General features: G+C 39.3%; 8 protein-coding genes across 8 annotated transcripts; 3 read left to right on the forward strand and 5 right to left on the reverse strand.

Annotated features, from left to right (window-relative positions):
• Positions 1-205: 205 nt before the first annotated feature.
• Positions 206-928, forward strand: LOC126563827 (mitochondrial coenzyme A diphosphatase NUDT8). Its single transcript, XM_050220597.1, has 2 exons — positions 206-440; positions 501-928. The coding sequence occupies exons 1-2, from the start codon at positions 206-208 to the stop codon at positions 926-928; spliced, it is 663 nt and encodes a 220-aa protein (XP_050076554.1).
• Positions 929-3,850: 2,922 nt separating this feature from the next.
• On the reverse strand, positions 3,851-17,682 carry LOC126559880 (chloride intracellular channel exc-4). The gene is made up of 6 exons (XM_050216058.1): positions 17,611-17,682; positions 12,776-12,877; positions 7,970-8,134; positions 7,657-7,899; positions 5,663-5,773; positions 3,851-3,950 (listed from the first exon to the last, which is right to left on the reverse strand). The coding sequence occupies exons 1-6, from the start codon at positions 17,680-17,682 to the stop codon at positions 3,870-3,872; spliced, it is 774 nt and encodes a 257-aa protein (XP_050072015.1). The 3' UTR covers positions 3,851-3,869.
• A 5,055-nt stretch (positions 17,683-22,737) lies between these two features.
• Positions 22,738-31,012, reverse strand: LOC126561905 (diacylglycerol lipase-alpha). The gene is made up of 9 exons (XM_050218276.1): positions 30,887-31,012; positions 30,700-30,806; positions 30,018-30,622; positions 29,824-29,922; positions 29,562-29,762; positions 29,055-29,473; positions 27,790-28,164; positions 27,505-27,637; positions 22,738-24,633 (listed from the first exon to the last, which is right to left on the reverse strand). Exons 1-9 carry the CDS (start codon positions 30,979-30,981, stop codon positions 22,744-22,746), a joined length of 3,924 nt encoding a protein of 1,307 aa, XP_050074233.1. The 5' UTR covers positions 30,982-31,012; the 3' UTR covers positions 22,738-22,743.
• Positions 31,013-33,865: 2,853 nt separating this feature from the next.
• LOC126559602 (fatty acid hydroxylase domain-containing protein 2-like) lies at positions 33,866-35,191 on the reverse strand. Its single transcript, XM_050215776.1, has 3 exons — positions 34,803-35,191; positions 34,103-34,733; positions 33,866-34,013 (listed from the first exon to the last, which is right to left on the reverse strand). Exons 1-3 carry the CDS (start codon positions 34,879-34,881, stop codon positions 33,872-33,874), a joined length of 852 nt encoding a protein of 283 aa, XP_050071733.1. The 5' UTR covers positions 34,882-35,191; the 3' UTR covers positions 33,866-33,871.
• A 670-nt stretch (positions 35,192-35,861) lies between these two features.
• Positions 35,862-36,680, reverse strand: LOC126560120 (glutathione S-transferase 1-1). The gene is made up of 2 exons (XM_050216285.1): positions 36,489-36,680; positions 35,862-36,428 (listed from the first exon to the last, which is right to left on the reverse strand). Exons 1-2 carry the CDS (start codon positions 36,621-36,623, stop codon positions 35,862-35,864), a joined length of 702 nt encoding a protein of 233 aa, XP_050072242.1. The 5' UTR covers positions 36,624-36,680.
• Positions 36,681-39,041: 2,361 nt separating this feature from the next.
• LOC126563834 (protein YIPF5 homolog) lies at positions 39,042-39,872 on the forward strand. Its single transcript, XM_050220609.1, has one exon. It carries the CDS (start codon positions 39,042-39,044, stop codon positions 39,870-39,872), a length of 831 nt encoding a protein of 276 aa, XP_050076566.1.
• Positions 39,873-40,911: 1,039 nt separating this feature from the next.
• Positions 40,912-41,924, reverse strand: LOC126560238 (transmembrane emp24 domain-containing protein 3). Its single transcript, XM_050216301.1, has 4 exons — positions 41,730-41,924; positions 41,430-41,540; positions 41,138-41,357; positions 40,912-41,072 (listed from the first exon to the last, which is right to left on the reverse strand). The coding sequence occupies exons 1-4, from the start codon at positions 41,922-41,924 to the stop codon at positions 40,915-40,917; spliced, it is 684 nt and encodes a 227-aa protein (XP_050072258.1). The 3' UTR covers positions 40,912-40,914.
• A 1,785-nt stretch (positions 41,925-43,709) lies between these two features.
• Positions 43,710-46,888, forward strand: LOC126560286 (platelet-activating factor acetylhydrolase IB subunit beta homolog). Its single transcript, XM_050216304.1, has 3 exons — positions 43,710-43,795; positions 43,998-44,327; positions 46,607-46,888. Exons 1-3 carry the CDS (start codon positions 43,730-43,732, stop codon positions 46,886-46,888), a joined length of 678 nt encoding a protein of 225 aa, XP_050072261.1. The 5' UTR covers positions 43,710-43,729.
• Positions 46,889-68,039: the final 21,151 nt, after the last annotated feature.

Below are 68,039 nucleotides of genomic sequence, written 5' to 3' on the forward strand. Positions count from 1 at the left end.
TCTTTTTCTTTAGATTGTTTTATTTTTGTGTGGATTTTCAAACTTGCCCATCGTTTTTATTGAACCAAGAGTAAAATAAAGAAAATTTGAGCTGTATATTATATACATCCGTACATATACTCCAAAACAAAAAATTAACAAATAATTTTATTTTTTTCGAATAGATTATTCGATTCGCAGATTCGACTTTACTCCGCTACGTAGGATGTTAAAAAATGTAACCGAGTTGTTGCATCCTGGTTTGCTAACAAACGTTGCCCAACAACGAGAAATAATTGTTCAATTTCAATCACTTCCAAAACTACGTTTAAACAAAGAAACAGTGAAGAAAAAAGCAGCGATTTTAATTCCCCTCTGCCTTGTAGATGATAGAATTAATTTACTTTACACTCTCCGGTCTAGTAAATTGCGAAGCCACCGAGCACAAGTTTCCTTTCCTGGTATGAATCATAAAATGAATTTGTTCAGACACACATTTAACTTGCATATATCTGTTACAGGTGGCATTATCGATGTACAAGATTCTAGCAGCGAAGACTGCGCGTTACGAGAATTCGAGGAGGAAACAGGCTTATCGAAGAATTCCGTCAATGTTTGGGGCCGTGGAAATACCATCATTCCGTACTTTGGACCTTCTATTACGCCGATTGTAGGCAATATTATAAATTTCTCTATGGACAAACTAAATCCAAGTTGCGATGAAGTTGCCAAAGTGTTTACAGTGCCTGTCGAGCTGCTTGCGTGTGCTGAGCATAGAAAACATACACAATATCGTGGCAATTACTCCATGCCCGTATTCCAAAATGGAGATGATACGGTATGGGGAATTACGGCAATCATTACTCATTTGTTTCTTACAGCAATAATGCCGGGAGTTTATAGTGCACGATTACCATTTATAAAGAAATACGAAGCTAAAAAGAAATAGTGGAAAATAAAGATAACTTTGTAAATTTGGGAAATTCAGTAAAAAAATAAGAAAAATGTAAACTTTCATTATAACATAAACATGTTCACTGTATCAAAAAATTACCCTTACAGTGTAGGCGAATGAAAAGAATCCTTTCAACAAAAGATTTAAAAAACTTAACATTGTTTCTACATTTCATGCAATCAGAGCTAAAATTAGTCATTTTTTGTAAGTAAGCACTTTTAATGACATAAAGTTCATCGAATATTTAGCCAAAAACTGTTTTTACTACAACAACAAAAAACATGAAATCTGTGCCAAAACATAGTCCGTACAGTGATTAATTTTCCAAAAGTTTATTATGATAATAACATTTTTTTAATCGTCGTCATTTTTTCAAGGTCGGATCACACGTGGCAAAAGTGATACTAAAATGCTTTACTGAGTGTTTTCTTTGAAAAAAAGTAAACGATGCGATTTCTTGTCTTGCCAAGTATTTTTTTTATATTGTAAGTGTTTTCTCTAGAATAATGGCCGATTCACAATCAATATGCTGGTTAAAATTCGTGAACTGATTATTGATTTGAGGAATGAAGGCAAAAAGTTGAAAAAAATTACTTTGGTACAAAATTTTCGGTTCATACCTTCTACAAGACAAAATCCCTGTAGACTCCTCCCCATAAAAGGCAGCAAAATTAAGCTCACCATACTTCACAAACGCATCATTCAGCGGGAAATCAAACAAAATCCTAATTTTAGCACCTCCAAGCTTGTAGACAGCCTGATACTGTACACAAATATAAAAGACAGTTCGCAAATAATACAGAATGTTGTCCATTCAGAAGGACATTGAGACTACTTTGCATGAAAGAAGCCGGTAAGAGCGGTTAGAGTATACCCTAAACTACTTGGTCAAACTGGACGAGTTGAGGCAGATCGTCATAAACACGGACGAAAGCAAATTTAATATTTTCGGGTTTGGCCATACAGACCAGACAGACTGGTGAGAGTGTACCAAATACTCAATCGAATCCAAAAAATTGTCGGCCGACCGTAAAGCATGGTGGTGTTCGTGTTATGGTTTGGGGTGCCTTTAGTGCAAATGGTACCGAAAACTTGACGATCATTGATTCTGCAATGGAACGAATCAAGCATTAGGACATTCTGCAAAATAACTTGAAAGCAATCGCTGTAATACTGAGCCATATATAAAATTTGCTGCTTGTCTAAGATAATAATCCAAGGCATTCTTCTGAGTTTATCTAGGAATGGTTGCTGTACATCGTCGAAACAATGCTTACGCATCCGCCTCCAGTCTCTACACTTCAATCCTATTGAGAATATGTGGAATCATTTTGAGCGAAAAAATTGTAAACCCCCTGATCCAGAATAAAAACTATCTGAAAAGAGTTTCTCAAGCAATAATGGGAGAAAATTTCTTTTAAAGTACTTTAAATACGACACTGGACCGTCATAATTAATTATAAATAAATACTTTAAATATTGTTTTCCATGATGATAAGGTGTTTGCAGATTGTTATTGTAGCTAAATGGTGACATACGGAGTATTAACTTGAAAATTCGGGAGCGACATATTGTTTGTTCGTTGTACGGGCAATTTTTGGCAATTTTTTTATCAATAGATAAAAGGTTTTTTTGTTGCTAATTGATGTTGCTTGATGATGAGAACGCATTGTACTACTTTGTGGAATAAATAAAACATATGTTTTATCAATTATTTTGTATCCTTGCATTTGCTGTTCGGGCAATTTTATGAAACAGTGTATATTAGATCAACAAAAACTTTCTCATGTTATTAATACTAAACATACTGTTAACATCGTTGCATTTTAAGTCTACTGTAATCTGGTGAGAAAAAAAAACAAACATAAAAATTAAAAGTCTATACAACTTTTTCATGATTTATTTTTTTTTTTTTAGATATTATTCGATGCCAATAAACATAATGGAAAAGAATCGTTAAAATTACCATTAAAAACAGAAAATTGCAACAGGCACTTTTCGTCGACGCACCGATACCGCCGATGTATTACTAAAAATATTTGTCTCCTGTCCCCTCTTTTACACTGCAAAGAAAAAATCAAACAAACGGCTCTCTTCTAGACAGACTGAATTGTGTCCATACGGGATAATGATATGCATAAGATGCAGAATATACATAGATCACGAATCGTGCCTGTTCCAAAGTTTCCAATTAAAAAATAAAAGTAAATGGATTTGAAGACAATTACAATGTCTTCAGCGAAGTAGGTTTTTAATCAAACTCTCATCAATTCTAGTAAAAGTGTATAAAGCCTAGACCAATAAAAACATATATTTCCTGTTATATTGATGCAAGTGCTGGTACGGTTTGTCCTTTAGTTAAAGAAAACTGGATTTGTTGTGAAACTATGTTTTCCTATTACTTTATAATTTTATTGCAGCTAGTTCGTTTTTTTTTTCTTTCTAGGATTGCACAGATATTTATGTGATTCATCGTAACGGTGAAAGATACTTTGCAAAATTGTTGCTGACACCTTGTTCCATTTCTATTTACTACATTTTTTTTGCATAAGTGAAAATATGTAAGCGACTTAAATTTGAATTTGATTTTCAGTTTGATTCCATGAAATACTGAAAGTGATATTCAGACAAAGAATTATATAAAAGCATATATATATAAGCTGAATTCCAATCAATTTCCCGTTCTCGGAAACATGGTTTGTCCATGTATGCATTGATTGTGTAGAGAAAACAAGAATAAAGGTCGTGATGAATAGTACAGATAGTTCGCTTTTGAGACATTACAGTTCAAATTGTTTCCACAAAGCGCATTGTTATAGATATTAGACTTTGGAAACAATCGTCTAAAACTATTTATAATGCCTATGTCATCCTATCTATTTCCATTCTACAAACTTTTGTTTCATTTATTTTCTGCTGCTATCTATTTTCTCTCCTAGTGTTCATTCAAATCAACGGGGATCGATGTGGTGAATGTTGGAGTCTCCAGTTCTTCGTGCTTTTTCATTTTCAACATCTGGAACGAATATGTAAACAATTATTATTATTCAACCAATAGCGCAAACACATACATGCATGCACAGAACTAACATAAGAATGAGGAATTGCTAAGCAACATTTAATTAATCTAGCAATTCGTTGCGTCTGGTAGCGGTTTGGTTTGTGAAAACCCTTAATTTAATTTACAATTGTTGTCGAATTGGTAACGAGATGCTACAGGAAAAAGATAGGGTAACTGTACTAGTTTTCGGCTGGTTAGCAAAACATGCATATTTATAAAAAAACAGGTAAAAGAAATATTATTTTAACTACTTCTTAAGATACACAATAATGTTTATTCGTCTAATACGACACATTTGGGCACATTTAGATGGTTATTTACCGAAATATCGAAATATTCGTGCACCGTTCGCGAACTTTCGTGCAATTTTTTTCATCGATAAAATAAGTTTCTTCAAAGCTAATTTAGATTTGAAAAACCCCGATAAATATTTTATTGTTTGTTTTTAAAGCTGTTGAAAATAGGTGCAGGTCTTCTTCTTGTATCATTTCAGAGGAATTTTCAAGAGACGTTGTTTGATACATTGCACATTTTTGTATCATTGGCCGTTTGATACAAAAATGTGCAACAAAAAACCGCTTTGGGTCAACACATTGGGAGCTAAGCAAGACTTGAAAAGAGATTTAAACATGTTTTTCTTTAATGATTTGCACATTTTATGGTGTTTCGAAACCTAAAAATCACTCAAAATTGGAACACAGCCTGCCAAAAACAGGAGCAACGTTGGGGCAAAATCAATGTTTGCATGGTTTGCTACACCAAGTATGTTCAAACATTCTTCGATAGTTTAACAACCAATATGATACCACTTCCTACCAAAATAATTGTTATCAATAAGTGTTTTCGAACCGCCAAAAACTAAAACAGTGACTCTATATGAAACGAACCCCAAACATGTCTAGGTAGTACAACAGATAGGAACGCAAATAAATTACCGATATAATAAAACATAACTACATACATTGTTTATTAATCTACAAAAGCGAACGAATATTAGAAGTGTCAGTACCAGGCAGTTAGATATGGTGCAAAAAGCAATTCAACTGAAATTCGCATTAGCACAAGTGATGATTGGAACGTGAAAGAAATACAAATGGTATACAACAACCAGCCACAGGGATATAATAAATGACACGTTATAAATCTTACAAAACGTACCTTAATATCACCTTTTGCCTACATCAAACAGGCCGATTGGAGTACAAGCGAACGGATGTTAATCACATCCAAAATATGTTATGCATCGGTGTAACAATTATCGAATGACAAAGATATATCATATGGATGGATGGAAAGCGGGTGCGATGTCCAAAGGGTATAACAACAAATGAACAAAGTAACAAAAACAAGGCAAAGAAAACAGAGTTATTGATTTTTTCTTTAAAATTTACATCGACAATGACTATTGATATTTATAGAAATATTGGATTTCGAAATTATTTTGTGTTCACAGACAAATGCATTCTATGCGACTCATAGATGCGGCTTCTCAATGTTTGGCAGTAAAGTCTACACGAATGAGTTTTAAATGGTATTGATTTTTAAAACTTTTCAACAGTAGTTAGCGCTTTAGAAATATGTTAATTACGTGAGTTTGAAGAGTTATTATTGAGTATTAAAAACTGAATACTTTTCGAATGTGACATGCACATTACGAAGGCGCATACCTGCTGGAGTTTGTAGTGATTGATGATATCTTGATCGGCGGGACACGACTGCGTGAATGCATCAAGCTGATACATATGATACATGTATCGCCACAACGCAGTTAAATGTTTCTGCAAAAAAAAACATACATCATGAATTGTATATAAATATACCAAGTTACAGAAAATTACCATAAGCAATTATTACTGATATCATATTATTAATTGTTAGGTTGAGAAGGTAGTATTTAATTGAAGTGATATGAATTAAGGTAACAGTATTGAAAAGGAATAAACGTATTCAGATTTGAACAAACAGCGGCCGGCATATCATAATAAATACTTATCTAATGCACCTAGAGCAAACACTAGCTGGAATCGCGTACGACGTTTGTGAAAAAGTTAACGGTGGTTAAAAATTAACCATATTCGTTTTACAGACCGCTCGACGTTGCATTGCGAAAACGTTGTATTCACAATGGTTCAACGAAACACAGCCGTTTACACGTCGAGCAAAATTTCTACTGTCAAATACATGTATTTCAGTGTGTGCTCAGCTCACTGATAAATTGTTCCAAATATTCGAAAAATTTAAGAATCGAAGATATAAAATCGATGAGCTCGGGAGGTTTTTTTGTTCGCTCGCTCTCCAAGTAACCTTGAAACCTTGGTTCCACGGCATCTCATGAGATCGTGCGTTCATTCTAATCGGGCGAGGTTTAGGTTTAATAACTTCGCATTAGTCACGCTTCCAAGGTATGTAGCTATAGCCTCGTGTGGGGCGTATGAAGATTCAAACTCCACGTTATTGGAGGGCATTGTTAAATTGTCAAAATTCCCAGTACCCTACCACGACCTAGATGAGATCTGAGAGGCTAGGGAATATATTACTGCAACTATTGTAGAAAATCGCATCAACAATTACGTTTATGACTTAAATGATGAGATAGAAAATGTACTGAGGAGAACACTTTTCATCGAAGAACATACTGCAAGACAATAAGCGATTATTTCTCGTTGCCCGCTTTAGTTGTAACGTGTAATTAAATTCTCTATCACTTGGGATTGTTGTAGGAGTTAAGTAAAGTCAAGTAAAGAGAATCGATGGCGAGGATCTACAGATAACTTGGGTAGAGTTGTGTTAAACTTCGACCAACATTAGACAGCAAGACGATCCTCTAAGAACCATCCTAGAATTTAGAAGAGCTGGTCGATACCCCACACGAGATTCGACAGTCAGGGACATCATTAAAGCATAATTTTCATACCCACAAATTTGTTCGACATTGTGGGTAAAGCAAAAAAAAACATATTGATAACAAAACTGGAATGATTCGTGTGTGAAATTTAAGTGTGGAAATGATTTAAAATGTACATTTTTTATGCTAAAAAGTACAACAAAAACTTCGACTGGAATGTTTTTCATACCATTCAAATGAATAATTCGATTGAAGATTATTAAATCCTTTCATTCGTTAATTTTAACGGTAGGTTCTGAGAAGCGTATGCGATACAAATTAACCATCATTTATACGACTATTCGAATTTTTTTTCACGTGTTTGACATGTGTGTTAACGGCTAGTCGTATGCTGTTAAACCATTGTCCATTTTATCAGAAACGAATACTAGATTTTGTTTGTGATTTTGTTTTGAAATTGATTTAACGCAAATGGACATTTAACGACGACGGTTAAAATTTGTTAAATCTTTCGCGATTCCAGCTATTAAAACATCTGCAAAAAACATGGATTGCAACAACGTTGGGAGTTATGTATACCCAAGATACACCAATCGAATTTCGGCTCAACTAGATCGAAGCAAAGCATTATCCAGCTTCCTCCATGCCAAAATTAAATGTTTGTTCGAAGCGGCCATTCGCAATTACAGTGGAACCGTAATCTATAGCTAACGAAAAAAATGTATCCACTGTAAACGATTGCGAACATTCAGCACTGTTTATGTACGCCTTAATGAGAGAAGTTTGCTGAAAGACAAGTCTTCGGTATGTACTAACCGGAATATCGAAGTCGACAAAATATTTCCCTGCCACTCTGATATGCTGCAGCCGCGGCATCAGCTCACAGTCGAAGCAGCACATTGTATCTCCAGTGAGGAAGCGAGTACCTCTAGCCGCCAAATGGTCGTTGATTTTTTTCAAATGAACCAAAAGTGCGTTGTTCTTGTTCTCGTCCTTTTTCACCAGCATCAGCTTTAGCTTCGAATATAAATTTTCTATCAACGTAGCCACCTCTTTATCCTGTGAGAAGAGAGAGAAGAAAATTATTTAACTTCTACTTTTTTCAATTAAAATATTATGATTTTTTTACCTGCACGAAAAGATTGTATCCACCAGGTACTGATTTCATGATATGTCGCTCTATCTTCTCATTCTCGAGTATCGCGAGCCCATTGTCTATGAGAATCGGAGGATGTGTGGCCTCGAAGTTGGTGCGAAAATCTGGTGGAGGTTTCTGCATGCACACGGTCGTAACCTGTAAGTAAGGATATGTTTGAGGCTTAATCGGGTTAACTTAGCAATTCGGACAGACCAACTATGATGAATACCAAGATAAATTGTTCATTTAGCAATTGCATGTATTACCCCCTTCGACAAAGCGTTCATTAATGGATGAATTTTGGTCAAAAAGAACTCGAAAGCAACTTTTTTGTAGCGGTGTGCGTTGATTTTCGTATAGCCACAAGGCTAAAACAAACGAATGTTTGTTTTTCGTTCTTCGTCATGCCATCAAAGCAAGCACGGCTATGTTTACTGCATCATCACCTGGTGTCAGTGCTCAAGTGTTTGGTTCAGTGCATGCAAGTGTGTGAGAGCGAAATTTTCGACGACAAAATTTGGTTTAAGCCAGTTTAATAATTACAGGATAACGTGTCGCATAAATGTTACCGTAACAATTTTTCGCTGAAATTTACTCGAAGTTTTTGATTCATTCATGAAGAAGGGAAAGACCGTTTGTTGTGTGTTTTACGTTACGTTTTACGCAATTTCCAAAATATAGTAAAATCATTATTTGTTGTGTAAGTATTGCAATAAATGTGTGTAACGAAACGAAGTGATAATTTGTATTTTTTCCTGTGTGACATCATTGAAGATTTATTCGCTGCTGTGTGTACAGAAAGAAATCGTGGAAGGGGAAAAAATGATACCTCAATGAATAAAAGCTCAAATGAACTTCACGCACACACTCTAAAAACCGCGTACCTATTACTGCTGTTAACCTGTTGTTAAGCGATGAAGTTTTACTCGCAATTCACTCACAGATAAGCAGTTTGTCGGAGGGTTTTGTACGTCTAGTAAAGCCATTAGATGGCAAGCGTGAGCTAGTAGGTCGTTAAAACATGTCACAGCTCGAAAGTGAGTAACAATTTCGCTGCAAACTATCTTCAAAATCAAATAACTCGTACAAACATGTGTTGAAATAGTTTTAAGATCGATAGTGGAGTCATTTTAAATTAAATTAAACTATGCTTGCCTCTCTATAGCCAATATCCATAACTTAAAAGTTAACAGGCGAGGATACGATTACAAATTTTAGCATTATTTTTAGTTTTGCTAATTATCCTAGGTAGCCTAATAATCACACTTATTAAAAAATTATCTTATTGTGCGCGTCGACAGAGGCTTTACTAATGTGTTATATAAGTGAATAATAGTACAGTCACTTCCCGACATACGCGGATAATGGGGACTGGAGAAATCCGCGTATCTCTAATATTGCTCATCGTTTATTTATTTAGTATTAAGTACGACGGCACGACGTCATATTGTCCCACATTATCTTGGTTAATACGTTAATTTATGTGTATATCTGTCTGCGTAAATATAAAAAGAATTACATTTACATATACGATAATAAGAATATATAAGAATTACGAAATTACATTTTTTTAACGAACATCACATTTCATCGTAAGTTTGAAAAATTTGTAGAATTTGTTCATGTTTTATAATTATTTTGCTTAACAATACGGCCTGACCATCCTGTATATGAATAAAAAAAGTAATTATTTTAATTTTCTAGTGGAGTTAATTTTGATTTCATCTAACATTTTGGCATTTTTCAACTGAATAAACTTTTCAAATCTTTTCAACAGAATCAATTTTTCCACTCAATAATTAAATCTGCACAATGAACCCTCAGTAAAGTCAAATTTTCAAATCCGCGTAGCTCGAGTACCGCGTAAGTCGGTTACTAACTTTACACTACATACATCACTATTGTTTACCACAAAAAAAGAAAACATAAAGGCGGGTACGTAAAATAACTCTGTAAGACATTGGCAAGGAAAACGAAAACGGCCTAGGACTTCAGACACGCAGATGCGGTACCGTAAGCATGAAAATGAAATGTGTAGCATTCGATGTGCGTGCGAGTATTTTTGTTTTCCGTTTCGTTATAGACTTTTTTTTTTTTTTGGTTGACTGTTACTTTTTTAAGACAGTGTGCGCAGTGTGTATTCAACCATGGCTTTTGATCGTTCAAATGATCTCCAGCCTTTTACACACCATCACGATAGGGTGGCTACCGATTGGGGTGGTTTTATTTGTTTGTTTTCAACGGATTTGTTGATTCGACCAATAAGACGGACAGAACTATTATTTGCTGTTTGTACTGCCGAACGGTTATTTACATTTGCTAACGCTTTATATCTTGGCTTCCCTAAGCCCTCGGCGGTTCATTGTAGACGCAAAATAGTTAGGTATACAAAAACAAATCGAACACCTTTGGATCACCACCGAGTCTGCTCGAAGCTAACGGAGTTTTTGCGTAAGGAATGTATTGCTGTTCACGATTACATCATTCGCAATTTATAGAGTGTGGTGTAATGCGTCAATGCCAGTAGGTACACGAACAAATAAAAGGAATGTAGGATGTTATTGTTGTTTTAGATATTATTTATATTTAAACTAAATCCATTTCCGCATGTATGCGGATGGGTCTTCCATATAAATGATGAGCGTTTTACTCGCCTGTTTGGCTAAACTTGCTCTAAAAATCGACAACATAAGGTAGGCGCAATGCAGCATGTAGATGTTACAATCCATTTGTTCACAGCTTTAGTTGATTAATTTATTATTATTCATTTTAATATGACGGCTTTACGCCGTATCGTCATTATTTAATTTTTCTATAGTTTTTATTCATTCTAGATGATTCATATTTGTTGAAATATTTATATATCCATACCGTACGATAAGATAAGGCAAAATAAGGCAAAACAAACCCAAGGAGATATGCATCTACCAAAACAATGCTTCTATAAGATTTATAGACAAAACAACATAGAAACTTAGACATAACAACGAAATAAACACAAAGACATACGAAATACAGAAAAAATACAACATAAATGGACAACCCTCTTTCTTCATCACAGTACAATAAGCCACTAAGCATAGCTGAACAAATACCGTAAAGAAGCGAATGATGTCTTAACACTAGAACCGCCGATGGGACTGTTTTGCTCCATCGCACTCGAAAAAGGTGTGTTATTCCGCTTGCCATCGTGACAACCTATTGAAATTTTCTGACTTTTATTTATTTTTAACAATATTTCAAATGCGCCAATAAAAAAATGTGTATCCCTTTTTTTAATGGTACTTTTAAAAAATCATTTCCAATCTAGAACGCCCATACGGGACATTTATGTCCCATAGGCAAAATACGTTGAGATGGCTGGTATCCCTGCTGTGAACGAGTGACGGATGTGCATCTGCAAGTCTGGTAGCACTGGTGTGTACGCGTTTTCGTGACAATGCATGTCAATATGAATAGAACAATAAAAACTGCACTTTTTTTTCGCTATCATCAATCGGCTAGTTTATCGCCATTTTTGTACACTCTACCGCAATTTTATTGGTAACACTGGTTCGTCGGAGTGCCCCTATCGCACAATCTAAAGATTCAAATAAGTAGCCTACACGTTTCACGGTCGCTGTGTATGCTCTCCCAACACCCGTGCACCAACTAGTTTGCCTGATGCACTTAGGACATAGAAGATCAAAGCCTGAAACAGTGTCTTTATACTACTCTATCAACTACGGAGTGGATGTAGTTGACCAAATGTGTAGAAAGTACTCCGTGGAAAGTGCTAGTAGAAGGTGACCTATTTATTCAAATTTTAATAGTCTGGGTTTGGCGGCAATCAATGCTTGGGCCTTGTACAAAGAACTAACAAAAGAAAAGATATCTAGACGATTTTCGATTTCAAGTTAGGCAAAGAACTTGCCAAAGAGTACGCTGAAAATAAGAGCGCCAACGCTAACTTGTCTATGTTAGGTGCTGGAGGTTCTCGTCGGCGCTGCCAGGTTCAAATGTCTTGTCACGAGCGCAAATGTGCTAACGGCATTCGTTGCAATTCACATGCAATAGACCAGTATATAAAAAATGTACTAAAAGTGTTTCGTACGTATGCGTTTTATGTGAGCCAGGTTCTGATGAAACAATGTAATATTTTGAAACCTAAAGATGTGTTATAGATGTTATGAATAATTCATCTAGGCGCTCCTTTTGCTTTAGAAGCTTTATCCTCTTCGTTTGGCCATTTACAGCCATTTATTTACCATTTACTTTATCATAAAAACCCTACTTATCACATGATTGTTTGAACAATTTATAGTTCTAAGCCTAGATTTACTGTAGTACATCTCTGTAAGGAATAATTATAAGCGTTTATCACTAAAATCCCTATAATTTTATATTACTGTAAAAAAAACTGATCATGATATCCTTAATATGCGGTTGATGTGATCTCAATTCGATTTTTTGATCATTGATTGAATTTCTAACTAAGCTTTATTACACCTAATTACGATGTTTATGCATTATTTTACCACAAGAAACCCTAAGGTAATAATAGACATGTAAAAATATGTTTTCATAACGAATGGGACAATGGGATATGGCGGTTCTAGTCTAGAAGATTGAAAAGTCCGGCGGTTCTAGTGTTAAAAACTCAAAGCCTCTATAAACTAAACAAATCCAAAATGTAAAGTTCAACACTGAAACATAGGAGGAAGCAACCCTCTGTGCACGAAGGAGTAAAGAAGGCAGGCGTGTTTTTACCCGCACCGCGGTCAACGCACTTCATGCAGGTTCGCCCCAATACTGTACCTTAAGGCTGATTGTCTTAAGCTCCGCCAACAAATAAAGATCCATGAAATATTCCTGACAAAATAGACAGGCTCCCTTTCTTCTTCCATCGATTGTGGATGCCTGGAAAATAAAAAAATGGAAAAGAAAACATACATTACTAGCATTTGAATAATTATATTGCCGAGTAGTGAGTTTAATATTAAAGTTAGCAAAGAGTTATTGTAGAAAATAGGACAATTGACCTCTAGTTGCCGGTCCAAGCAACGCTAAGAGGATTGTTGATAGTACATAACATTAACGGAATCGTAATGGAGGTTCCCAAGAAGCTGAATTCCACTACCAAACTTTGATATATTCTCGCAAAGAGTTTAGAATTAAGAATTAGATAACTATGTTGCAGCTAGTACATTTAACAAGTATTTGAGGTCACTTAATTTTTGTCAAAGCTTCAAAAATGCCAGATGCAATGTTTGTTTGTCCTGGCTTTTAGAGTACTCGTTCTGCTGAGTTAGTCGAACTAGTAGAACCACCTAATAGTAGGTGACATCGTAGTAGTAATACACTTATTCGAGTGCCCAGATTGCGTCCCCCCAGAGAGTCTCCAGATTTGAAAGTTGCGCGACGTCAAACATTTGAATTTTGCGTGCGGCCTCTGCAATGTTTTCCAAAAGCGTATACCGGCCGTTATCGAAAGTGCTACGGTGAAAGATTTGAAATAAATTAATCGAAATGTAAGTATAGTACTAATAGACGTTATTTTAATCGATTCTAAAGAAAAATCAAAGTTCCAATTTTACTGCTACCTAAGATTAGTACATAAAAATATTTTTAAGAAGTGTTGATTCCTTAAAAAAACAATTGATGATAGTTTGTCCAAATATCTACCAGATCTCCAAATCTTCTTCACATATGTATATACGTGCCCCGTGTAATGCATTCTATAAAATAGCGCCATTCTAAGGGCAATCCGGAGCCATCACGTTATCAAGTAGCACAAGGGGCATCGTGTTGGAACTATTGGAAAATTGATTATATTCTCACCGTTCTGTTACGTGAGAACCGACCGAGCACCTGCTGTATCGATTGTGGACAAAAAAAAAACAAGCGCTACCACCAACGATAACACAGCTTCGTCCAACACGGAGCAAATAGAAATGTACACGTGTCAATTACCACTTTTAATGAAGGTCTCCCATGTAATGGCCAGTTCGCATGGTTTAAAAAAGTTACACCACAAAGGTGTAGAGCAAAATATATGGAAACAATGAAACATCGATAGGAAAAAGGTACAACCGTCAACGTTCATCTTTTTTTTTTCGACTTGACGTGAGCTGCCTCTTCAATGATTTCTACTGCCCCTGGAGCAAAGTTTGGAATGCGCGCATGAACGGGAGCAACAGATCGTGGCTTGTCACGTACCTTCTTTTCGAAAAGCTTTACCCAACACCTATAGAACGGTGAAATAGCTAACTATTGCTAAGCAAAGCGTGTGATGTGTAAAAAGAAAAAAAGAACGGAAAAAAATGTTCAACCATTGGAAAAACGTTCGACGAGACAGATGACATCATCAGCCAGTAAGGTCGCGCTGCTATTCTTACGTTTTTTTCTCCTTTTGTTGCCACTACGTTCAACCACCTCCTCTCGCACAATTGCCAGCCTTTTTCTCCCCACAAACGACGCCAACATCCGACATACTATTAATGACAGATGAGTAATTTTGTACGACGCACGGCAATAGATGCCGATAGTATCCCAAGAAAGCAAGATATTTAATCAATTCAACTTCACTTTCATACGAATCATTTTCTGGATGTTTCAACAGTTTAGTTAAGCTTCAGTGATCAGTTCTTCTTCACATCAGCTGAGAAAATCTTGGACAATCAGCACGTTTCAGTTGTTTCAGTACGAAACTTACAATAACGGCAATGCAGAAGAACGAAAAAAAAATACTTCGTCTCGGTTATAGGGCATGTAAGTCGTTTCTTTTCTTCTTCTTTTTAATTTTGTCGTAGTTAACGTCATCGAAGCATGTTTAAAGTACGCTGTCCACAAATTCATTTAGAATACAAGTGGAGGGTGGTAAGATAAGATAATGGCGAAACATCAACGATGCTAGGCCACGGGCCCATTGTACCGCTATTGTTTGGTTCTGAGAGAGAGAGAGAGAGAGAGAGAGAGAGAAAAGTTGACAAAAATGCATGCATTTGCTAAAAGTAAAGGCAAAATCACAATACGGCGCAAGCCGTCATACTTTAAATAAAATAAAATGCTAAAAGCTAATAATAGGCGAAAGCGATTCTCGAACAGATTTATTTGGAAAGTGATTTTATTTAAAGTAAACTGTTATGGAGACGAGTAGAGAACCACGAGTTTAAATAAATCAGACAACTTGTTCTTAACATTTAATATATCAAACATCTTCTTGTTTTTGGTCTAACGACCTGCTAAAAAATACCATTCAATAGATGATTACGAGAATGATAGATATACTACCGTAGTTGGATAATCGATTCTACCCCACGGGGGAGTGCTCCGGATGGAATTTGAACCCCAATCCTACCGTGTGCAGACAGACACTGCTGTTGCCTGGACTACGACACGATTCAACAATTCACAAAAGCTTAACGACCTACTAAGGTCACACCGGCCATCGGATTGGCTCACTAGACTTGTTCTGATACTACGTAGTTGGATAGTCCAATCCTCACTACCGGGGGAACGGTCCCGATGGGATTAGAACTCCGGAACCTGCCGTTAGACGATCCCAGTGGAAGTATTGAATATGAATGTATTATAAATCTATTTTGATTCGGGCATGCGAACACTGAGTACGATTTTACGAGCCGGCATTTGAAGAACATATGAATTAAGTGCCTATTACATCGAGGAAAATGGTCAAAGTGAGCATGTACATGCGCGTTTGACAGGCTGTTTCATGTGTAAGATTCCTTTCGCCTTTCCTAGCATATTCCAAGCAGCAATGGTAGGTACTTAAGGCATGCTCGCGATGGTACGAACAAATAAGGGCAATAGAGGGGGCCTACCCCATACACGAAGCATGAATCATAAAACGAACAAATATTCGAACACAATGTGTGTAAAAAGTGTGTGCCTAGTAGCGATAAGTACGACAACGAGGCACATTTACACATTTGAAACGCAACACCCCGTACCAGAATTATACACAACATCGGTTGAGTCAACATCGTTCAACAACGAAATAGACGATTCTGGAATAGTCTGGAAAAAAGAGTTAAAAGAGTTTTAATGGGGATAAATATGCCGCATTTATGATACACGGCCTTGATGTTCTATCGTTAATTAAAAAAAAAGCAACAAATTATGTCATATTTGGTCAGCAAACATAACCGTCGAGCCAAGGGTGGTTCAGCATTAAAAAATCCTATCTGTCGGTTGTATTTACACCCTTGGAACGTAACCATCTGCAAATAGTTCACGTCGACTATCGATTGATAACGATAAAATCAACTCTACACACACCTAAAAGGCTAATTGATGAACGCCCAACAAAAGTGTGATGCAATTTGTTGGTTTTTGTTGTTGTTGTTGTTGTAGATAAAAGCTGTTAACTGTCATCAAAGGATCCGGTGTAGCGTGATAAATGGTTTGAAGAAAGAAACAAAAAAACGAAAGAAAGATTACTTTAGATACGCCGAAATGTCGTCAGGAACGATACGATTTCGAGAGCAACCAATATGAGAGTGCAGTCTTAGCAACGCAGGTTCGCTTGGATGGTGCCGGGTTTTTGAAGATTCAACTACAAGTAATGAAATTCAATAAGTAAACATGACTGCAAAAGATTCATACAAAAGTTGTGCCGAAATTTAGTCGTTCTGACTGAAAGTATCAAACCTAACATAGAAAAGATAAGCAATTTTTATACGTGGCAGATATTTTGCCTATGGTGTTGTTGTGGTCTAGAACTAAACATATCAATCTACTTCTTAATTTCACAACGTTCTAGGTCATGCCGGCCATCTAAGGGCTCTTTACAAAACTTGCTGTTACGACGTAGTTAGACAAACAGTCCTCACTACGGGGGAACTATCCGGATGAGATTTGAACCCCGGTCCCGCCTTGTGAAGACCTTCGCCGTTGTCCATCAGACCATATCCAACACTGGTGCTATGAAAAAGTACACCATAAGATGACCGCGGCAAGACCTAACTGGTCGTTAACCCAATAAGATGCACATGAAGCTAGAAATATACAATAAGACGAACAAAAGAATACAAGACACTCCGAGGATCAGGTAAATTTGCGTTCCGTAATCCATAATCGTTCCATAATCGAGCTGCAAATCTCCCCCAGCTGAATATAAGATTCCCCTATATGATTGCAAAATTCCACAAGAATCTTGCAGTGAACATTCATTTTGATAAGTTAGACTGAGGTATTCTAAAGTTCCATTACATGTATACCCTGTAACGATACCACGTTGCATTAATATGTTTAGCAATATTGTCAGGCCTTTCCAAAAAAAAAAAACCTTGTAACGATATTTTTACATTTTTTATTGTCAATGAGAACGATTCATCGGATCCAAACGTTGACAGTTTTTGATAATGTTAATGTCTTCTTCTTCTTCATAATCTTCTTCTTCTTCTTCTTCTTCTTCTGACTTCTGTCTTAATGACCTACTAGGATACGACCGGCCATCGAATGGTTTACTTGACTTTCCGCGATATCACGTAGCTGGACAGTCAGTCTTCACACTACGGGGAAAACAGCCCGAATGGGATTTGAACCCTGGGTTCTGAAGTCCCAGTCCATTAATGTTAATGTACTCGTAGTAGTTAAACTTTGAAACATAAAGTAAACATATATTTTACCTTGATTATCAGCTCTATTTCTGGCACTGAACCATTCCGGGTGGCTCCATTATCTTGGCTTTCGTCCGACATAGTAGTAGTTGCTTTATTTTGCGTGGTTGTTGCTGCTTTGCTGATGTATGATTTCTGTGCGAATTATGTTTTTTCTGGTGGCAAAAACTTTCCCGGCTGTTTGCTGCTAGAGACACCGGATAGGTGTGTTGTGTTTTGGGGGTGAATGGAGAATGTTTGATTAACTTAGATGTTGATTGATTGAAGTTTGCTCCGAAAGGTGCTCGTCCTACGGTGCTGAACATGCAGTCGGTAGGAACAATGTTGTTGTTGTTGTTGTTTTTTTTCCACACACTTTCTCCTCAAAAGGCTGTTTTTCGCTTTCACCAGCGCGGTTGAGGATGGATTTTTAGGAATGAGCGGCGAAAGAGTGAATAGTCCGGTGTATAGGGGGGGGGGGGGGTATCAGAAAGAGTCGTCGAGGGATGGAACGAAGGGAGACGATGCAGATTCAATTTTTTTTTGCTCTGTACACCAGAATCACTTTGGCCGACACGATGACTGCAAGTAGCATTGGATTTTTTGACGGTAACCAAATTTCCTTGCGAGGCGTCCTGACGAGAGGCAGGGACACGGGAAACCAGTAGAAATGTCGAGAGCTGTCGAAAATTCCAGGCTATTTGTAGCCATTGCATCGGCCGCGCTTTAAGTGTTCCTGATCGTTTTCTCCCAAGAACTCAATTTAACATTTCAATAGACTAAAGGATTGGATTAAGCTAGGGGAAGCAGATGTATATTCGTGCTTTTGGGATTCTGTAACGAAAAAAGAACCAAAACTCTGTATACAAAATGTAATAGAGTGAATGGTTCCTTTTTCGCATAGCAAGGTTTGGCGTTGATTGTATGGTCCGAGCAGAAAAAAAGACATCTGTACACTGCACATCACACCCTACGGGGCGGGTAGTAGCCTACTGTTACATTCATACGGATTCTGTTGCAAAACAATTTGCTATTTTTTTCCCTGCTATTCCCGCACGCTATATATTGGATTGGAAGTTTTTTTTCCAGTTCAACAAGCTCAAAATGCACTTTAGCCAACAGCGCACACTTTCCGCTTGCGTGATCAATTTCTTCACTTCACTTCGAAAGTCACCGACTCACTCACGAACACACTCGCGTCATGTCTCAGGGACAGTGGGGCTACACCGTAGATCAACGCGGAAAGATGGCCAGAGATGCGACGGACCGTACTTGTCCCTCCACTTGTGATATGTGGTAATGCACTCGCTCGTCATCATCCGAATATTTGCACTCTGTTGCAACCTCGTCACGAGTTGGAATCGGGATATTAACTATAACTCGATTATCCGAGACAAGAGAAACTCAGAAACAAAATATAATAAAAACCGACGCCGTCCAGACAAACTGGTACCAGATGCAGTACACAAATACACATTCATGTTCAATAAAAAAAGCAACAAATGTAATTCACTGTCAATGAGAGAGTATTTGGGCGCGCCTTTGTTGTTTGCTTATGTTGCAATTTTAAAACAGACACAAAATCACTCACTCAAGAAAACCGAACCGCGCTGCAATTGTTTCAACCTTTTGTGCTGCAAGAGTCGCACGCAATTAATGGCATGCTGCAGGCGCAAACCAACACAGCTATTTAGGGAGATCAGATGACTGATTAGCTATTTTGACAGGCCATTTTGCTGGCCGTGCGTCATTTTTCGTGCCTTCATTCAAATCCATCGTTAACTACGAATCAGAATGTTCAAATAAATAGACTGAAGTACATGATTCTATTTTTCTATTGTTTCTGTTATGTGTATATAATAATATATATAAATATAGCTATCTTTCTTGTAATTTTATAACATGAACAATTGCACATGAAGTTGCATTTTTGCGTTGTACTTCCAATAGCCGAATAAAGAGTTTCGGCAATAAAAAACGCTTATCTTAAAGAAAAATATTATTTAATACAAAATTAGAGCGAATATGATGCATCACAAATCGGTTTTACTGATTGATAAATTATTTATTACCAACGGAAAAACATGCCAGGTGCATTTCTTCTTCACATAATTCTTCTCCTGTCAGAGTTACGTCAACGACGCAAAACGTTGGAATTGTCAATTACAAAATCAAAATAAACTGGAATTATTTTCGCACAGTCACTTGGATACGCCGGATTGCTCGTGTGGCTTTTTGCTAAAAAATCTAACTCCCGTTCTCATATAGTTGAGAGAATATATTGAATTTGACACCCTTATTGATTACTGCTTTGTTTCCACGGTATGTTTTGGAGCGTTTGTGGCCAACAAATGTGATATTTGTTTGAGGTTTCTCGTTGACTGTCGGTGTCTTTGTAGTAAAAAAAAGCGTTGTATAATATGTTTTCATCCATATTCTATTTAATATTTACCCTTTTTTAGAAAGTGTTAACTGTTATGCTGAACATTACCATAGAAAACGTAACTTCACACATTCTGGTAAGCAAAAGCTTCAAATCCGCAGTGCGGGGTTTGTCAATTTTGGTAAAATAATGGTCAAGTTCCACGAATTGCTGACACCTGCGCTTGGGTGCAGGTTCTGACAAATTACGCTTGGTGAAGGAGATTAATGTTGCTTCTTAATTTTTAGTTGTGGATCCAGTAATATTATCACAATATACACTTCAATGGAAAAGCCTTCTACATGAATTTACACACCAATACTTTGAAGGGACGGGGCCTATTTTCGCTACCCACAAGAACTCAACAAATCGCCGCATGAAGACACGTTTTTATTTGATTTTTAAAAGGTACGTAATATTCTTTTCTAACACAGTACATCTAACATGGAAACGGAATTTCTGTTGCTATGTACAGTTTGATAGTTGGATAGTCTTTTCTTTGTCAGATATAAAACAAATGTTTGGTAAAGTTGTGACACATGAGTTGGATATTATAAACTTTACAGAGTGGCATCGTAGGAGTGATACACTTTGTTGAAACCACGATTTCTCGACGGAATCGCTTTAAATAACATCTCTTAGTATTAAATTTGTATTTCATCTAACTTATTTCAAATCTTTAATCTTCGCACTTGATAACGGCACGTAGACGTTTTTGGAAATCTTTGCAGAGGCTTGATGATTATCCGATATTTCTTCGACTATTTTTATTGTCTGTATAAATAGACTACTTGATTTTTGTGAAAAGAAGTGTCTTTATTTTGATGGTTATTATTAACTTTTCACATTTACTCAATAAAAATGTAGGTTTGAAAACACGGGAAACGTATATATTCGTACAAAAAGTACGTTTGGCGCTTCGATAAATTATTATTAAACTAGATGTTCCCAGCTGTAATAACAAAGAATGAATAGAAGAAGATTTTCTCAAGTTCTCAACTAACTTTTACTGGTAAGAAAACAAATAGCTTCATCTTTCTGGAAAATTTAATGCGAAAACCACGAGCAGATCAAACGGTTTTAGCTTTCTTTTTTGGAAAAATCAAACTCCTATAGATGTATGTAAATGTATGACCAACGCCGCTAGGGGGACATTGAAACAAAGGTTAAACAACCGTCTCTTGAATCACCCAATTTTCCTAGCATGTATGCCCATATGCTGAAATTCAATGGGTTCAAATTTGCTTGTCGCTTTGTAACGACGGAATCAAGAGACGGTTATTTAAGATATGGGACGAAATAACGGATGAAGTTGTGTGTGTGTGTGTGTGTGTGTGTGTGTGTGTGTGTGTGTGTGTGTGTGTGTGGCCTCTGCAACGATTTCCAAAAGAATCTATGGGTCATTATCAAGTGAAAAGGTGACTGATTTGAAATAAATTGTATATTTAGTAAGAGATATTATTTAAATCGATTCCGAAGAGAAATCAAATCAATTGTTTAAATTTTATTACAGAAACAAATTATATTCCTTCTACGATGCCACTCTGTACTTCCTAACATTCTAACAGAAGAACAATGGAAATTGCAAAAAAAAAAAACACAGATCTCTTTTATTCAAAATATTGATACTTCTGTTATCCGTCTCTATAACAACACAATACCGTTGATGATGGGCTGCTGTAGCATAATTTTGCACTAAATTTAATGTATGGTAATTTGCTATTGTTTGTAAACTTGTCCAAAATATGCCTATTGTCCTATTTCTAGCTATTTAAGTGAAGGAACAGGTTAGCAGCAAGACTTTCAAAGCAGAAGACCAAACTTTTTTCTTTTCTCAGGAACCGAATTAGGAGTGACTGTATAAAAGGGATTAGCCGGATGTTTATCAATTGTTGTTTGACTAGGAACAGGAAGCAGCAAGACATTTAAAGCAGAAGAGATTTTTTTTGCTCAGGACCAAATTAAGTGACTGCATATAAAACAGGTCGCATTCCTCTTTAGCCGGATGTTTATCTGTTTAAGGTTTTGGGATTTTAACTACTTTTGTCTTGCTCTTTTTTCTTCATATTCCATTGTCAATAATTAAGATCGTATATTTAGAATGTGTTTACCCTCATTAGTTCATATAATATTCGAATTAATCATTCATCATCATCATTCATGCTACAGATTTTGTTTGTAAATCTTATTACATTAGCTTTCTTCTTCATTTCTCACACTTGTCATAGTTACGAAATGTATGCTTTTTCGCAAATACTCTGCAGTAAACAATCTATGAACTCAATTCTCAATAGACTATTAAAGATGCTATCCTAATTAATTGCTATTTTCCCTCAGTGGCTAGACCGTCTCCCCATCACGTATATTGCGTTGTGTATAGTAAAATTGACTTTAACTATTCGAAACTGTTTCAACGGATTTCATTAGTGGTATATGTTGTATCTCGAAATAAATATAACTTTCATGATAAATATCATAGAAATTCGGCTGAGAGTCCAATCGGATACGTCCTGCAGGACGATGGAATGCGTAACGAACATCACAGGCCCATCTTTTTTGGCACACTAATCGGTCCTACTTGGTCCGTTGAGCATTTGTCAGTTGACGCAACAACATAAAAAGTTCTTTCTGCATTAGAATAATGTAAATCAGCCTAAATGTATTACTTCAACCGGAGGTAATATAATATCACTACACACTATTTGAAAGTAAAGTGAAATGTAAATACTATAATTTACACTTTAAACGTTACTTTCGCTTTGGGTCGCTTGCTGGCTGTGCTTGCAAGTGGTTAGGGAGACGTAGGAACTAACGGACGAACAGCGAGGCTCGACGTTTTCTGCATCGGTAGGATTAAACCCATCCACAACGATAAGATTCTGCTCCGTTGGATGTACGGTGTTTTTCCTTCGCGAAAAACCTCCATTCGGCGATGTATGCTCGGCCAGGTTCACCAGCAATGGAAAGGTTTCGTTCCTTATCTCTATTGTAGTGGTTGCCAGTGTAGGCTCCTGAACATCGGTCAGCCTAATCGGTGTTAGTGATTTAACCGATTTGCCCGGTTGTAATATGCCTGGCTTTGCACAATGGTCTAAATGTTCCCAGTTCGGGTCGGTATTACCACTTTTACTATAAAATACGGGAAAGTGTGATTCCAGCAAACCGGCCTTCACCGGAGCGGATGGCAAAGCAGAAACTGCTGGGATCGGATAAATATTATTATTGTCCTCGTTTCCTGCTTGTGGCGATGGTGCAATCCATTCGCTTTGGGACCAGCAACTTGAATCGTTTTTTCTGTCCAACGGTCCAACGACTTTGCCGATCGCAGCACTGCCAGAGATAACTTCACTGGCTTTGTTAAACTTAAATATGTTAAATGACGTGTATTTGTAATTGTAACATTCTCGGTGGTTAAATTTCTGACAGCAATTGCCATTCGATTTACCTTGACATGGACATGCCGGACAGCTAGAACTACAAAGAACTGCGTCTTCGCAAGGTTCTTTTGTTACCGACTCGCTTACCTTACTATTTGCATTCAGATCTTTTCGATCCATTGTACCTTTACTATCATCGGTATCATAAGGTAGCGGATCCTTTTCATTAATTGTAGCTAAAATGCCGTTCTCTTCTGACGTATTTACAGGCTGTTCAATATCGTAACTATCGAGGGTGCTGTTCGATTCGTACGATGGTTGATTCAGAACGAATATTTTACCCATCCGCTTGTACTGGTAAACAGTGCGTGCATCTTCTGCACAGGTTGACAAATTGCCGCTCACCTTAGGTGTACGACGTAGAACTTTCGGCGTTAGCAGCTGCGATTCCACCGTTAGTAAGTCGCTACGCTCGCTTACTCGTATCTGTCGCGTGTCCTTACTATTTTCTAACCCTTTGTCTAGTCCGCTTACCATGCACGTGGACATGCTCGCCCGCGAACTAATACTAGAAAGCTCGGATAAACTCTCCGGACTAGCTAACGGTGCCATACCGAACCAATCATCATGTATAAGATCTATCTTTTGTATTTCGTAAGAATTCCGGCGCGTGATACCTAGCGACAGATTATCTGCCCGGTTCGTCGTCGTGCCAACGGACGTGGAAGGTTGAAACATGAGGTACATATCGTTTCGCGTACGATTAGCTGAGGCAATAAAATTCAACATCTTACCGGTGGTACCACCACTGGTCACCGTAGGAACACGAGATACGGTTGCCATTGTCGTTGCGGGCGCGCTTTGTACTTCGGCCAAAATCACAGTTGTCACTTCACTTGGTCCTGAGATACTCTTGGGAATTCCGCTATCGTCGACCAGGCTGGACTGTGCGCTACGCTGCCCGACCAGACTATCGGCGGTTGACGATGCATTACAAATATCGGCATTCTGGTGCCCGAGTGCTGCTGCCTGGTCCGTGAGCTCACCACCGTGTAGCTGTAGCAATTGCATATTAGTAAAAGAAGTTTCCAGACAAATCTTATGTTGAGCAGGTGAAGCAAGATTTGGTTGAAGTTTTAGGCTTACGGTTGACTGGTCTCCTTTGGTTTTCGATCTTTCCGCTACGTCCGTAGACATAACAGGGAGGCTAGTAAACTGCCTAGATGGTTTCTGTGGCCCAATAGAACATACGACCTGTAGACAAAGCATAAAGAATAATCAATAATGAGATCCACCAACATCTAGTGATGTAGGATTGATAATTATGCTACTGATAAGCTATAGTCTATATACATTGTGTGAAAAAGTTGTCTGTAAAGTGTGGGCACAATGTAAAGAATCATTTTAAAAAAAGTTGACAATTTTATTTTATTCCTGTAGAACGACCAGGCCGTATTGTTATTGAAAACTTTTTAACGTTGTGATCATACGGCATTGTACTGTCGTAATTAATTTTTATTTATTTATAATTAATTATGACGGTCCAGTGCCGTATTGTTATGTCGTAATTAATTGTAAATAAAAATAAACTTTTAACATTGTATCCATTTGACCGTCATAATCAATTGTAAATAAAATAAAAATAACATTGTATCCATTTCATTAAAATTAGAGCCTTTTTCAAATAAGTGCTTGTAATGACATAAAGTTAATCCAATATTTGGATCAAAACCGACAATGCGGCGCAAGCCGTTATACTGTTTGCGTAAAACTGTTTAACTACAAAAAAAAAATCAAATCCCCGTGCCAAAAAAAATTGTCCGTACAGAACACTTACAATTTTTATATTGTAATTGTTTCTTTAGAATAATGGCCGATTCTCATATCAAAATCCCGGTTCAAATTCGGAAACATATTATTGATTTGTGGAATGAAGGCAAAAGGTAGTAAAAAATTACTTTAGTTCAAAATCCTTCTACGAGACAAAATCCCTGGAGACTCCTCCCCCTAAAAGCCAGCAAAGTTAAGCTCACCATACTTCACAAACGCATCATTCAGCGGGAAATCAAACAAAATCCTAATTTTAGCACCTCCAAGCTTGTAGACAGCCTGATACTGTACACAAATATAAAAGACAGTTCGCAAATAATACAGAATGTTGTCCATTCAGAAGGACATTGAGACTACTTTGCATGAAAGAAGCCGGTAAGAGCGGTTAGAGTATACCCTAAACTACTTGGTCAAACCGGCCGAGTCGAGTCAGGTGGTCATAAACACGGACGAAAGCAAATTAAATATTTTCGGGTTTGGCCATACAGACCAGACCAGGTGAGAGTGTACCAAATACTCAATCGAATCCAAAAAATCTTCGGCCGACCGTAAAGCATGGTGGTGTTCGTGTTATGGTTTGGGGTGCCTTTAGTGCAAATGGTACCGAAAACTTGACGATCATTGATTCTGCAATGGAACGAATCAAGCATTAGGACATTCTGCAAAATAACTTGAAAGCAATCGCTGTAATACTGAGCCATGTATAAAATTTGCTGCTTGTCTAAGATAATAATCCAAGGCATTCTTCTGAGTTTGTCAAGGAATGGTTGCTGTACATCGTCGAAACAATGCTAGACATCAATCCTATTGAGAATATGTGGGATCATTTTGAGCGAAAAATTCAAATATTCATAATCCAGAATAAAATCAAGCTCAAAGGGTTTTTAATGCAAGAATGTGAGAAAATTTCTTCTGAAATAACTTTAATGTTGACTTTCTCGATGAAAAAGCATTTGCAGAGCGTAATTTCAGCTAAAGGGTGACATATGGAGTATTAAATTGATCAATTGGGTTCGATAAACTGTGGGTTTGTTCGTTGTATATCAGTATTATTTTATATGTTATGTTAGATTTACGCGCTTTCTATATGAAATATATATACATGATAAAATATGATGTATTGATTGTTTAATTATTTTTAATATTTTCAGATCTATCCAGAGGAAGAGGCAATGGATTCTGATGAAACACCGGCATATGCTATTCGAAATATAAACTCAAGCAGATTGCGAACTCGAAATTCAAATGAAATCCGTAATCTAAATGTGCAATTTTCAAAAAGCGACTGCAAAAATGCATCTCACCAGACACGAAGCGGCAGAAAACCCGCTAAAGGCTGGTGGTTCTTAAAACTGTTGCTCATTGCAGTTTGCCTAGCTGGTTTTATAGCTTATGAGAAGAACTACAATTTGAGCCAAGATCTGCAAAACCACTATTATACCGCTTATGAAAGATTATCTCAACTAACTAACGATCTCTGTACAAAACGTCAAGCTAACTTTACACCGATACTAGAAGCAATTGAGCGTAATGTTGTTGGTCAAAGACATATTCATGATGAAATCGACAGTTGGTTTCAAACAGGCAACGGACAATTCAGTTGCGCTTTATTTGTTGGTGGAAGGGGCGTAGGAAAAAGTTTTACTGCCAACCTCATTGTGAAACATTACCCATACCCAGAATATGTTTTAATCATTGCGATGAAGGAGTTAGCGAATGAGAACAAGCCCTACACAGCATTTAAAATGGCACTGTTTAAGATCCTGCGGAAAGCAATAACCCACGGTAAATGTAAACACTATCTGATCGTGTTGGATAATTTAAGTCCAAACGATATGCCGCTGCTGAAAAAAATAAGTGATCGGCTGCGAACAGTCGGCAACATGTATCAGTTGGTGTTGCACGCACTGTTTGTGTTTCAAGGTACTGGGCAACAGATGCAACATGAAACGATCAGAGACATGATACCTGAGGCACGAATTATAACGTTTATCAGTCTTGGCCCGAACGATTTAGAACACTGTATACGCCGTAAGGCTTCCGCAATGGGGATTGATTTGAGCGCAAGGGGTCATATCGTACAACTGGTAGCCAATCAAATCAACGTTACACGATACGGTTGCAAGCCGGTTCGTGCGAAAATTAGTATGTTTGTCGTATGATGTAATTACGTTAAAGTCTCACCACTCAACCACTAGCAGAGTAGTAGTTTTCCATTCCCAAAATTGAACAAAACGTTAATTTAAAGATATAAGAAATGTATAATCTACAGGGACCTAACTTTTTTGTACTAACCTTTTCGAGCGCTGCTAATACTGTGTCGGGCATGTGGTCCTGAATCATCACAGGTGAAATCAGTACCTCGTCGAAATCTTTATTGTCGGCCCATATAGCTTGATACACAGGATCCCGTTTTTTAAGAATTTGTCTAGAGCGGTTAGAATAAAAAAATGGATAATTTATTAGCAATTACTTTCTTATACTACATTCCCTAATTAGCTAATGCCCGCTGATGTCTTCATTGGATACTGTTCTGTTTGCTTAAAAGAATAAAATATGTTTATAACAAATGATACTCACTCTTCTTGAACTGGATGGTGTCGTACGATGTGTATGATGCGACCAGGTGGATAAAGTGGATGATGAAGTGTAAGCGCTATTGAATTGTCGTTAGGATGCACCGTACTTTGGCGCGCGCTGTTGCGCTCCTGTTTATATCGCTGAATATTTGAATCCTTCGTCGACATCATCATAACGGATGTCGGTTCCGGTCCACAGCAGCAACAGATAACTGAGCAAGCAATAGTTTTCCATTTTGGATCGATACTACGCTGAATTGCGTTGATCAAATCTGCTCGCAAGGCTTCCATTTGATAAAGTCCGATTCTTGGTACAACATCTTTCCCAACCACAACCGAAGTGATGAACGATTTGCTATACTCTACAGCAGGCATACTAGCAACAAAAAAAGGGAATGAATCGTAATATGTTGCATATCATGTTTTACTTTTTTTTTAAACCTTCGTTTTAATGATCAAAAAGCTTCTCTACTATAACACCACCTACCCGGGTGAATAATACATATGGAAGTTTGCATTTTATCGGGTAAGCAAGCTAATAACTTTTGATCTGCTCGTCGCATTTGCATGAAATTTCATGAAAGATGAGGCTATTTGTTGTCTAACATTAGATTAGAATTCAAAAAAAAAACTTCTTCTATTTATTTATTGTTTTCGTAGCAACTTCTATATTTACGGTATGATTCCTGGCGCCAAATATAGTTTTTTCATGAAAATATGCATTTTTCCTTTTTTTATTAAGCAAATGTGAAAAGTAAATTTTTAAATTATCGTTAGACATGACGGCACACACGGCAAGTAGCTCTATTGTTGTTACTTCTTTTTACAAAAATCAAGTAATCAATTTATACAGCACCTACAAAAATAGGCGAAGAAGTGTGGGATAATCATTCTCCAGCTTTTAATTCTGGGAAAGTCTCCTCTGTCTTGAAACCTTCACGCAAAAACGAATAGAAAATCCAAAGATACAAGCTTTATAAAACGACAAAATACAAACACCCATACAAAGCATATGACCTATCAGTGCAGGTAAATATGGAAAAAGGAATTGAAAATTAAGTTAAAAGTATATTACAAAAAATACATAAACCATTTTTTGCTATATGATACAAAAATGTTTAGGCATACGCAAAAATTTCAAGCTGTTTTTTTCATTATATTAAATGAAAATTGGAAATAGTTGAATTTGGAAAACGAAACATGCGAAACATACCCGGGTATGTGGTCATTAAAATAAAGGTTAATTAAATTACAGAATTTTTTTACCTTAATAATCCACCCGGCGGGGAGTAGCTGTAGCAATGCAACACATCGTACTCTTGTTTCATTAGGATTGCCAATATAGCGGCTGTACCGGCGCCGAGCGAGTGACCCACCAGTATTAACCCAAACCCTTGCGTTCCTCGGGCTGGATTGTGTTTGAGTGCACGTTGGATAAGATTTTCTTCCTCCAACTTTCGCTTGATGTAGAGCGCCGCTTGCACCATACCCTTGTGGCCGAGCCAATCCTCTCTTGGTGGATTGAGCGGCAACGGTTCGCCCTCGGCATTAAGATCCGTCAGAACGTCCTTCATACTAAGCGTACCACGGATGCTGATAACAATTTTGTTGTAGTTATAATCAATCGCGACGAAGAACGGTGTTTCGGCGATATCGACATGATATGTAGCATAAATCACTTCAACCTACAAACATACGTAATGCGAAACGGAGCAAGTATAATGCGTGAAGAATTATTCAGAAGCTGCCAAGTGGGAAACTGTCTTTTATTACCTCACCCATTTCCAGCATCTTTTTAAGTGCGGCGTAATTGCAAAAGCAACAATTATCATCGACCACATCCACCGTATTCCGTCTGCAAAAGCAGTATCGCAATTCGGAAGCCAATTGACACACACCAGTGCTGGAATGGCTCATTAGATACATGGGCCAACCGTATGCACCTTGCGCAAAATACATGTATCGAATAACGGTCTAGAAAGTTAGGAAATCGTAATTAGTACGGATTTTTTTTTTTAACAGATTGTAACTTCACCTGAAAGTGATCATAATCCCTTGGATCATTTAGTGCCAGGAACTGAGTGTTTGTAGTAATTGGAACGCCAGACAAGAACTTGTGCGTTCCGTTTTTTTGCTAAAAAATATCAAAAAAGCACCAAAAAACGATTGAAAATTAAAAAAAAAGTCGTTAACCGCATCAAATCCTAAGCATTTGTGGATTCTAATTACCTGTCGAACTATAACTTCACGTTCTAGTTTCTGGAACTTCCGTAGCAACACCAATCCCGCTACTACGTCTGATGGCACCACATCCAAATCGCGAAAAAAATCACTGAGAAGGCGGGCAATATCAGTGAAAGAGTTACGACTTCGATCGCTATTTCCCATGCAGCAGAACAGCAATCGACACCGATGATCCCAGCTATCTTGATATGCTCGGATCACTTTTCTCTGTCGCCAGTTCCGACTGCGACATCCGCTGCGCTTGTAATTGAATCGGGATTCAGACTCGCGCATTGATCGCTGATATTTCTTCATCTTCACCCATGACCGTCCGGCTGGATCAAACGTGCACCAGACGGTGGTGATCATGCTAAGGATGACGAACAGGTTGCACGCAATCGCAGCCAGCACCACTTCCTTCGGTTCCTCGGCTGGGCAGGTGGTGTAGTTATCTCGCAACCAAGAGATACCTACCGTTAGCAGGCCAAGATCGATCAGCATTAAAAGTACCCGACCGTACAGCAGATATTGCATCGATGCCCTAGGCTCTATATCCAGAATGCTGCCCCGCATCGATACCACACATATGGATAGTTCCAGGCACATACACACTGTATAAATGATGCAACAATGATAAAACGATATAGTATACAACAATCAACTATGCTCATTTATAGGATGAACATACCTGCAAGTAGTATCATATATCCAATTTGAAAATACCATAGCTGTAAAACGCAATGTTCTGTTTGATCGAAGTGGAACTTGAGCGTCATCACCATCAGCACGACTAGCCTAGGGAAAATAAGGATAATTCGTAAAGGTAAGAGCGTAAGCGAGAACGATATTGTACAAAATATGTACTGCTTTCTTACCATATGAAATGAATAACAAGCAGGAATAGGCCAGGAACAACGAGATCGTCCGAACCGACGGACCATCGTCGTTGAAATACTACTATGCCAGGCATCTAGAACGATAAATTATTTATCAACCAGATACAATACCATAGACATCTTACGGTAGACATTTGAACATTTGAAAATTATCAATCTCAATTTTCCAATTTAAAACAACACAAAATAGAACGTTAAATTTGTTGGCGTGCTTGGTGAATCAAAAATGCACTTGGGTTTTTATTGCAAATTAAATCCTTATATCCTTGAAAACGTTACAGATTGGGGATATGAGAGTGAAAGTCTTTTGCATAGGAACTGGCTTCTGTAGCTGGTTTGACATTGACTGATGTTGCTCTAATAATTCACACACAGAAAAAAGAGATAAAATTGGATTGGAGTCAAATAAACTACGAGGACGTACTGCTTGTCCCGTACCCTTTTGCTATACTGAAAAGTGAATTAGACTTCTGATCAATGTTGTTTCTATCCTGATTTCCCTTTGTGGTATATTGAGCTTTAACGTAAACCGATGGACGGTCCGAATTAAATCATTCCCATTATCGAAACCTAACACAATTTGCAAACAAATTTTGCATACTCACCACTTAAATCTGGACGGTTCAGGTTTGATAGATAATGATGATAGTGGCGAACAAAAAGGTGAATTGAAAGGACAGTTGATTGAATGGACTGGAGGAAGAAACAGTGGACAGCAATATTACGAGCAATTATCATTGATGTGCAGAGGCACCATTTCTTCCTCGACGCTACCCGCAAATTGGCAGGATGTGATGCCTTCGCGTGTCGTTCCTTGGAGGAGTTTGTCGGGGGAGTATGAAAACCAGTCACTATCGATGCTGCGCTCCGTGTCACTCTAGGCACCTGCACTAGCCATGTGCAGAGCGTAAAACACTGGTCAAGCTGGTAAATGGGCTCGATTGTCACCTATTAATACTCACGCTTAAATTGACTTCAGCTTACACGCGGATTAGTTATTGCAAACAGTTCAAGATGTTGCTCTTTTTTGTTGCATGCAGGGCGCGTTAGTTTTGAAGAACCCATACATATAGCGGCTCCAAATGTTGAAATGGTCGTTTTTTTTTTGTTTGTTAATGGAAAGGCGCGGACATTTTTCCGTAATCCGATTCGTTTCTGGGTAGGGATGCCACTGGGCGACTCACGGGAAAATCGTCTCCGTCGCGGCCATCGTTACAATGCACGTACACAGCAAATATGTTCACCACCACAAACATGTGCGCGCGCCTCAACGGCACAAAGTGCGCAACTGCACGGCTATCCCAACACGAAACTTGCGTCCCAACACCGAATTCTTGACGGGTGAGAAACGAACTTTCTCGCAAGAGTTTTCGAGGGTGCGATGTTTGTCAAGATATCAACGTGCTGTAATAATCTACGTTGGTAGTTGTGGGTATCCTTATCTTCTCTTCCGGACTATCGTTTGTCTAAATTTTTTTTTGTTAAACCTCTTATCAGATCAAACTGGGAATACGGACGCTCGGCTAGCACATCGTTCTAAGAGCACTATACACTAATAAATGTACCGGTCTCGTGTGAGAGAGTATGAACAGTTGAACGTGACGAGCACGAGGCCTTTGATTTTTCCTCTGTCACGCCAGGACTCGCACGGATGGTTCGAGCAACTTTGCCTTATCTCGTGACTTGCGCTCTTCGTTGCCCATTACATTGCCACACATTTTCAGGTTATACATACACCCACACATATAAGACGGTTGGATTAAAAAAAAAATCTTTGCGTTGGCATTTGCGATTATGAGAAAAGTGATTAAATTTTCAAATAATTTTTTAAATTTACAATCAGATAAGAACTTTAGGAAAAAGCAAAGAAAACAAAGCTAAAATGCAAGAATTTAAACTAAAGTAAGAGTTCTTGAGCCTTTTAGTATACATCCACTTTCCGATTTGATGGTTTCTTTCCCTTACTGAATAATTACATAATAACGTAACATGACAATCATGACAAATCAAATACCGTTAATAGGAAGGAATAATGAACTGCTTGTAAGGATGAGCTGTGAGGTGATAACGGCGGCGGTCTTCATACGGCAGCACCCAGAGTTCCAACCCCACCCGAACGAATCGAATCGAATCGTTAAGCCAAACAGACAATACTCAATGTGGTTTGTAAGGTTTACAAGATGTAGTTTGATGTACGTTTGTGGTGTTTAATCCTGCCGGGGTGCTGTGGTATACAGCGGTGTCAGTCGTCACACGGTACGACCGGAGTTTAAATTCCATTCGAACCATTCCCGTAGTAAGGACTGACTATCAAAGTACGTATCAGCAAGTCTAGTAAGTAAAATAGATGACTGGCGTGATCTTAGAAGGCCATTATGCCAACAAGAAGATATCCAATATCTTCTATTCTACAGCCTCGAGAGGTCTGTGCCTGTCATTTTTAGTTTACTTTGACCATAGCCCTGCGTACAGGAAGACGGTTCCGGGCGGGATTCGATATCCGGTTCTGCCGTGTTAAGTCCGACCCTTTACAATAACGAATATTGTCTTAATAAATAAAACAAACAATCTTCATTAATAGATCCTACCGTACAAGCACGAGAGAGAATGGAGTTAGGGGTTTAGGCATAAATGAAAGAATCTGCGAATATTTAAATTACCAACTACATTATATATTCAATTAGTGGTCTAATTTGATTGTACACACATGTCTCAATGCGACTACGCTTAAGATTAGTCAATGTTGTATTGTTTTTAAGTTGTGTATTTTTTTTTTTCTATACAAATGCATTATATACAACGAATGCGTGTAAACCGTCCAATAGGTTTGTTTTATTGAAGACGTGTTTTTTGTCATTAGATGAATGAATCAGACGGATAGCGAACCACGGAGGACATAGTTTAGCACGTAAGTATTTGCGAATTCTGCTTACCCAGTGTTCGATGGTATGCCAAAACTGTGACTCAACTGTCCGGATACAGTTCTCTTGCCGATTTGATGCCCCATAGTGTGCGATGACGCTGGTATTGCTTGGACTTGCGAAATTTCGTGTCCGTGCCGTGCAGCCAATCAAGGTAGCCAAAAGTTCCGAAGCACTCGGTGAACCTGCAAAAGCACATAAACATAATGTACAATAGAATGGATCTCGATTAAAAGCTGATACATGAGATATCATAGATATACGTGATTATTACTTGGCGTGATGATAGTCATGGTATTCGGAACTGGGAAAGAATGGCAAATGGTAACCACAATGATCTCGGATCGTGTTGAAGATTACCAGCGGAAACCATATGGCCGTGGTGAAGATATGCGCCTTCATCAGTTGAATGCCGATCATCGGTGGGATCATATTGCTGATGATGTGCTCGATCGGATGGCAGTACATCGCAGTCCAAGCGAACGGAGCCGTCCACTCGTGGTGCTTTTTGTGGATCAGTTTGTAGAGTGGCTTGATGTGCAGAAACCGGTGAACGTAGTAAAACCCAATTTCGGCAAAGATAACACACACTAGTAGATCGCGCAGGATCTCAGCGATGCTGGGCAGTGTACGTACGTTCGGAACGGATCCTTTGACTGTTGCATGATATCCAGCAAACGTTAGCGGGATACCGATGATAGTTTGATTGAAAATTATTGTCTTGATGACCCGCAGCAAATCATTCCAGGGTATGGGTTCGTTCTTTCCCGGTTGTGTTTTATATCTACGCAAAAACACTGGTCTGTTGTAGATATCCATTAGCACAAACATTCCACCAACGATCCAGAAAAAGGAATGTACGTATATGGTTAGCCCCCATGTATAGAGAAAGTCGGGATCGTCACCTGTGCAATAAAGATTAAGTTAGAGCCCAATGAGCTTTAAAAAATGAACAATTTTTTTTTTTTGCGTACCTATTACGTCTAAAAGTGAGTTCCACTTTTTCTCCACCAGTGACCCAATTAAATCACGAGTTCTGAAAACCGTATCCATTATCCAGGGAGTAACGCACGCATTCGTTTGCCGACTATACTACACTGAGCTGGAATTGTGTGTCAACGGTTATTTTGTAACTTTTCGGCGTTTGGGGATCGGATAAAAGAACGTTGGAGACTAGATTCCAAAATGAACACAGCACGCCCATCGGGTTTACGATAAGATAACATAAAGTTAGATTTATCTTTATTTCTATCCCGGGCATGATTTAGATGTTTGCGGCTTATGGTATGAAGCCGACTGTTGATATTACCAATATCCCATGCTCGCGATATGGCTTGCGTAATATTGTCGGAAATCATACTTTGAACATGGTAGTGCGGTATCTACACAGATACATATAACTATAAGAACAGTTTTGTAATATATAAAAATTAATTAACTAATAAAGAGAGAATAAAAGTAAGAGAGAGAGAGAGAGAGAGAGAGAGAAAGAGAGAGAAAGAGAGAGAACGAGACAGAGGGTGAGAAAGACGTATTATCTCGTATCGTTGACTGGCTATTTTGCGAGGTAACTTGAAACAAATTAAAAGTCACTGTGAGTTATTGATTTACCAATGCAGCAATCTGGTTTCATCATTTGTCGATTTGTTAGTTAATTTTTCAATAAATTGCAGTTCTAGACGTACATAAATAAAGTAATCTTTCTATACATTTTTTTTTGGAATCACTTACCGACTCTCGCAGTAAATTAGTCATCAACCAGGCAAACGGATAGGTCAGCTAGATGATAGCTATCGTTTACTAATCGCTATTGTCATCGCTTTGATAAAAGTAATCCGAACTATTTTCTGTTTCAAGAGGGTAAAATGGATTTAAAAAAATCTTTTTCTTTTGTCGCCTCCTCCAGCATTTATTACCAAGGAGAAACAACCGATCGTGCAAAGGATGAGAACGTCCGGAAACGTTAAATGAAATGTGAAAAAAACAAAAATGCACGTAATTTATTAGCAAAATCTTTTGCTGTGGCCCATCGTTTACTTAGCTCCAGCCTTACGAATTGGATGGATTGGATGCACCATTCCGGAAAGATCTGGTGGGTTTTTCTCGAAATCTGCTATCTCCTCCATACCCTTCGCTGCGATTGTCCACAGCTGAGGGTGAGCCTGTTTGAAATTAGAGTACCACTGCTGAACGGTTGGAAAATTGGTGCCAATGTCGAATGAGATCGCCTCTAGACACATTATAGAAGTTACCAATGGGAAATCCGCGATAGTCAACCCATTGCCAGCCACGTACTTTGTTCCAGTGGTGTTCAGATACGTCTCGAATGCAGTCAACGCTCTGTTTAGTTTCTTTAAGCCCATTTCCGTTCGTTGATAATCAAAGAAAATCGGTGCCATGACATAGGCCGATATTTCTGGATACAGATAGGCCAAATTGAAACAAAGTCGATGATTAACAAGCGCCCGATCCTTAGGGTCTTTTGGGTACAGCTCGCTTGCCGGGGCGTACTTTTCGCACAGGTACTGCAAGATTGCAATGCTTTCACTTAAGAAGAATCCATCATCATCCAAGACCGGAATCTCCATTTGCGGATTCATCTACAATGCATATGAACAAACGTCATAGAACATGCATATAACAAAGTCAAATCAAATTACTTTTTTATATTCCTCCGTAAGATGTTCCGCTTTGCCATAGTCCACGCTTATGTGCTCGTGAGGGATGTTGAGTGCTTCGAGGGCCATCCGGACAGCCAATGATGGTGGTCCATCAGACACTGCGTACAGCTTCATTTCACAGTATATTGAAACAAATCGACGATAAATGCAACGCGATGGAACGTTGGTGGACGAATGGTTTGTTCAGCTATTGATTCGCTATTATTAATGTGGTACAAAATGTTGTTACACATGTAATAAAACCAGTAAAACATCAAGAGGTAAACCGGTTTAGAGTACCTCCAGATGCAAGACTGTGAAAGTTGATTGGAATAAATTTATTTTAAGACACGTCTTAGAAGCTTGTGTTAGTGATGCATGTGTTCGCTCGTCTGTATAGGTAAGATGTTACAATGCATGCTTCGTTGAAAGCGAATGTACAGCAAAGAACGCAGAATTTAGTTAATATGCAAAGACATGGCAAAACTAAAGAGTCTATGCAAATAAAATATGGAGAATAGATTTTTTCTTGACTTGTCCAAGCGGGACCACCTGTAAAGTAGAGCTCTTTTTTGTGGGATGGTTTCTTTTTTTTATGTGATGGACGGTGAGGGGAGGATCATTATTTTTTGAGTTTATTCTTGAAGTTACCCCACATTATTTCAATAAGAAAAATAGAAGCGATTTTCCTAATTTTAAAATGTGATCCTCATGTCTTCCTCGAGCCAAATGTAGGAATCTTTCCCCATCACTCTCATGTGCTAATATGGCGTGTTTAGTCGCTTCAGTACCAGGAGCGTGCTACAAGTTTGTACGTGCGTCCAACAAACCTCTTGTTTGAGCCAATCAACGGATTTTTTTTTTGTTTACTGACCGGACTTTGGAAGCCCTTGGCGGTATGGATGTTGTTGCCCTTATCATATTCAAATCAAGAGTGCTGAAGGGGAGGGGAATCTTTGTTCCTTTTGAGGAGGCTTCTAACACGTACGAGCTCCTTATCCCCGTATGCGGGCCCCAATACAAGGCCCTTACTGCGAAGTTACTACTGCAAAGGTAATAACGCGGAGCCCCTTTTACTAGACCCCTTATACCAAGCAGTTGCCGGAGCCCTAAGCGACTACCTACTGCGCTCACCGAATTCCGGGGGGAAGCCCCCGGTCAGCAGATTTGATGTGATAGGAGGCCCCCTTCTTCCATTTCGCTTTATGTCCATGAGGGACTTAAGTTCGCCACTGGATACGAACGAACCTGTTAGGTTCTTTGAACCTACTTCTACAAAAATGAAAAGCGTCCCAGTGTATCTCTGATTTTCTCATCTAAAAAACTAATTCGTGAATCCTTCTTTACCTAATTTAATTAGACGTTAATTAAGGACCTTCTTAAACTAGAGTTTCACAAAAAAAATTTCACCTGATTACATCTTCTCGGTTTAATAACGTCATCACTACTTACTAGACATGCTGATATCGCGTAGTTGGATAGTTAAGTCCTCACTACGAGGGAAAGATACGGTTGGGATTTGAACTCCGGTCCCTGTCTTGTGAAGTCAGCGCCGATGTCGCCTCTATCATTCGCACTCCTACGATTACCATCTTGACACGAACAACAGCAATAATACAAAAGAAAAGAACTAGCGAGTATGAACAATCCTACAATACCGAATAAGTAAAATATCATATCAAACATAAGCAAAGAGCAACCTTACAAAAACAGCTAGGAAAATAGATAAATATATTAATTTTATACAATCCCCTACAGGGATTCTCCCATAGCCGAGCTTAGAAAGTCAACAAACATAAAGATCTTGTTTTTACCGTATTCATAAAGCAGTGAACGAAGGCCGAAGAGATTGGATTGTTGTACCGTGTATCGTGGAATACGTCGACAAAAATAGAAACAGAAGCGGTGTGGCATTTTTGGCCCGGGTACCAATCATCAGAGAACTTACGTCAGTTTTTGAAATCAATTGTACAGTTAGATACAGATAAGAATTATTAATTTAATATTTTCCACGAATAAGAGTGCCCAATGCTTGCTTAACGTTTGGTTTGATTGATTTTAATTTAATGATCATAACAGCTATTCTATGGTGGCACAGCTCCATCGTTCCGATTTAATCGCATGATTTTCCGAACAAATATTTTTGTTTCAGTGTGCTCCTAGACAAAATGCAAATATATTATGCATTGAAAAAAAATATGGCAAATATTATGCAGAAAAGTGCGGAAAATATTTTTTTACTCCGCGTGCATTCTTTTTCCACCGATAAATACCTTTCACAACGGTGAATTTTGACAGCGGTGCTCTGGCTCTGGACAGAGGACTGTCAAATCGGAAAACGTCCAATTGTTCTGTATTCCTGTATTCTCGTCTCCTACAATAGCCTATACGGAGTACCCATCATCAAACAACAATCGAGACTCAGGAGAATTCATTGCTTTTGGAAAGGTACAAACTAAGGTACGTATGAGAATAGTTTGGCGAATGAATAACACTCAAATGAACTGAAATGAACTTCTTATTCCTACAATTTGTAGTGCGAAAAAAAAAACAATGTCCAACTGGGCCAAACAACCGCAGGATGTTTATACAGGGTTCGACGATAAGTCACAGGTTATGGACTTCCAAACGTTCAACCCGAACGAAACTGTCTACTGGAATGATTCTCTACAATCGGACGAAGCGTACAAGCCGCTATCCGATACGACTTCCCACGATCCATACGGCATGATGCAGCCCCAGACGCAGTACGGCCCAACGCCGTCAATATTCACTCCCAATTATGAAAACGATAATGGTGTTGCATCCGGCCCTGGCATGGAGATCGAAGCCACCGAATTCGACGAACCACCGCTATTGGAAGAGCTGGAAATCTATCCACAGCGTATCATGGAGAAAGCGAAGGCGGTACTAAATCCCTTCCAGAACGTAGGAACGATGATCGACACGCCTGACTATCTGTTCGAGGAAACCGATTTGGCCGGCCCAATCATGTTCTGTCTAACGCTTGCCGCATGCTTGTCTATTTCGGACAGTAAGGCACAGTTCGGTTACATTTACGGCTTATCGACAATATCCGTGGTCGCTATGTATTGTCTCATCTGGCTCATGTGCCACACTACCGAATCACACGTCACCGTGTACGCCGTAGCTAGCGTACTCGGCTACAGTATGTTACCGGTTGTGTTTCTCGCATTTTTTGGCTTGTTTGCCCCGCTGAACAACTTTTACGGCATGGCGTTTGCTGGTTTGTCCATCCTGCTAGCAACAGTGTATTCGAGCCGAATGTTTTGCCTCATGACGGGTGACCCGCACCAGCGATACCTGATTGCATATCCGTGCTCGTTGCTGTTTACGATCTTTTCGATGCTAGTTTTGTTTTAAAACATGTTTCCTTTGTATGTCCATTTTCAATTTAATATACGGGATGAACTTATGGTCAATAAATAACAAATGCTACTCATAAAGCCTTTGACCTTCTTTTCAATGACAAAAAATAAACCCTTACTTCTCTATAACTTTTATTATAGTAATTCTAACATAATATTTTACATCTTTTTAATTTTAATTGCTCGCTGTTTACTTAGTTTAAGCCTTATTCCACGTGAGAACACAAATAAAGGGCACAGTGTTACAATTTACGCTTGCACGCCGTTAAGTAAATAATATATCTTCTGTTGGGTTGGGTCACACGTGGCAAAAAAAGATTCTAATAGGCTCTTCTAAAATATACATAAAAACCAGTGCGGTGACGCGATTTCCTACCTTGTCAAGTTAAATTGTATTGTAAGTGTTTTCTCTAGAAAAAAAAGGCCGTTTCACATACCAAAATCCTAATTAAAATCCGAACACTGAATATTAATCTCAGGAATGAAGGCAAAATGTCCAAACTTACAGGCGTAATAAATATCGAAAGAGATTTTTGGTTCAAAATGTGGTTCAAACGTTCTAGAAGACAAAATCCTTGGAGACTGCTCCCTTAAGAGTCAACCAGGTCAAACTAAAATTACAAAACCCCGGAATAAAAAAAATATCGTCAACTCCAGAATCAGAAAAAAACTAACTGAAAAACTATTTAGGCTTCTTTTCCGTTGCACTGCATAGGTAGTTTGTGTATGCGCCAGGTTATCAAAAAATGATTTCAAAGCAAGATAAATTAAGAAACACTCATGAGAGCTTGAAATTTTCATTTTGAAATCCTCCTTGACCTGTGGCCTTCATATAAAATCAAAAATGTAAATTTTTGAATTTTAAAAATAATGCAAAACATACCTATGCAGGCGGTCATTGAAATTAACGTTAAAATACGAAATAATTCCGAGAAAACTTTACACGTTAGCTATACAAGTCAAACTACGCAATTCCCATCGTGTTGCACGAATCTATCCAATACAGCTGTTAACATGTTGTCTACAGAGATTATTTATTATTTCATTAAAGGATAATTCATTTGGCTTGGTTTCTTTTCCGAGAAAAAGTTTCTTAACACCAGCACCTGCCCGATGGCTATCAAGAGAATGGCGACTGTTTCCGTTAGTGACCACCACAGAACACGTTCGTTCAGATCTTCCGCGCGTTTCCTGCCTGTAAAATGACGCGTTAAAGCTTTTAAACATCTGCTTTTCATGAAATCACTAAATTTATAGTACCTTGAGCTTCTCGCAGCCGATGATGGGTTTGATAATCAAGAATCGCGTTGAGTCCCTTGTGAATTTCCTGAGCGGACGTTTCTATTTGCGTTAGCACTGTAGCATGCTCCTCGATGCCAGGTAATGGCTGTTCCTCGCCCACTTGGAAGTCCATGTAAACGATTTTGTGTGAGAACGTTGAGAACTCGTTGCTGAAACATGCTGCGTAAACACCGGTTGCCTGGCGAAATACAAAATATACAACATGAGTTTGAGTACATCTTGTAAGTATGCTTATTCTGTATAAATTTACCGCAGCGATGAATTGGTGCGAATCAAATTGTGTTTTTATCTGCCGATAGATCACTTCACCGGTGGGACTTTCCAGCGTAACATCGACATCGTACTTTCCTCCACTGACAACCTAGGACAAAATAAATAAGTTCATTAACACGTGTATCATTTCCCTCAACACTAATATTTGGAACAATGTGTTGAATCGTTACTACCAGATATTATGAGCTAAAAGAATTTTAACTCTGATACTCCACAATTTAATGTTAGATGTTTATAGTGTCATTGCAAGCAATCGTCACTAATGAATCTATTTTACCTGGAACTCCAACGTAGCCGTTTGGTTTTTCTGTATCTCCTCGTGGAAACATTCTTTCGCGTTGTCTGGCAACTCGAACGTAAGCTCGACGCTTTTTACTACGGGAATTTTGTTACATAGCGTAAGCAATACTACTATAACCAAACACAAAATTCGCTGCTGGCCCTGTGGCAGAGGAGATTTTCGGTTCGTCATTTTACGTGTTTTGTATTTCGTGTCTGTGTGTGCTCGCGGGATTGTTTCCAGTAATTTTATGTTTAAATAGCTAGCAGGAACTCTAAATAGTGTTCGTACAATTTTCTCTCGATTATAGAACAGATTTTTCTCGTTTTCGGCACTGTTTGCTATTCGACGGGGTCTGTTTTTACAAATGCCAACACTGTTGACATTTGACAGTTGTCAATGACGTGTGATGAGGTTGGGTTTATAGCAGCAATGTTTGATACTTTACAGTGACATTTGGCTTGCTGTGAACTGCGTCTAAACTTTCACTTTTCTTAAATTTGTTTGTTAATTATGTGAGTTTCAAAAAAACTACATTCGCCTCTCTGAATAGGTAAGCCAAACATCGCAGAAGTCAAACATTATTAACGTCATGTGTGGTTTAGAAATATGCACGTATGCATTGGGATGGCAAAAAAAATTACATGCGAATAATTCGTGTTATTACTAAATCTAGACCACCTTTGGTTAGTAAAAAACGACCTGGAAATCTAGATATCTATTTGTACGAAAGAAAAGTTTTTCCACTTTGACTTCATCTACGCTCTATCAACACAATCTGACAACTTACGAGCTTGCAGAGCGGATTTTGCTAAAATTTTCTTGATCTTGCGTAGTTTCAATTGATGCCCTGCAGAGGGTGTTACTGTTCTTTAAGTCCGCTACGGGAAATTTCAAACTATTTAAATCGATGCAAACTGTAAAAAATATCAAAATAGGGATTTTAACTTTTTTTCAGCAGGGGCCTTCACGTTTACTACCCCTTTTTAGTCAGCAATGGTCGGCTCAACCTGACGCTCACAGCGATTGTCGCCTTGAGGCTCACCTAAGCCAACAGAAAGCTTGCTTGGTGCAGCTGGTGGGGTAAAATAAAAAAAAGAACCCAGAAATGACAGTTCGATGGTACTTGATGCTCTTTGTTTATAATCTGCACAAATACCACATGCCCTTGCGGTTGCAATTTTCGTGATCCTGTTCAACAACAGTTCCCGGAATAGGTTTAATAAGGATGTACCTAAGGATTTAATATGCCATGGTTTAACAAATGATTCTATAGAAGCCCTATTTACAGATGATGGGTTTCATGTGGTTTGTTTTGTCTTGTTTCACTTTTTTTCGTAGCATTGGTATTGGTGACGCCTCCCTGTCTCAAAATAAAAATCTGCAACACAACAAGAAACGTTAGGTCCAATAAGGCTCCTCCAAAGCTCCAACATTGGCAGTCCCAAGCTGTTGTCTCATAAGTGAAATGATTTTTTTTTGTAGTGAAAAACCTAAATAGACCCTTTTTTGGTTGCTATTATAATGACAGCGGGTTGGATTATCCGCACTGCCATAATGAGAGAAAAAGCTTGACGCATATGCGTGTGTGTGTGTGCGCGTGGGAGAAGCGTTTTCATTTATTCACACATTCACGCAAGTAGTCTGCAATTAGCAAAGCAAAAGTGAAGCCTGAAAAAAGAAAGTGGAACTTACTGCCAACGGACTATACTCGCACTTTTGTATCGTTTTTTGGTTCATAGATGTGTTTTAAGTGAATAAATTGTGCGTTATTAGCAGTAAGCGGTTCGCTTATTTAATTCACGCAAACGTATTGATAGAGGCGGCTTGGTCGTGTCGTGGTCTATATATTGCAAAAGTTTCGGTTTGTTTATTAGCCTGCGTGCGTGGAATTGCTCATTCTGTGACGACGCTCGTTGCAGTCCGGTAGTATCGAGAGCGTTTTATTTTATCACAGAGTGCAGGCAAAATCGAACGATAGCTGCGATATATTAATCATGAATGTGACAACACTGCCTGCCATTTGCAAAGACCTGGACGGTGATGACCGATGGCTGAGTATCGTAAGTAGTTTACTGAATCAGATGGACGACGACCCCAGTGCTGGTAAACAGCAACTCCTGGTTTCTACCACTCAACCATCCCCTTATCAACCGACCATTCGTGTCGCATCGTACCGTCATTCTGGCGAATGGTGCTTTCCAGGAGTTGGACCTCGTTACCATGTGTGCCCGGCAATGTATATCACGCTTTTTAACATTTCAGCATAAACGATTCGTGGCCGAATGTAAGGAGAAGGATCCAGATGTAATGTTTATCGGTGACTGCATACTCGAATCGCTGCAGTTTACCGACTATTGGAACCAACATTTCGTACCTATGCATTGCCTTAACTTTAGCATACGCTCCGACCGAACGCAGAACATTCTTTGGCGGCTACAGAATGGTGAGCTGGACAATGTGCGTCCGAAGGCGATTGTCCTGCATGCCGGTACCAACAACATCGGCGATTCGGCCGAGGAGGTGACCGAAGGCATTCTGGAGCTAGTACGAACAATTCGTCAGAAGCTGCCTGATGTGTACATTATACTTCCGGTAAGTTTTTGCGATGGCTGCTGATCATTTTTGTTCTTGCTGGGGATGGTCGTATATTTAGGCACCATAGTGATGCATATTCTATGCATCAAAGCAAAGGGCATCAGTTGGAGGCGGATCTTCTTGTAAGCGGGCTGAGCAGTCGCGTCGGGGACTCCACCACGAAAGGGACCCCGAGCTGAAACTCAAAACGAACATGGGCGTCATGCAATAGTAGAAGGGAATCATGATAATTGTTGTATTATTTATTAATGTTAACTTGTTTGCCTCTAGGGTTTTATTAAAGCTTATTTATTCTTAAAGCTAGGGCTTAGAAACTAGAGTAACAACGTAAGGGACGAAGAATCACAAATACGGGAGCGAAGTTGTGTAACTGCGAAGCTGTAGTCGAATAGGAGGCACCATTCATTAAAAGGCGAAAGTGCTTGTTAGAATGGGTCATTCTGAATAGTGTTTAAAAATGTAAATCCCCAGGCTGTCACGAGAATTTTTTCGCATAGTCGGATCGGATCATGCATAATCGTTTCCTAATTCATCACAAATAACAAAACGGACAAAATCTACTTCTCACTCCTATTGGAGTTCGAATTGCATCGAATCCCAATCAGATTGAATCCTTCAATAAGGATAAAACCGGATTCGATTGTTACTAGGGATTGAACCTTCGAATCTAAAGAGTTTTGAATCTTCCAACACTAGTTCTGACCCTGACTGTGGCTTGAACGACGAGAAGAAATGTAATAAAAAGAGGGGGGGGGGGGGGGTTCTGTCACGCAAGCGACGTGAATGAGCGTCGATAGGAATCAAAAAAAGGAGAGCTGGACAGGAGGTAGGCGATAAAGTATGATTGGAAGTAAGAATTGCGCGTTAGAGACTCGAGACTAAGCAATCGGCACCGGATAGAAGACGAAGGAATTCCATCCGACAGTCCGGCAAATTCGTGGCTGAATTCGTGTTATCGCATTCTCAAGTATAGAACAGACCTAGCAACAGTTCAGTGATTTTCGTTTATTTTATTTTATTTTTTTTAGTTACTTAAAACTACTGCCTTAAGAGTTTGAAATTACACTAATCTTACACATATTAATAAAACTTTTTTAGAGAGAAAAAGAAACATAAAAAAAGCGAAAAAGCGAAAAAGAAAGGAAAGGAGGAATAATCGCGGGAACGATGGGCGGATACAGAGGAATTAAAATCACAGGAAGAGTCAAAGTTATTGAACCATCTCAAACATTAGAGAAGACGATCATTATTACATAAGCTGCCAATAAAACATGTTTGAGCGACATGACGACCTCGATTTGATGAATGAAGACCAAGCAGTGACTCGAGTTTATAAGCGGCTTGAGTGACATATCTTTGAATATTCTCAATTCTTCTTCTTAATAGTGGACGAACAACAAATAACACTTGCGTACACCAATATGGAGCGCATAAGACTACAATACAATGTCCCAAGACAAGTAGCATCCCGGAAATCAACAGTTACACGAATGATGAATCCATGTGTCCTGTTGGATTTCAGTATGACTTCGTCAACATGTTCTTACAAGTTCAATTTCTCATCAAGTATCATACCAATGTCACGTATAAAAGTAACATGGACAAGAGAAGTTTGGGACAGTGAATAATTAAACAAAATAGGACTACGGGAATTAGAGAAGGAAATGAGTTAGGCGGGCATAAAGAGACACAATTTGACACTACAAACCTCATTCACTCAATGATGACTTCAATGTCAAGGCATAAAAGAATGGACTTAGAACACTTCCTTGGGGGAATTTCTCAAGAACAAGAAAAACATCTGGAAACCTGTTCACCAAGTATTACTTGGCTGGAGCAATCCTTCAAATAGTTGGCCACATGAACAAAAAGATTGCCGAATCCCAGCTTTCATAGTTTAGCAAACAGTAGAACACAATAGATCGTCAATCTCAAAGCGCATAAAAATCATGAGACCTATCAGTTTGTTTGGTTTATTCATATTTTGGGGGCCCCTGATGTCTTCACGGGAAATCAATGGAACGTCATGCTCACCCCTGAAGACTTAAGATTTTGATAGTAATGGTCTTCGATATCCATTCCGCCGAAAACCTTCAAACAGCTTGATTCGCCAATGCCACACCCTCCCCCCTTCGATCCTTTTTCATTTTCGCTTAGGGCATCAAGAAGTGCTATCCGCCTCTATGTATCAGCTTTACCGTCGGCCAGCCAGTAATAGAAACTACTAACTTTCCCTATTGTCGTTCTGATATTCCTTCTGTTTCTCCCTTTTACAGACTTTACTACCCCGTGGTCAGCAACCGAACGAGCTGAGGGATAAAAATGGCCTAGTAAATCGATTGCTGCGCGAACGCTGCATCGGCATTAATAAGGTGCAAATCGTCACTGTTGATAATGGGTTAATACAGAGCGACGGCACGATCAGTCATCACGATATGTTCGATTATTTAAACCTTACCAATGTAGGTTGCAAAAAGGTGTTCGAACCGGTTTGTGATTTGTTGCATCAAATTCTTACCGAAAACGAACGGGAACGCGATCTGACTCCTTCTGAATAGTGGCAAGACCATTAGCTGGGCCTACAAAATCAAGAGCAACTTCGCCTTACAAAAAAAACCTCAATTGCCCATTCAATTCATTGATGTTGTAGTTCAGATTTATCGGATTCTGGTTAGTTTGGAAAAAATGCTTTCTTTTATAAAATTATTGATTTGTGTTATTCTAATCATATTTAGATTTTTTTCTCCAACAACAGTTTCGTATTCTTCAGACGCGGAACTTTCTTGAATGATTTCTTTTCGGTGGCGAAGGAAGATACGCGGCTGGGTTAAGGTTATATACATGAAAAACGGTCTCATAAGTTTTGTCTATGATGTCGTTCCATCATGAAACAAAGTGCTACCTAGTTCATGTTAATATTATTATTAATTATATTATTATTTTCCAATTCGTTATTTTTATTCATCTCATTATCGCGTTATTCGTGATCCATACTAATTCATTTTAAATTATTTTGTGATATCTGCTACGACTGTCATTCCCGAAGATTTGGAAGCTTAGCATTGTTATTGTTAAGGTAAGCCTAACGAACAAAACATGCTTACCTTAGAAAATATGCCTGGTAACTATTACACGGTTAATAATATCCAGAAACATCACAGTATACCGCTCGAAACCAAAACTAAAAAGGCGATTGCAAGAAAAATCTTTCGAACGAAGTGGGGTCAGCAGTAAAAATGGAATGCCTTTAGCATTTTCTTTTTCAATAACATTTAATTGATTTAATGGCCGATCTATAGTTGCAAACGATTATGTTTACGCTTATATCCGTATAAATTGTTTTTTGTTGGTGTCATTTAATGTACATATACATTATTAGGTACATTTCTTTTTAAGGCGAATTCCAAAATAGGATCATAAAAGACATACACGTGTGAAATGGCTCATATGCATTAATGCATTCGATTAACGTAACGATCTCATTCTACACAAATTTACGTACGCTTTACATAATGCTGCTTATTTATCGCTAACTTGATCGTGAAATCCAATGAAGGTATATTTACTTTATTACACCATCAACATGTCAACAGTGTCAATACGATAAAATGTTTTTCATGCTTCCATCTACTTTGTCCCGTTTTTTGTTTTGGTTTATGTTCCTTAATATTTGAAAAAGTAAGTATCATTTAGTGTACGTCCTACTGAACCGTGACAATTAACGATCTTTCTAATTCACACGGAGCAATTGTGGCAGGATTGTAAAGCAATAAATATGATTACGTGCGCTAAATGTGATGTTTGGTAATATATTTTATTTTTATTTATTTAATATTGAGTATGACGGCACGTCGCTGTAGTGTTATTTGGTAAAATATGCTGCTGTCAAAATTTGAAGGAATATTGAATGTAAATTTTTATTTTTTGTTATTCCTGCCGAAACTATTCTGTAATGTCAACACCGCTTGTGGTGTCTAATTTATATAAACAAAATAAGAATTAGAATAACTAGGCGTTTCCTTCTTATTCTTTGCCTTATCCCGGGCATATTCGGTTGATACTCGTTTATATTAAATGTAAATATTATCTTGGTTTTCACATCTAGCAAAGCAACACATTTATCTTTCATCAGCATTATATATTATTATTAATCATAAGAAGAGAGAGAGAGAGAAAGGATTTTTTGTTTTAGTTATAAAATCTTTTATCGTGTACGATAGAAAACTGAAATACCACTTTAACGAATTTGTTTAAATTGTATGATGACGGTGCTTTTACATATCTCACATATACGACGTTCGACGTGATCGAGCCAGGCCCCGGGCACCGGGAAATTTTTAACTGTTGAAAGCTATGTTGAACTGTCAAAGAATCTCAAATTTGCGATTTCAACGTTTTATCCATTGCCCCATGTAGGTAGCTCATATATGCGCCAGGGTCTGAAAAAACAATTTCAAAGCGAGAAAATTTCACAAACACTCATGAGAACCTGACATTTAAATTTTCAAATAGCTCGTGGCCCGCGGCCTTTTGAATTTTCTCTTTCTCCAACAAAGAATATTTATATCTCTGACCAATGCGCCTTCGGATTTCGCTGCTTACGGTCGTCTGAAGTTACTGCCTCCGAGTCGGGTTATATCACATACAGAGCCTCTGTAAATGGCCGTCCGATGATGTCAATGTCATCCGCGAAGCCAAGGAACACCGTCCAAAGCGGTTTTTTTTAATTTTTTAATTTAAATTGAGCTACACAAATTATTCTTACTAACTAAGTGATGTGAGGAAAAAAAAACAATAGGAAGTTAACAAAGCACACGGAGCACGGAAGCAAGTGGATGAAAGGACGAGGACTCGATTAGACGATAACGAAAGCGGGATACAGAGACATTGAAGTCGAACAGGTGATACGAGCTATTGAAGTCCGAGAGCGTTCTGTTAAAAAGATCTTTTGAACCATGTGCGATGTGTAAAGGAGGACTACCACGTACACAACGGGAAGGGGCGTAAAGAGGGATTGCTTATAGAACGGAAGGAACACCCAGATCATGGGAACGGAGGCTTGCTATGAATCAGAAACGGAAATGGAAATGTGGAGTTTCTTTGGAGTCAAGCCGACAGCGAACAGGGGGGAAAACCATTTGATAATCGAGGGGAGAGCCATTTGATTGCGATGTTGAACAACAAATAGGAGAGTTTGTACTCTTGCCTCAGACCCCGATGAGATTCGCATGATTCCGACAGCATGCTCGACACTCTCACCTTGCATCTCGGTACTGATGGTGCATGGTGTTCTCGGTCCTATCTATGGTATGGTATGGTAATTCTATTCTATTATATGGCCGCCTTAAATTCAATGAACTGGTGGTGCTGATGCTCTCGGCATTGTTGGAGGAGCTACCGTAGAGTAAAGATTTGGTCGGTTGTTGATTTGCCTCAAACAAATCCAACTTGGTAGCTTCTGACGAAAACCGTTACAAGGGGCGAAAGTCGGCAGAAGAATATCTGGCACAGGATCTTATAGCCAGCATTCAGCATTCAGTGTATCCGGTCCGGTAGTTCTTCGAGGTCCTATATCCTAACAATCAGCCGTTGAATAATGGCGGCATGCCTCTCCGGACCTATCTTGAACAGTTCGGCCACCAGTTCATGACTTGTCTTCGATGACTTCGTCTAGGGATGGCGCAGGCACCTCGTCATCGTCATGCTGGCTGTCGTAGTACTGCTCTCCTCTGCTTCCTGCGCCTAGTTCTATGACCCCTGCGCCTGCTTCGTTAAGGTGTAGGAAGTAGGATCGACAGGTAGAATGTCGATCACCTCTCGCTCATCCGACGGAATAGCTCCCTTCTCGTTGTGGCGCATAGCTATGTTCTGCGTCCTCCTCGGATAGTTCTCGCCTGCACTTATCATCAAACCATTCCTTACTCCGGTCACGGATGTTGTTCAACGACACGCATTATTTTCTGGCAATGCGTATTGGAAGAATAGATTGTATTGTTTGAAACTATTTATTTATTTTAAGTATGACGGCTTACGCCGTATTGTCAACACCGCATGTGATGACTATGTACTTAAATTAGATTAACGGGGCATTTCCTCTCTGGTTTTTGCCTTATCCCGGGCATGCTCGTTTATTTTTTGAAACTAGACAAACATAAATTTTGTTTCTACGAAGGTCAAAACATTATTTGGTACTGAGATAAACCCATCTTGTTTATAAAAAAATGTATTTATTATTCATTATAAGTCTTCTGAAAAACAATACTGGCCGTATTGCTTTTCAGAAGAGGGCGTTCCTTTTGAAATAAAAAATGTCTTCTGAAGAATTTCGAGTCTTTTAATTCCTTTGCCGTTGCTGATCTCCGGTTGTCGAAACGTTAGCGCCTGCCAGCTTTCATACGGAAGGATCGGGCTGGAAAAATGAGTATTCTAGTCCATAATGCTTCTCCTGCATCAGTTGTTGGGCAGGAATAGCCTGCCCAACAGTGTCTAGGGGTAAGTTTTTACATGCTTTAAAATTGGCATTGATGGAAAGTTTCCCTTGAAGCCGACGCTTTAATTAAATAAGAAAAAAATCACTCTTAAAGTGACAAACGAACAGAATAATTAAGTATTAAATATTGATTTTAATCAAAGGGAAGCACTCAGAATGTTGCCATTGATAGGGAGTTTCAGCTCTATCGCTATACATTTAATACGGGAGTATGTATTTGTACGATGACTTTTTGTGTAAACGATGCGTTTGGTGTGAGTGTTTTGTGGTAGCATCCGAAATCCGAACTATTTTTGCTGCTGAAACTGATATTGAATGTGTAGATTTTATATTGCACTGGTATCAAATAGCAGATGGTAACACCTTGGAGTGAACCAAACTTCAAACCACTTTAACCACGTTTGTCAAGATTAGATGCAAAGTTTTGTCAAGATTGAGAATTGGTCACACACGGGACTCATACATAACGTTTCAAAAAAGAATCGCCGCTTATATCTCAGTACTGTGGACTTGAGGTCACAGTCCCAACACCTTCCGAGCGAATGCCATGAATATTATAGATAAAGAAAGAAATACAGTGAAGTCTCTCTAAGATGCAAACCGACGGGACTGCCATCTTAGGGAGGATTCCACCTTAGAGAATTTGATTTGAGTAATTTAATTCAAAGAACAGAAACAGAGAGACACCTAGCCGACTCGCAAGAGACACCTAGCTGAATAACGACAATTAATTGTTGTAAATACTGATGGATCTGGCGGATGGGGGCCGACGGCAGCGTCGAGATTCCTTTGCTTGTTGTGCAAGCCACCGTTATGAAAGGCGGGATCGCTTCTGCTCCAGGAGCAAACGATGGTTTGAGCCAATCAATCGTCTTTGAAGCTAACAGTTCGTCAATGGACGGGAGTTTTAGGGGTCAAAGCAACCGAGTGGAATATTAGTAACCGCGTCCGCAATCTGCCCATGGCAAATCATTTGAATTGAAGGTAGATGCTAAACGGATGTCAAACTGCGAACGGAGAGTTGTAAAAGACGGAGTCTGGAAAAACGGACGATTTCCGTTGAGACTTGTCGGTGCTTCATAGTATGCCATAGTATACCTAAGCTTCGTATGTGTTGACATCTTCGTGCTCTATACTCGCGAAAGGCTGTTGCCTTAGCCATTTTTAATCTTTGAAAGCTGTGAGAAGAGAAGACAACATTCAGAGCCTTAAGTATACGATTTAACTATCAGCGGTAAGGCTGTAGAGGTCTGTCCGCGGAGAATCTCAATTCCCTAGCAGTATAAAACCGTTTCCTTAACAAAATGGTTTTAAGTCATCATAATTCATATTACATAAAAAATTCACTCAGTACACTCTTATTTTTTTCTCTCTTACTTATCTTTTTCTCTTTACTCTTATTTTTTTCTTCTGCGATATCTTGGGAGTGTGGCTGGATGAAACTCTTTCTTTTAGTGTGCACGTCGATCATGTTATTGCCAAGTTCAATAAATCCTTGTTTTGTTGTTGGGTCCGATCCTCACTGGAGTACGCTGCCGTTGCCTGGTTTGGTCTCTCCCCGCTCGCGCGAAGCGGATCCCCCCCCCCTCATTATACAATTTTTGTTTTAGAGACCCGCTACTGGGTGGTGTTGGGCCCCGATATCCATTCCGACAACGGCCTAAAAATGCCTTTTTACGCCACTGGTTAGTATCATCCGCCTTCTACGCCAAGTCGTGTTGGTACTTATACAAGGCCCCGCTACGAGTAGGCTGTGTCCCTTATTCAGCTCGAGTCTCCCCGCAGCTGCTTATTTTGCTTACTGTTAAACGCGTCACTGTTCCTGGGCCTTCCTAAGCTACTCCGTTGGTTTGGTCAGGCGTGCTCAAATACTTTTAGGACCGGAAGCTATTGGTCATATGTCCTGATCTAGGACTTCCATAGATCGTATCACCTGTTCGACTACAATATGTCTGTGTTCCTCTTTCCTTCTCGTCTACGCGAGTCCTCGTCCTGTCATCCACTTTAACGATGCTTTGTTAACTTCCTACCTTTTTTCCTCACATGCCTTAGTTAGTAATTCCTTTGCCGTTGCTGATCTCCGGTTGCCGAAACGTTAGCGTCTGCCAGCTTGCATTGCAAAAATGAGTATTCTAGTACATGATGCTTCTCCTTCATCAGTTGTTGGGCAGGCTATTCCTGCCCAACGCCCTGCCCTGAAGTACAAGACGAAATGAACCGCTGAGCTACAAGCCGGAAAAAGCTGTACGGATGTATGTATGCATGTAAGAGAAGCGGATCGCGCATCGCTGCTTTCTTTCTTCTTCTGGTTGGCACGTGAATTCATCCAATTTCGGCACGAGCACATGTTTTCAGCGTAAGAGGGAGACAGAGCATAAAAAATGAAAGAGAGGTCATGATGAAATGAACCTCATTGTCACCAGGGGATTGATAGTGGTAAAAGTGATCGGTCGATGAAGGTGGACGCTGTCGATGGCGGTGATCGATGTCTACTGATGTGTGCGTGTGTGTGAAACGACGTCCAGTAGCAGCTACCGCTTTTCATAGCGGCTTGATTCGGTTCGTGCGGTGTGCGTTCGGGTGCTACTAACGTGTGAGTAGTGGTGCGAAGCGTACTCACGGCTCTAGAGCCGGCAGAGTGAAGGTGTTACCACCAGTGTGTATAGCGATACTTAAATATATGCTAAAATAAAACAAAAAACCGACACCGCTTCGATAAAGTAAATGGAGTATAATGTGGACTATCTCCGTTAGCTGGGTGATACCGAAAACACCAGTGGAACAAAAACTATCAAAGAAAACTAACACAAAATCAAGAGATTCGTCGTATGCATCGCTAGCAGAGCAAATATACTTTATAATTCTTCCCTTCTCCTCTGCTGTCCCGCGTCATATATCTATGTTTTTAGCGGGCGGAAGGTTTGCCCTGTACAAAAGTACGAATGTTTTTAGTGGTTCTTCGATAATCCGATTTATGGTTTGTGAGTGACAAAGCACGCTATGCAAATTAATGTGTGCAAATATGAGCTGGTGGATAGGGGAAGCCAAAGTGGGTGTGCAGAGTGTGAACGTATTACATAAAGAAACATCGTATAGTGCCGCCGAGCGATTGTCATCCAAAACGTGAGTATGCATAGGACGAGTTTTCCATACACGAGAGAAAACACACACACACACACACAATCATGCTTTAAGAGAACACTTGCTGAATATGCTGAACACTACAGCCTCGGATAGGGACTTTCGGGATGAGACATTGTTTTCGACAACCTTTTATTGTGGATGGTAAGCGGTGAGAAACCTGCAAATGAATGGAGAGTCACGAAGGAGGGAAGAAAAGGGAGAAAAAAATTAATCCCTTTAAAAGTATTATAACGGTGCTTTTGGTGCCTTTACTTAACTTGTTTAAGGCAGCCCGACCGAAGCGTTTACGGGGAGTGATTTGGTCAGCTTTAACGCATCCCATGCACACTATCCGGCTCTATAGAATATGCCATAGCGAAAACATTGACTACTTAAAGGGTTTGTTCTTTCAATTACACTGAGTGAAATAAGAAAAGCACCACTAAGTTTTTTTTTGTTGCAATATCTTCAAAATTTATAAACCGATCCTGAATTTTTATATTTATTATGTTAGTTCAATCTATTTTAAACTTTTTTGAATCATAGTGTAAACATTGTTGCGAACCATTCAGTTTTTAAAGCTAATTGTTTTATTTATTTATAATTAATTACGACGGCCCAGTGCCGTATTGTCAACACCGCTTGTGTTGAATAAATTTTATAATCATATTGATAAGGCATTTCCTCCTTATTCTTTGCCTTATCCCGGGTGTACTCGGTTATGGTTGTGATGATGATGATAATGACGATGATGATGTATTGGTGGATGATGTGTGTTTGATGGTCCGGTTCTATTGTTGTGGCTATTGTTTTGATGGTAGTTGGTTATATCCGAATTCCGGCTATTCTGGTGTTGTGGCCATTCTATTGTTGACCTTTGTGGTTTGGTCTCGACTGAAACAAACAAATAGACATTGTTAAGACAGCACGAACATTTATTTGTCTGCGTACAGTGTTCTCCAGTGCAGTCCAGCAATGACACTCCAAGCTCAATCTAGTCAACGTCCAATCTAAGGACGATCGACAAGCTCAATCCCGCAGGAGCGAAAGCGACGTCACTGCTCACGAGACTGAACCCCCCAAACACCCCGAACCCGACGCCAACGCTGTCAAACTCGATGTGCCAAAACTGGACTGGAGTGGAGAACACTGCACTTTCAACAACGCCTGCCTCCCTTTTACGGCAGTGTTGGAATCACCCTCGAGTGCTGTTGCCCAGTCATCGGATCACCCGTGGCACTACAAAAAATACACTTAAGACATAGACAACACAACATTTAACAAAAAAGGAATGGTGGAATACGAATAAGGATTGGAAGGATACTTGGGATGTCGAATCATAGGACAAGACCGTTGTCTCTGGCGTATCGGTGAATGATCCTCATGTAGGGGAGGTCACTGGTGGCCAACACTTCTCTAATTTCTGTACCCGGTAGTCTGCCTAAGGTCTCGCTGCTATCATCAATAGTGCGCACAAGATTGCGGCTAGCTCTGCGGTGTAAACACTACATAGCTGCCTCAATTTGAAAAAATGCTTTGGTGGACTCGCTAAAAACACCGAAGCCAGTGCCCTCCTCAAAGGATGATCCATCAGTGTAGTACTGGTTTATTGGGTCTAAATGACCATACATATTCATGAAAATGCCCGGAACTATTCACGGGCTAAGATCATTCGGTATGGTCTTAATTTCCTCGCGCATCGAAGAATCTGTTGTTAAAAGGGAACTGTAGTTCTCGGCAAGGGCAGCACGATTTAATGTCTGTGGAGCGCTAGGATGCACTTGTAGCGCTACAAAATCTTCTTAGATCTTTAAGATTTTGCTCTTAGAACCAGTCTCTAGAAGCGCTTCAAAATATTATAAAATTTTGTTCAGTATCAAAGGATTTGATACTGAGCAACGGATTAGAAAGCGAAGCTACATCATTTCAAAACGTAGTTTGAGCTGCATCACTCCGGTCATCAGTTTTAGGGATATGTTGTGTGTGGATGTCATGCTCTCTAGTGCGAGTCTATCTGAGTCTATTGAGTTCTATCTTTTAAATAACTTTCGAACCAATTGAGCTCGCTTCCCACAATACCAAACCGTTTTAGTGTTGACAATAATAACGGTCTTGATAATGTCTCAAATGCTTGTTTTAGATCCAAAAAGACAGCAATTGCAGTCTCCTTTCGTTCCATCAACAGTATCCATCTCGCCAGTACAAGATTCAAAGCAGTTTCACAAGAGTGCCCCTGCCTATATCCCGACTGCTCGCGAATCAATAGCTCGTGTCTATTCAGAAGCTGCACCATTTGCTCCTTCACTACAATCTCAAGAATTTTTTCAAGTACATGGAGCATGTTGATGGGACGAAAGTCAAGCATAACAGATTTTTTTGCAATGCTTTTTTTTGCAAAGGAAGAAGAACTGTTTGTTACCACAATTCGGGTTGATAGGCAACATAATACGTTATGAGAGCATATGTATCATCAGCAGTTAATTGCGCTTCGATAAGGGATTTTTTTTTGTCGTAAGAACGGCCGTATTGCTTGACTAATGTATACCACATAGTTGGTTAGTCAGTCCTCACTACGGGGGGGACGGTCCGGATGGGATTTGAATCCCGGTCCTGCCGTTTGAAGACAAAGTTTGTGATATTCTTTTTTTTCTCTTGTATTCATATTTCAACGATCAAGCAAAGTAGTGGTGGCTCTTTTTTCACGAACTTCGTTCGCTCGCTCATATTAAAGAACTGAGTGAACCGAACGGCTCTCGTTCCCTTGGCCCATGTCTAGTTTACAGTGTATGATGGGCAGAACAAACACTCTCATTATGGACGATTGCGTGGTCGTGCAATGTATACTGTGACTCAGTAGCAGACATTGGGGAAACCCTCAAAACTCCATGAGTAGGTGTTTATGTAATAAACATTAACCACTTGGAGCAGGCCTTCCAGGGGTACCCCAGCTTTGTTAATGATACTGTCCTTTTAACATGTTTCTTAAATACATCTTTGCTCAAACAGTTCCATGCACAAACACATGCATAGCCATGCACAATGCAAAACGAACTGAGTGGTACGTCAATTTACGCGCTCTCCACCCACTCCATGCACACCTTATTAAGAAAGTCAACACTAAACAGCATTTTATTTGCACCCCGCAAATAAAGCTCAGATAGAAATATGCTATTTAATCTATGCTGGCAAATGCAGCTTCTACCAAATCGCTCGAGGAAAAGCAACACCTTACGGGATATCTGGCAAGGCTGTGTGGTAGCTTTGGTTGTTCAGGAATGGCCGAGAATGAATTACTCAATTGGCGGCATGTCACCTCGAGAGTACTCTAATATGAACAGAACTTCACTGTCCTCTGATGTTACGGGTGTAGTTGGTATGTAAAATACCCATTGTACCACTCCTGTACTACAGTTCTTCGCTTGCTAACTTTCATAATTTTATTAATACGTAATATTTTATCGAAGAAATGCTTGTGAGGAACAATGCAACCAGTAATTTCTTAAATTTTTAACAAAAAACAAACACCAAACAAAGCAACCGATTATTAGCTTGTTTATCCTCATGTGGTTGTATTTACAAGACTCTAGCGTATTTTAGTACTGTAGGAAAATGTAAAGAAAAAAAAGGCAGCTGTCATATTGACAGCAAAACGATATCTAGAATAATGTCATTACTGCTTAAGATGCCGGACGTAACATACCTGCCGTTCGGGGCCTTTGAGATTTGTGAAATTTTACATAATATTTAGGATGGATTTTCTCTGCTCTCTATAGATTCTAATAAATTGGCTTTCTATGCTTGTAAAAGTACGATGTTACAAAAGCATAAAATTAATCGGCCAATCAAATTGATCCGAATCCAAGAAAGATTATACCTTCGTCTGCAAATGAGAAGACACCATCACAACCGATCTGTGAATTTGATGGTGTGTGAAACCCTAACAACGTGCTAAGTTAAAAGCAGATAGAATGAACCGATGATTATCGGGAAGAGATATTGGGTTGCAAGTTTGCTCTCAAAACTGACAAAACCTAATCAATTAGTCATCCCGTGTCAGAAAGTTGGAAAATCTGAGACCTTTTCCCATCACTCATGCGTCCTTCCTTAATTTAAGAGATTAACCTGTTCTACACAACCCTGTGTGCTGCTAAGAAGGTCGAAAAGTTGAGAATTGTCCACTTGGCAATATCCACAGGGATTCACTCATCAAGCACCGAAACTCCTAATGGATCATTTGCGAAGTTTCCAACAGGCTTGCCGGATCGTTTTTATAATTAGCGGGGGCTTGTGGGTCCTGATTTGATGGGACTGAATTCTAATTACTTAGAAAACTTTTGTTTTCCTTTATAATCCGTCACCTTCACATATCAGGTTTTAGAGATGCTGATTGTAAACCAAATTTCTTATTCGCCTGCCCTTATTGTTTCATACCATCCGTGGGCTTTAGTTGGTAGTGTTTGGCAGTGGGACACAGTACTTTCAGCCGACCTAACCTACAGAGCGGGTAAGTTTTGTAGACCGAAGGGATGCTTTGAGTAGTGCAACACTTTCACGGCGCGTATATTTAGCAGAGAAGGGAAATGTGCAACTTCACATCTTTGTACGTAAATAATGAGTGAGAAAACCAGGCATACTGCGTCAAGATTCCTGTTTTTTAAATCCAATATTGTACCCCGTTTTCCGAAGATGGCCGTGCTAGCAAGAAGCCAAAAAGAAGACCGGTGGAATGTTTTAAGTGGATGAATTCAATGACAGTTTGTTGAATTCGCTACTCAACCGCTAGCAAAAGTTTGTTGCATGTCCAATGAGTTAGAGAAGATTTTTAAAGGTGTCATTTGACAGGTATGGAGAATCCCGTGGATTTGCTATCAAGACGAGGTATGTCCGTGCAAACTAGCGCAGATAAGTAACACCAGTGAGGTGATCCTTTACGTTTCCGATGTTAGCCAACAAGAGTAGTGCAACTGATGGCTGACAGTATGCCGAGTAATCGTAACAAGGCCTACTGCAATTTCTGTGGTCGCTGTTGTTTTCCGAAGGTTATCGACAATACGTACTAAACTGCTAATTTGGAATGAAGTTCGTGTGATAAACGTGCGCCCAGTTATCCTAACTTCATCAAATAAGTGAGCCCCCAATTTTTTGGACATTAATGGTGTCTAACACAGCGTGTACATCATGTAGGTGCAACAGTTATATCATGAGCATAACATGTGGTCACATAAGTATTGTCTATATAAAGACAATAATTCTAAGCGTAAATGCATGAACGGAACAATCTCCAATCCTACCGATCATGAGCAATTCGTTTTTCATACTACGTATCTTACCCCAGGTTTAGCCAGTCAGAATATCAAGTTCTTCGAGGGTGTTCAAATCAAATTTCGTCCGTTTTTGCTCACAACCCTTTTGGCGTCTTGTGCCATCTTCCAATCGTTACTGCCCGCCAGCAGGCAGAACGCAAACTCGTTGCCAGCTAAGCTTGACGATGAGACAAACGTAAACATGAAACGATGTCACGTCTACTGGGAACGGTTTCATTGGAGGACAACGTCAAACTTTAGCGTGGGTGACTTAATAAAATCCCCGCTCTCCGAGCTAGTTTCCGCAGGACTGTCTTTGATGAAGTTGCTGCTTTACGCACGTAACGTTTGAAGGTCGTGCTGTTGAAAACTTTACCCATATCCTGCTGCTTTTCAACCATGCATCGAGCGCATTCTCGCATTTTCCGTACTGTACGGTACTGTAAATGTGCTGTATTATGTCAGCGAAAGGGAGTTTTTTTGTTGTTGTTACTGTTTTGCGCTAAAATAGAAGGAAGTGGATGGTTGACAATGATGTGCAATATTTAACCGATTATGTCAGCTTGTCTTAGGGGTATGTTATCGTGTCGTTGCTGTGTTTAATTGCAACGCGTGATATCATTTTAGTATAGCATTTCAGTGTGACCTTCCTGTGTAGCAGTGGGGTATCATTTATGTTACAAGACTTGAATAATTGAATAATTTTTTTTTCTTCTATTGGTCTGGAGCAACATCACGTCGTCCGGGTCTGTTGAACGACTTTCATCTGTTGATCTTTTTGGAACAAACGAAAAAAGAAAGAAAGATAAATAAATAAAGCGAACCCCTTGCGTAGGAAATGGCGTGTTGGAATCCTTTTCGAATTAGAGCTGCAAATGAAGCTATTTATTATTGATACACTTGTCTCATGCTGATTGAACGCTACCCATGCTAGGTTGTACGTTGGATCTTCGAATGGAATGTCAAATGAATGATAACGTCCCTCTTTCCATTTGCAATTCCTTGGTGTTTTTCATTGTGATACATTGTTTTAATAATTAAAATAGTTAAATTAGGAGCAGTTAAAACAAATAAAATTAGACAAATTCTTAGTCAAACGATGCCAAAGTCGTAGCTGGTATGGCTTTAATGAAGTACACATAGTACATCGTTAGCTTTTGCCGTATAACAGGTTGGCTGATAAGTCCCCGGTCTGACACATAGATGGCGCCGCTAGTATTAAATGCATATTATTTTTATATAGCACCAACCTTCAAATAATTCGTGTCAAAATTTGACGTCTGTATGTCAATTAGTTTGTGAGACAGAGCGTCTTTTGTCAAGCAACTTTTGGTTGCTTGACGAACGAAAAAAGAACGAAGAAGAAAAAAGGGTTGTTCCACCAAGACAATGCACCGTGCCACAAGTCATTGAGAACGATGGCAAAAAATCATGAATTGGGCTTCGAATTGCTTCCCCACCCACCGTATTCTCCAGATCTGGCCCCCAGCGACTTTTTCTTGTTCTCAGACCTCAAAAGGATGCTCGCAGGGAAAAAGTTTGGCTGCAATGAAGAGGTGGTCGCCGAAACTGAGGCCTATTTTGAGGCAAAACCGAAGGAGTACTACCAAAATGGTATCAAAAAATTGTAAGGTCGTTATAATCGTTGTATCGCTCTTGAAGGGAACTATGTTGAATAATAAAAACGAATTTTGACAAAAAAATGTGTTTTTCTTTGTTAGGCCGGGGACTTATCAGCCAACCTGTTAATTATGGATTTGAGAATAGTCTTTAATATCTAACTCGATCGGTGGATGACGGTGCTGGTGGAGTTAAATGTTTGCCAATGTCTGAAATTTTATGATGTAGAATTATAGTAGCCCCTGGTGTTTTGCATTGAAAAGAATACTGGTAGATACTCAGAAGTGAGTAACGTGATTTTTTTTGGTTGTGTAAATAAGTTAAGGTTCTTGGTGCGTTGTCCTGGTAAGCGCGGATGTCATACGAGAGGTGTCGTCGGTAGGTTGCTTAATTTGGATAATGCAAAGTTAACCTTTTTGAAGATTCCACGAAAATCATTTGCCTGCTGAGTTGGAGGAAAAGGCATTCCAAACCATATGACTGAAGCTATGCCTGAAGAGTTTTTACTTGCTGCTGACTCAAACCATCCACCGTTACTGTTGCATTTCCTATCCTCACAGCCCTTGAAATCCAACTCTCAAGCACACACATTTAGCAGATTGAATTTCAGACAGGCTAATTTGGACAACGCGAACTGGGACTTCCTATACAACTCTGCTTTAACAATTGATGAAATCGTGAAGATATTTAGTGCAACGCTTACGCGAATTATAAATGATAACGTGCCTCGTTCCAGGCCCTCGCGCAACCCTCCTTGGTCTAACCGTACTCTAAAACAACTCAAAAGTGATCGTAAACGGACTCAGAAACGGCAACATCGTAACCCAAGCCTATCAAACAGGGCATATAATAGGCATCTGTATCACCTATAAATATCTCGTGTTCAGCGTAGCCTTCGAACGAGTCCAGCTAGTTTCTGGTCTTTCATGAAAGCTAAACACAATAACAGCTCATGGACCCCATCACTGCAATACAAAGGAATCATTGCTACTAGCGATGTTGATATTTGCGAAACTTTTGCAAAAAGATTTTCTGATGTTTTCCAACCACAAAAAACAGACTCCACATTTGTCAATCATGCCATCAGCAACGTCCCTCAAGACTGTATCGACTTACAGGACCTCGACTTCAATGAATATACAGTTAAAACAGCATTGGCGAAACTAAAATCCTCTAACAAACCAGGACCAGATGGCATTCCTGCAGTAGTCCTGAAATCTTGTGCAGATGCTCTTTGTCCAATACTCCTACAAATATTTAAGCTGTCTACTGAAAATGAGATTGTTCCTGTGATATGGAAAACATCGTGGATGGTACCGCTGTATAAGAAAGGGGACAAGCATCTCGCAACCAGTTACAGGGGTATCACATCCATGTGCGCATGCATGAAAGTTTTGGAGATAATGGTTCGCGAATCGATCCTGCATGCTTCAGCCTGCTACACTGACCTAAGAGCAGCTTTCGATAGTATATCTCATGAAATACTACTCCGTAAGCTCCATTTGTTAGGCTTCTCCATCAAAATCACAGCATGGCTAAGCTCATACCTCCTCAACCGCACATATCGCGTTCAATTTGGTCATTTCACCAGCACCTTAGGGGTTCCACAAGGAAGCAATCTGGGACCGCTTCTATTTATCTTGTTTGTGATGATCTGTGTTCTGTGTTACCTGACGATTCCTACCTTCTGTACGCCGACGACGCGAAATTGTTTATGCCTGTAAAAACTACTGACGACTGTGAGAGACTACAACATTTTTATAATTAATTATGACGGTCCAGTGCCGTATTGTTAGAGACTACTACATGCTGTTACTGTTTTTAACCTGTTTTGCATCCAGAACTCATTGACGGTTTGTACGGAAAAGTGCTTTGTGGTGTCTTTCACTCGGACGCGCTCGCCTGTTTGGTACGAATATCAGATAAATAGCGTCAAGATAGCGAGAACCAAAGAAATGCGTGACCTAGGCGTTTTATTTGACGATAAGTTGACTTTTTGAGCTTCACTATGACAACGTTATTAACCGCGCAAATAGAACACTAGGTATAATACTGTTTAAAACGACCAGGGACTTTAAGGACCCATATTGTCTACAATCTCTGTATTGTTCGTTGGTTCGCCCGATGTTAGAATACTGTTCTATTGTGACTTGTCCTTATACTGTTTTATCTATAAGACGAGACAACACAGAAAAGATTCACACGATACACCATAAGAAAGCTAGGTTGGGCAGACGGATCCTTACTACCACCCTACAATCAACGTTGTCTTCTTCTGGGCCTAGAAACGTTAGAAGTCAGGCGCAACAGAGCTCAGGTTATCTTTATAGCAGGACTACTACTAGAAACCATTGATGATCCGTCACTAGTAAGTAGGATTTCTTTTACTGTCCCGCGACCGGTATCAAGACACCGATAAATGTTGCACGAAGCTCGCGCTAACACAGCATACGGTACTAACGCCCCGCTTAAGGCCATGATTAGGCGTTTCAATCAATGTTCGTGTCAGTTTGATTTTACGATGTCTATGTCCCAATTTAAAAGTTCTCTGCGTTTATTGTAAATCCTTGTAAAGCGTCACAGCCATTGCTAGCGTATTTGCCTCGTTAAGCCGTTCTCGGTGGACGAATTAATTAATAAACAATAAACAATATGACGAGCGTTTCGATCGCGACAGATGAAAGAAATGTCATTCCGGTCGGTAAGTTTCTTTCCCTTTAAGATCACACGCTGGCCATCGAACGGCTTACTAGACTCTACCCAATACGACGTAATTGGATAGTCAGTCCTCACACTACGGGGGGAAGGGTCAGGATGGGATTTGAACCCCGGTGCTGCCGTTTGAAGACTGGCGCCGTTGTCGCCTACACCACTCTGCTGTGCTGTGGTGCTACAACGTGTTTGTGACGAGAACTAGACCTCTTCCGTGTTATCCTAATAATCAGTAGAGCCTATAAATCTGATATAATTTGGCAGAATCTGGCGAGCTAAAATCATGTTCAGGTTTAAGGAAAGTTCCAGCTATTAACATGATATTTATATTCTAATCAAATGAATTGTGAATCAACTCTTTTGTAGATCATAATATTTTTTCATTTTGTGAAGCACGGCCTCAAATATTTTTATTAATATTGTGTCTGTCGTCAGACATTTTCGACAAGCCCATTTCTTAGAATAAATGTCAATCGTTAGAAGGATGACTCAGAAAAAAAGAAGATTAACACCTTTTTCAGACCACACCAGTTCCACTCACCCACACAAACACACACACACACACACACACACACACACACACACACAAAATCCAACGCAAAATTGAAATTTGTATGTTGCCAGCACTAAATTCAATAACATATTTCTTTTTCCGCTAAATTGGCTTTCGACATGAGAGCGCAATGAGCCGCATATGCTCAGCCTATAGCTATTGCTTTTTACTTTCTCTTTTTTCGTTTGGCAAACTACAAAAAAAAAACGATAAATAAATTACGCCCCCTTGTTGTCTGCAGATGTATCTTATGTCCTACTTACGAGTTTTTAAACGCATTTTCGTTTCTCCTTGTGTCCTTCACCTTGAGTGTGTGAGGCAGTGTGCTTTTACACTCTGCGTGGTCCCTTGCTAGCAAAATTGTCTCAATTTTTGTTCCTTTTCAAATAGTTTTAGCAGACGCGGGGAAGAATGTTACTGAAACATTTCTCCAAAATTTCTAGTGCGCTACAACTGGAGCATTGGACCGATGCTGAGGTTAAAGGTGAAAAAGTGTGCTTGACAGTAATAGCACGCAGTATCTCAAGCAACAAACCTCACCGACGTCGCAGTGTAAAACAACCATGTAGAAAGCGTACATGGCGTTACCATTCGTCCGTCACCAACACAGGCATTGAAATTGGCTTGTGTGAGCGTCCCTTAAAGCCAGACGATGGAAGGTTGGAAGGTCGAAAGGGAAAATCAATTTGTTTGCATATGGTTAACGTTCTTCCGGGACCTGCGAGATATCTTGGCACACCCGACTGGCTCACATACATTCACGAATCAATGCCCATATCAATTTACTTACCCTCCACATGTCGCCTGATCAAGCGTTTCAAGCAAAGATGATTTGAGCTCGGCTGACATGCTAGTTTTACCCAGCATTCGATGTACAACAACAACAAAAAAAAAGGAAAAAAAAAACGTCACGTAGGTGAATCGATCCAGGTGAACGGCACTTTAGAACTCTCCCCTTTTTGTACGCAGTCTTTCTGCTCCTTACGTTGGTGCGTCGCGTGTAGCAAAAGAACTGACAAACTCCCTTGAGGCAGACAAAAAAATAAAAAATAAAAAAAACACGCGGAAACGTGCTTCTTGAGAGGGGATTAAGAGCCCCTTAAATATGCGAAGAGAGAAAGTACCACCACGTGTTGGGGTGGTCTGATGGTGGCGGTGGTAGCGGCTTCGGGTTTCACACGGCAAGACCGGATATCAAATCCCGGTTCGTCTGCCCATATGCCAGGACTTGCTTCTGCAGCAAACAAATAAAACGAAGTCCAGGAAAGCCAATAATGGCCGCTCCAGGTTATTGCACTGGTGCTTTCACTGCTTCTCTTCATTCATTGTATGCTCTTTTGTGCTTGGTTCGTATGCATAGTCCGGCTAGCCGGTGGATCATCGTGCTCCACGCGCTTCGTTTCTGTACAATATAGCTCCCGTTTTTGCTCCATTTAAATGGTTATGTCTTCACTTGAGAGTATTTATTGTTCAAACAGTCTGAACCATCTGTTTTGTCCGAGTCGGGCAGGTCTTCTAGGTTCAACACACCTAGACACAACACATGTTTGTTTCTGGCATGAATAATCTATCGGTTCTGATCATTGTGAGCTTCTAGGGCGTATTCACTTACACAACCAATTTCTTAAATAATATTTTGAAGAGGCTATTGTTTAACATTCGCCTCTTCCTTTAACATTTATAATTCGAACCTAAAATTCTTTGTATTTTAATAGCTTTTAAGCATTTCAAAATATTTACCGTATGTTGTGGGGTTTTCCTTCCGCATTATATCCTGCAGATATGTCTGCTAGGATATGCCTAATGGTTACAATGTCATTAATGATGTGTGTGCCCAATTCTGAGCCTGGTTAGAATAAATGCCTCGTGATTCTTTACTTCTTTTACGTGTTATAGAGCCACCGATGTTTTGATTAATCGAAGCTTTGTTTTTCTTTCAAATTCCACCATTTTTCTCTTGCCAAGATCTTGGAACTGGATTCTTGGATCGGTGAAAATAGCATTGAGCTTAATGAAGTTTACTAATCCTTCTGGTACGATGATCATGCCATTGGCTTCTGACTGAGTTGGAGATCGTCCATGGGACCAAAGGTGCCCTACAATTGAATGCGCCATGAAACATGAGTTAAAAGCAGTTCTCAGGACTTCAGTCCATCACATCTATACCGAAGGATCTAGCACATCTAGCAGGAAAAGATACAGGTTGCAGAATCTTTTCGGCGAAAGACAAATGTGCCATCAAACTAGCCGACAAGACCAGTATTTTTTCGGCAGAAGCCGAAACGCCATGATTATTGCTGCAGAAGAAGGAACCAAATCCACCAAACCTAACGCTTTATTCACAGATAGCGTCAGTGTCTTGGCCGTCCTAGAACGAGGAAAATCTAAGGACCCCTACATTCAGACTCTAGAAAACTTCCCATCCTCGATGCATGTTACTTTTTGCTGGATCCCCATTGTGGCATTAAAGGGAATGAAGAAGCTAATAAAGCTGCCAATCAAGATCGGGAACAACAAAGAGAACATCTAAGAAATCTCTTCCGGAAGGACATGTTGAAAAGGGGGGAAATAAGGTTAGAAGAAATATGGCAAGAAGAATGGTGCAATTTAAAAGAAAACAAACTTCGTATCATAAACACATCAGTGGCTCCATGCCATAGGAAAAAAGTAATAATCATGAGCAAACAACCCACACCCGGCTTAGGATTGAGCATTCCAGAATCACACACGGCTATCGGTTAACAAAATCAGACCCTGGAAAAGTGTAGTAACTGTGGTGTCAATATTACCATCAAGCATATTCTAGCAGGCTGTGACGGTTATAATGAGGAAAGAATATTGCACAAAATAGAGAACAACATCGACGAAGTTCTAGCGAATCATGAAGAAAGAGAACGGAACGTGTTGAATTTCCTAATAGCGATAAATTTGTACAAAGAAATTTAAGGTATCTGTAATGTAATGTATGTTAATGCAAATAGGCGAATGCCAGCCAATAGGTTCAAAGCCTCTATAAAATGAATAAAAAAAATTGGCTTCTGCCTAAAAATGATGGTATTTTTCACTTGGTATGAGATGGTAATGATGGTATGGGCTCCCCTGTCTCCTATTCAACTTGGCGCTAGAGAGGGTCATCCGTGACTCGGAGATGGAGACTTCGAGAACCATCTTCTATAAGTCCTGGTATACGCTGATGATATAGACATCATTGGTCTGCCGCTCTCCCGGGTAGCAGAGGCCTTCCAAAGGATCGAGCAGGCGGCAAAAAACCTTGAGTTGCAGATTAACGAGGCAAAGACCAAATAGATGGTGGCACCATCAGCGGCCCTACTAAAAAATCCGGAACTACGTGGGGGTGATGTACGGATAGGTGATCGCAAATTTGAAGTCGTCCAAAACTTCACCTATCTCGGGTCAAAAGTCAGCACCGAAAACAGCACAGAGACGGTGTTGCGCGCTAGGATGTAGACGGCCAGCCGGTATTTCTACAGCCTGAGGAAACATCGCACCCCAAAAAACCTGTAGCGATGGTCGAAGCTGGGACTGTATTCTACCTTTATAGTCCCAGTACTCACATACGCCTCTGAGACATGGACCATGTCCAAAACAGACGAAGTCAAGTTTGTTTCCTTTTGACAGTCGGTCGCAATTCGTAAGTAGGGTCTCACATCTTTAAAGAAAACGTTCCGTTTTGAGCTCCACACCTCTCTGTATTTGAAAGTGGTGTTGGGCTGTTTAAAGGGTGCTAGAAATAAATTCGAATGATATATCCAAATAAGGATAGTTTTCGTAGATTTTGCATGCGAGATGCTCTTGTCCCGGACAAGCAATTGGTTGAATCGGTAGATATTGCATAACTTTACACTGTATCAATATTTCATATAATAACTGCTTCGCGGTCTTGACCT

This window comes from Anopheles maculipalpis, chromosome X (genome assembly GCF_943734695.1).
Source record: "Anopheles maculipalpis chromosome X, idAnoMacuDA_375_x, whole genome shotgun sequence".
Classification (NCBI taxonomy): domain Eukaryota; kingdom Metazoa; phylum Arthropoda; class Insecta; order Diptera; family Culicidae; genus Anopheles; species Anopheles maculipalpis.

Excerpts from the sequence above, each read along its gene's own strand:
- LOC126563827 (XM_050220597.1), top strand. The coding sequence starts at position 206 with ATGTTAAAAAATGTAACCGAGTTGTTGCATCCTGGTTTGCTAACAAAC. Across the intron at positions 441-500 it reads AGCACAAGTTTCCTTTCCTG|GTGGCATTATCGATGTACAA; the intron begins GTATGAATCATA and ends TATCTGTTACAG.
- LOC126559880 (XM_050216058.1), bottom strand. The coding sequence starts at position 17,682 with ATGTCGGACGAAAGCCAAGATAATGGAGCCACCCGGAATGGTTCAGTG. Across the intron at positions 8,135-12,775 it reads TTAAGACAATCAGCCTTAAG|GTTACGACCGTGTGCATGCA; the intron begins GTACAGTATTGG and ends CCTTACTTACAG. Across the intron at positions 3,951-5,662 it reads ATCACTACAAACTCCAGCAG|ATGTTGAAAATGAAAAAGCA; the intron begins GTATGCGCCTTC and ends TATTCGTTCCAG.
- LOC126561905 (XM_050218276.1), bottom strand. The coding sequence starts at position 30,981 with ATGCCTGGCATAGTAGTATTTCAACGACGATGGTCCGTCGGTTCGGAC. Across the intron at positions 28,165-29,054 it reads CCGCCGGGTGGATTATTAAG|TATGCCTGCTGTAGAGTATA; the intron begins GTAAAAAAATTC and ends TTTTGTTGCTAG. Across the intron at positions 24,634-27,504 it reads TATTAGCAGCGCTCGAAAAG|GTCGTATGTTCTATTGGGCC; the intron begins GTTAGTACAAAA and ends CTTTGTCTACAG.
- LOC126559602 (XM_050215776.1), bottom strand. The coding sequence starts at position 34,881 with ATGGATACGGTTTTCAGAACTCGTGATTTAATTGGGTCACTGGTGGAG. Across the intron at positions 34,734-34,802 it reads CTCACTTTTAGACGTAATAG|GTGACGATCCCGACTTTCTC; the intron begins GTACGCAAAAAA and ends TTTATTGCACAG. Across the intron at positions 34,014-34,102 it reads CATGACTATCATCACGCCAA|GTTCACCGAGTGCTTCGGAA; the intron begins GTAATAATCACG and ends GTGCTTTTGCAG.
- LOC126560120 (XM_050216285.1), bottom strand. The coding sequence starts at position 36,623 with ATGAAGCTGTACGCAGTGTCTGATGGACCACCATCATTGGCTGTCCGG. Across the intron at positions 36,429-36,488 it reads TTACGGAGGAATATAAAAAA|ATGAATCCGCAAATGGAGAT; the intron begins GTAATTTGATTT and ends TATGCATTGTAG.
- LOC126563834 (XM_050220609.1), top strand. The coding sequence starts at position 39,042 with ATGTCCAACTGGGCCAAACAACCGCAGGATGTTTATACAGGGTTCGAC.
- LOC126560238 (XM_050216301.1), bottom strand. The coding sequence starts at position 41,924 with ATGACGAACCGAAAATCTCCTCTGCCACAGGGCCAGCAGCGAATTTTG. Across the intron at positions 41,541-41,729 it reads CGGCTACGTTGGAGTTCCAG|GTTGTCAGTGGAGGAAAGTA; the intron begins GTAAAATAGATT and ends ATTTTGTCCTAG. Across the intron at positions 41,358-41,429 it reads CGCACCAATTCATCGCTGCG|GCAACCGGTGTTTACGCAGC; the intron begins GTAAATTTATAC and ends GTATTTCGCCAG.
- LOC126560286 (XM_050216304.1), top strand. The coding sequence starts at position 43,730 with ATGAATGTGACAACACTGCCTGCCATTTGCAAAGACCTGGACGGTGAT. Across the intron at positions 43,796-43,997 it reads ATGACCGATGGCTGAGTATC|CATAAACGATTCGTGGCCGA; the intron begins GTAAGTAGTTTA and ends TTAACATTTCAG. Across the intron at positions 44,328-46,606 it reads ATGTGTACATTATACTTCCG|ACTTTACTACCCCGTGGTCA; the intron begins GTAAGTTTTTGC and ends TCCCTTTTACAG.